The sequence below is a fragment of the Oncorhynchus masou genome, chromosome 13, assembly GCF_036934945.1.
Source record: "Oncorhynchus masou masou isolate Uvic2021 chromosome 13, UVic_Omas_1.1, whole genome shotgun sequence".
Lineage (NCBI taxonomy): Eukaryota > Metazoa > Chordata > Actinopteri > Salmoniformes > Salmonidae > Oncorhynchus > Oncorhynchus masou.
The window spans coordinates 43,627,320-43,682,740 of NC_088224.1; the positions used below are offsets into that span (position 1 = coordinate 43,627,320).

The 55,421-nt window shown below is 43.5% G+C and overlaps 3 protein-coding genes and 3 non-coding genes across 7 annotated transcripts; 1 reads left to right on the forward strand and 5 right to left on the reverse strand.

The window, feature by feature from the left end:
* Positions 1-5,290: 5,290 nt before the first annotated feature.
* On the reverse strand, positions 5,291-7,510 carry LOC135551447 (prostate stem cell antigen-like). Its single transcript, XM_064982660.1, has 3 exons — positions 7,134-7,510; positions 6,721-6,840; positions 5,291-5,870 (listed from the first exon to the last, which is right to left on the reverse strand). The coding sequence occupies exons 1-3, from the start codon at positions 7,183-7,185 to the stop codon at positions 5,659-5,661; spliced, it is 384 nt and encodes a 127-aa protein (XP_064838732.1). The 5' UTR covers positions 7,186-7,510; the 3' UTR covers positions 5,291-5,658.
* Positions 7,511-9,115: 1,605 nt separating this feature from the next.
* On the forward strand, positions 9,116-16,748 carry LOC135552387 (putative hydrolase DDAH2). 2 transcript variants are annotated; one of them, XM_064983965.1, is made up of 6 exons: positions 9,116-9,389; positions 10,682-11,331; positions 11,568-11,756; positions 12,609-12,728; positions 15,363-15,506; positions 15,837-16,748. In XM_064983965.1, exons 2-6 carry the CDS (start codon positions 11,047-11,049, stop codon positions 15,951-15,953), a joined length of 855 nt encoding a protein of 284 aa, XP_064840037.1. In that variant the 5' UTR covers positions 9,116-9,389; positions 10,682-11,046; the 3' UTR covers positions 15,954-16,748. The 2 variants fall into 2 exon arrangements, with proteins under 2 accessions (XP_064840037.1, XP_064840038.1); XM_064983966.1 differs by having other exon boundaries at positions 10,686-11,331.
* A 12,475-nt stretch (positions 16,749-29,223) lies between these two features.
* On the reverse strand, positions 29,224-32,753 carry LOC135552389 (small ribosomal subunit protein uS7). The gene is made up of 6 exons (XM_064983967.1): positions 32,664-32,753; positions 31,502-31,611; positions 31,005-31,214; positions 29,949-30,077; positions 29,500-29,598; positions 29,224-29,330 (listed from the first exon to the last, which is right to left on the reverse strand). Coding segments are annotated over exons 1-6 (618 nt in total). The 5' UTR covers positions 32,665-32,753; the 3' UTR covers positions 29,224-29,261.
* On the reverse strand, positions 29,691-29,821 carry LOC135553513 (small nucleolar RNA SNORA3/SNORA45 family). The gene has a single exon (XR_010457594.1). It is a non-coding gene; the product is annotated as a small nucleolar RNA SNORA3/SNORA45 family (small nucleolar RNA).
* On the reverse strand, positions 30,719-30,845 carry LOC135553508 (small nucleolar RNA SNORA65). Its single transcript, XR_010457589.1, has one exon. It is a non-coding gene; the product is annotated as a small nucleolar RNA SNORA65 (small nucleolar RNA).
* Positions 31,305-31,436, reverse strand: LOC135553512 (small nucleolar RNA SNORA3/SNORA45 family). Its single transcript, XR_010457593.1, has one exon. It is a non-coding gene; the product is annotated as a small nucleolar RNA SNORA3/SNORA45 family (small nucleolar RNA).
* Positions 32,754-55,421: the final 22,668 nt, after the last annotated feature.

Below are 55,421 nucleotides of genomic sequence, written 5' to 3' on the forward strand. Positions count from 1 at the left end.
ATGAGTGGTGCAGGGTTTCCTCCAGACGTGATGCTTGGCATTAAGGTCCAAGTGTTCAATCTTGGTTTTGTCAGACCAGAGAATCTTGTTTCTCATGGTCTGAGAGTCCTTTATGGGCCTTTTGGCAAACTCCAAGTGTGCTGTCGTGCCTTTTACTGAGGAGTGGCTTCCGTCTGTCCACTCTACCATAAAGGCCTGATTTGTGGAGTGCTGCAGAGATGGTTGTCCTTCTGGAAGGTTCTCCCAACTCCACAGAGGAACTCTAAAGCTCTGTCAGAGTGACCATCGGATTGTTGATCACCTCCCTGACCAAGGCCCTTCTCCCCCGATTGCTCAGTTTGGCCGAGTGGCCAGCTCTAGGAAAAGTCTTGGTGGTTCCAAACTTCTTCCATTTAAGAATGATGGAGGCCACTGTTCTTGGGATCCTTCAATACTGCAGAAATGTTTTGGTACCCTTCCCCAGATCTGTGCCTCGACACAATCATGTCTCAGAGCTTTACGGACAATTCCTTCGACCTTATAGCTTTGTTTTTGCTCTGACATGCACTGTCAAATGTGGGACCTTATAGACAGGTGTGTGCCTTTACAAATCATGTCCTATCAATTGAATTTACCACAGGTGGACTCCAATCAAGTTATAGAAATATCTCAAGGATGATCATTGGAAACAGGATGCACCTTAGCTCAATTTCGTGTCTAATAGCAAAGGGTCTGGATACTTATGTAAATAAGGAATTTCTGTTGTTTTTGAAATATATTTGCAAACACTTTTAAAAACCTGTTTTCGCTTTCTCATTATGGGGTATTGTGTGGATTGAAAAAATATGTAATCCATTTTAGAATAAGGCTGTAACGTAACAAAATGTGGAAAAAGTGAAAGGGTCTGAATACTTTCCGAAAGCAGTGTACATCATTCTTGAATAGGATTAGGCCTACACGATGAGATGATACATGTATTGTGAACTGCACTCCTAGAAACCAGATTACAGTTTAACAGTTACATTTAAGGTCATGCTGTTCATTGAAATAATTTACCAGTTTCTCTTAGTTATTTATTCCTGGAAAAGGGATTGGGGTTGGGCAGGAAATCTTGGTAAATCTTGGTAACCCGTTTCCCTCTATTCAACCCTAGCCTATATTGTCTATTTTTAGTTGAACGCTGGGTTGAATTGAAAGAATAGCTGTTAATGACTTCACAAATACTATATAGGCCTAGTATCATTGATGATATTTGACTTTGAAAAGTTAGTTACATTTAATTTGCTCTGATAAACTACCCTTTGGAATGACTTCAATTTTATGTATTTATTTATTTTACCTTTATTTAACTAGGCAAGTCAGTTAAGATCAAATTCTTATTTTCAATGACGGCCTAGGAACAATGGGTTAACCGTCTTGCAGTGAATCTATTTAGTTATGAGATCTCTCAATAATCTCTCTTAAAATAGCACATTGGTAGTAGTCAGTGACAAATATCAGATTCCAAGTCACAGTACACTGACAAATTACATTGAAACAACGTTGATTCAACCAGTGTGTGCCCAATGGGGAGTCTGTAGTTTAAAATCATTAATAAAATCCATTATTATTTTTACATGACTGAATCCTTTATGTTATTGGTGTTATTTGGTTTCCAATGGACCAACTTGTACCAGACAATTGTCTATAGTCCTGCTGTCATGGCCAATGTTCCTGAGCCCTAAGATCGCTACGCATCAGCTCCCCAGGGACTGCCGCATTTAAATATCAGCCCACAGAGAGAAGCATGAGATTGAACTTCACTCAACTTTCTAAAGCATTGGTCACCAACTGGTCGATCGCAATCGATTGGTCGACCTCCCAGGCATTTCTAGTCGATCGCCAAACATTTCTGTAAAAAAACAACAACGATAAAGCCTTGTGTTCCTATTTTATTGTATTCGTCTCGGGCTGTTGATGGTAGGTGCACCCAATTCAGCTGCTCTGCGCGCCGGAATGCGAACTGTTGCCATTTTTAAGCGTTTCATGTGTTTGAAGCTACAAACTCTGCCTTCCCGGCGGCCCCAGAGAGCAAATCAAGTGCACACTTTGTTTACCGCTCGCCAATCGGATGGCTCAGATTACAGTGTCCGCAGTTAACGGAGCAGGCATACAATAAAGATATAGCAAATTTGATACTGTGAGATTTCAAACCATTTAAAACCATGACTAGAGAGAGACAGACTGTCTTTTGGGGTATTTTTGAATATCAATTAATATTTCACGTTCTCTGTTTATAGGAGTAACAACATGAATTTGTGCGTGAGGCAGAAATAATGCGTTGCGACTCGAGTTTCGCCATCAAGTGGAGGGAGACTGTCCGTTTTTGGTCAGTGTCAGTTGAAGAAAGGGTGAGCGGCGTGATATTGAGAGGCGGACCCTGTCAGCTGCTCTCTCCCTGCGTTGAGACTGACCATCAGATGCAGGCACCGTCAGCCCAGTAAAATAAAGAGAAAAAGCGAATTATTTAAAAGTATGCTCACTCAGTTATGCCTCACAAGCAATACAGCAACGGATCTATTACTGGAGTAATCAAATAGCCTACCTCAAATTTTAAAATATAATTTTTAAAAATGGCCCGAACAACAATGGGCAAAGCCAATATGCAGTGATGATGTATTGATCCTATAGCTTACTGCACACACATCATTGCTACGGTACTGTTTTTAATTGGTTAATGTTACATAGGTTTACGTTTTTTAAGTCATACAAAAAACAAATCAGAGTGGTAGATCTCTGCTTGCATTTTGACTCAAAGTGATCTTGACTCAGAAAAAGTTGGTGACCACTGTTCGAGAGTTATTCCTGTTAACACTATCAACGTTTCCCTTTACTGTGACAATTATGATCGAATAAATACAATATTAGCCACTTTCAATGCAACATACTCAAACAAAACGAACTACAGTATCCAATAGATTTTGTTGTAGGCAGAATACATCGAAATAGGAGTATATTGCATTGACACGAACTTCTCAGCCCCTACTCTACACAGACCCGTGCGGCATAAACTATCAGAGCTGGTGTAGACCTAATATGCAAATAGACCATTGCCATTCACTTTGAACTAGAATGTGTTTACAGAATGAGCGGTCGTGAGATTTGCTTGTTTTGAGATCAAAGCGAGTGCTGCATGTAGCAACGTGTGCACATTTTGTTCATATCCTTTGCTAGTTAGTGAGACATTATTTGCCCAGTTATAGATCATCTGTAGTCAGCAAAAGGAGATTGATTACTTCCTGCAAGAGCGCAAAACGTGTACATTTCTAGAAGTCTTTGAAAAGCGAGTCATTTAGAGCTTTTTTGTCTTAAAGGGGCAGTGTTGTATTTTGAGACAGGCTTGAATAAACTACGTAGCAAATAGGCAGATGGTAGCGTAATGTGTCTGATTCTCTGTAATAATGGTATGAGAATAATAATGCATTTTATTCTGTAAAGTGGTTTCTTGCATCAAACAACACAGCAGCATTTTCAGAAGCACAAGTGGATGAACAGGTTGCATGTTTTGTTTTTTTCAAAAGTCTCATGGAATGTATACATTTGTTGCTACTGTAGGATTGATGATATAACAGCTATTTTCGTGTTAAACCTTTATGGGATACATTGTTTTTGGTGGTAGGATACTGGTAGCCCACATGACCAATATTAAAACTGGAACTTAAAGCCGGTACAGACTCGGTGTTTGCAGGAAAATATTTGAGGGAACATTGCTCATGACTATTTTTCAAAAGGGACCAAGTCTTCATTTCAATGCAGCTTGTTGGATTCTAGTATTTTCATTTACTGAAGCTTGTAACAACTATGACCTTTTATTGTAAAATTAGATTAGATTTAGATTAGATTAGTTTCAACTTTATTGTCATTGAACAAGTACAACGAATTGCAGTTGGCATCTGACCAGAAGTGCAAATAAAAGAGTGCAAAGAATGTACAAGTGAAACATTTAAGTACAACGTATGTCATTAAGTCGGATGTATAAATGTGCAACGAAGGCAAATTGAAAGTGCAAGGAGGCATGCAACTGAAATGTAGTGAGAGCAGCAATGAGGTTACAGAGGTAGACATGTTCATGTACAACTGAAATATGTCCTTAATCAGATGTCAGCAATGTCAGAGTCCAGTAGTACGGTGAAGAGTGCAAAGAGAGTAGTGCAACAAGGTCCCTGAGAGGTAGTACTAAGATGTGGACGGGTGGATATGGCTAGTGCCGTGCCACAGAGTTCATCAGGGCTACAGGAGCTGGAAAGAAACTGTTCTTGAGCCTGCTAGTGCGGTAGTGTAGAGACCTGCACCGCCTGCCTGATGGTAGGAGGGCAAACAGTTTGTGGCATGGATGTGAAGGGACCTGATGATGTCGCACACCCTACACAGACACCGCTTGTGCTGGAGGTCTACGACAGCAGGGAGCTGGGCACCAGTGATGTGCTGGGCGGTTTTCACCACCCGTTGCAGGGCCTTCCGGTCAGCCACGGAGCATCCGCCAAACCACACCGTGGCACAGTTAGTCAGAATGCTCTCAACCGTGCAGCGGTAAAAGTTCACCAGGATCTTGGGAGACAGGTGGGACTTCTTCAGCCTCCTCAAAAAGTACAGGCGCTGCTGTGCCTTTTTGACCAGGGTTGAGGTGTTGAGGGTCCAGGAGAGGTCCTCGGAGATGTAGACACCTAGGAATTTGAAGCTGGGCACACGCTCCACCTCAGTGCCATCAATGAGAACTGGGGCTTGGCTGCAGCTTTTAGACTTCCTGTAATCCACAATGAGCTCCTTGGTTTTCTTTGCATTGAGGGCCAGGTTGTTGTCAGCGCACCATGCAGCCAGGTGCTTGACCTTCCTGTAGGCTGACTCATCATTGTCACTGATCAGGCCTACCACCGTGGTGTCTTGAGGATGGTGTTGGAACCGTGTGCAGGAACGCAGTCCTATTCTTCTTTAATGTTATCTTTCCTCCTACTCAAACGCATCGTCATTTGAAAACATATTTGAAATGTTTTTTTACATTTTCTTCCTACTTTTAATGTATTCTTTCTTCAACATATTCCCTCCCTTATCTTCACCTTCCATTTCAATCAATGGCAGTTGCATTTAATCTAGATCACATTGTGGACATTGAATCAATGACATTTCATTAGATCTCTACAGAGGATGTCAATCAACTTAGTATGAGACTGACATTTCTTTTTAACTTCTTTTGTATGTTTCAATCACCCTGAAAAGACACAGTCATTTCTTAATTCACATAAAGAGATCGACATTAAAAACACAATTATTTTGTTTTGTTTGTCTGTTTATTAATTGCTGCCAGTCATTTTCCAACAAGGTAATGTTAAATATAGCACAGTTGAAAAGTCTAAACATTAGAAAGCTAACCCTTATTTAAACAAAGGTTCTTCACAAAGTACCATTTTCATCAACATTATGTTTTGTCTCTAGTTACGTTGTCATTAAAATAGTGTGATATATGTGTGTGTGTGTCTATTGTCTGTAAGCAGCTCATGTAAACGAGGCACTGTCAGTTTGTCACACTGTGTATGTCTATACTAAGATTGTTTTGGTTAGTGGGATTCACGCCATGACATATATAGGTTGTGCATGTTATTGTACGATTGTGCATTTGCATATAACATGCAATAAATCAGTATATCAGCCCGGTATGAGAGAGAGAATAGGCAGGATGCACAGTGCACCTCCCCTCCAGATGGGGGCAGCATGGGCCATAGCCCCGTTGCACAGGTCAGTGTCACAGCAGTTGTTGTGGTAGGTGAAGTTCAGGCCTGCAGTATGTTTCTCCCCAGACAGACCACATTGGGAGGGAATGGCACAGCTCTTCTCATACAGGACCAGACGCAGGGAGCCTGCAGATGGGAGAGAAGGGTAATACCAATAGTACTCAAAACACAGAATGAGTTTAGCACTACTAATAGTCAGTTAACCCAGACTTGGAGTTGGATCCATACAGTACAGTATACTTTATTTCACTTCAGTGCGTGTAGGCCTATTTGTCAGTGCACTGACTGAAATAGAGGCAAAAGGAGATGACAGTGTAAATGCTAGACTGACAGGCATTGTGACGTACTACTGTCGTTCTAAGAGGCTAAAACAATTGGCCCACCAGGAGTCAGCGGATAGGCCACACCAGCTCGGCATTTAGAAAGGTGTTAAACACAATACATTCAACCACTGCAAATTACTGACCTCCATTGAGTTATGTTACAAAAACTCTTTAACAAGAAAGACATTGTCTGTGTTTTCAGAGCATTCCCTTTCCTCTTATCCTCCTCATATCCTCAGAGGCACACAAAATCCTGTATCCCACCCACTGAGCGCACGGGCTATTTTTTTTTAGATCATTTCCTGGCATCACAGGAATTAGGGAGCTAACGAGAGATAGTGGTGACAGTTGACATTTTTAGCTAGTCTTTTGAATACCTAGTAGAAAGGCAAGTCTAGGCAGGCATAGTGGACCATAAAATATCTCCCACACTTAACTCTTCAACTTCAGTTGACACAACACAATTGCAGTGCCACTCAAGTTTGTTATTCAATCCAACGCACAATCACGGAACATAGGCTTCATTGTATTTGTCATTAACACAATATGTCATGCCACCTCCACCAGAAACCCAATACTGTCCCCAATGCCCACACACGCACATGCATGCAAGAATGTATATACACACACAAACACCCACAGTCTGCACTCACCTCGCGTCCCCACTGCAGTGCTAGCTAGGCAGCGCTGTCCAGCAGGACACTCCTGGGGGAACTTGAGGCAGTCCATGGGAGAGATGGCAGGAAACACACATGTGTAACAACACAGAGGTGCTAAGAAGGAAGGGGACCAACATACATTAAGATTATGTATCAATTATAAGATATACATCATACTAATGGGGGTATAACACTAACATTGTACTTAAGGTGGAGGGAAAAAAGACAACTCAGCACTAGAGGTATTGCTTTTCTCCTGAACTTTTTGGCTGACTGGCTAATGTGTCATTATCTCCTGCTATCGCGATATGGGTCGAATCTAAAAAGACAATTTTCCTTGTTAAACAAAAATACTTTGTCATATTGAATTGAGTATTCCTAGGCATGATCCTCCTTTTCTTACATACCTGCCAGAGGAAGACAGCACAAGAAAAGAAGAAACAGTTGTGGATGAGACATCGCAGAAGTCCTAGAAGTTGATCCTTTGGCACTTTGGAAGATATTACAAACTCTTCTGTTGTTTTGGTCAACGCCCCTGCCTAATATCTTCAGCCTCGCTCTACTCCCAAATTGAATTTCCCTTTCCTTCCTTCCAAGCCAGTATCAAATCCATCCAACTCTCAGTCTTTCTCTCCCAGTCAACTACATTTATTTTCCTACTGTGATATATCCCACTCTGATAACGTAATAAGTGACCAGATGTCAGTTGTAATTGTCCTCAAATGGTCAGTTGTAAATTCCCTCAATCTACCTCCCCATGTCTGGTCCTCTTTATTTCTGACCAACCAGACACATTGGGAGTCAATGTCTCCACCCAAAACTCTCCTAATAGAATTTGGATGGTAACCGTGTGGTGTGCTAACACACGCTCCCAGTATAATTAGTCAAAATCTGTCTAAAAGGGGGATTTACAGAGGTCCTTCCTTTAAGAAAACAACTAAATGTGGTGGTGATTTATATTGTACTGAATCAAAAATAGCAAGGGAAGTTATACATCATGTCCCTAATGAAGTCTACACCCACAGATGTGGATACAGAAGGCACAGTAAAAAGAGTGGAGGGGATGCACTGTATGTGAAACCTACAATATAACATTATGCATTTTACACAAGAGTATTTCTTGCTGAGAAGCTTTTGCATTCAATTTATGCATGAGATAATAAAGAGACAGACAGACAGACAGACAGACAGACAGACAGACAGACAGACAGACAGACAGACAGACAGACAGACAGACAGACAGGGAATGACTAAGAAAGAAAAAGAGTAACTAAGAGACAGACAGACAGACTGAGAGAGGAAGTAACTGCATTATCCATAACTCCCTAATGAGTGCCGTGAGGTGAGCAGGGAGGATAGTCAAGTGACAGGAGTCTTGTGATAGGGGCGGGCTAAGGCCGGATAAATTGTTTACCAGTCATTAAACACACCATGTACAGCCAGCCTTCCTGAAACCCACTCCACTGTGGATAAATATTAGATAGGCTAGGGTCATGTTCATTAAGCACAAAATGTGAGCAAACAGTGTGAAACAGGGAGGCACTACATGAACTTGTCCAATAAGAACTGCTTGTTTTTTAGTTTTCCTTTGGAAAATGCTTTGCTATCGGAAGGGAGGTTACAGGGTTGAACTAGTTGGCTCATGCTAGTGCTGATGCGTAGAATACTGATCCTCCTCCACTGTATTTCAACGGGACGTTTTGTGAGGCCTGGAGATGGGCTGACAGATGGTGTCCTTCCTTAATCCTGTCTATGTCCTATGTGTGTGTGTATATCTCTATTGCTCTCTGTCTTTGTGTGTGTCTCTCTCTCTCTTGTCATCAAATTATCATTTTCTTCTGACTCCCAATCAAGTCTGCAGTTGACTGTTTTGACCGTTTTGATTTCAGTAACATATGTCAGTCGCTAGCCGAACATTGCACTGTCCTGTCTGCAGGTCACAGTCCATCTGTCACTAGCGGGTCTGTTTGAGTGTTTACCATTTAACCAGAGATGATTATCTCAAATTTGAGACAGAGTCATGTTTATCAATCTGAGGCCGAACCTCGGGAAGTGTGATAAACCACTAGCATTGATAATAAATTATCTCCAAGACAAATATACATGTTGACAGACTATGTTGTGAAACTCCATCATATCTTTCTCTTGGACCCACTGCGCGGTTAAGTAAATGACCAATATTGCAGAAAAAAAACAGGATTATTTTTCGCAGACAAAGACTAGACTCCAAGAAGACACACAGGCACAAATACACAAAATTTAATAGTCAATCGTATTGCGTCTATAAAAAAGCTCCGAAAGGATGCGAAGTAATAATGTGACTATATACAATTTAACATTGCGAATTGATAGAACTGTTGACGTTCATCTGTAGAATGGGCGGATACAAAATTGGCGAGGGAGCGGGGGTGTGGCACACTTGGAAACAATGAATCAGGGAGAAAATATGAATCCGGTGCAATAATCTCTCCGAAAACCATTTAAAATCAATCTGTGTTCTGCATTGAACGAGTTTACGTTACAGCAACATTTCAACTGGTTTTGGCAACATTTTACGAGAAGATTAGCTGTCAAATTTACTTTCTTAAAGTGACAGAAGTCCGAATCAGTTGCGAGTTGAACTCTGGTTGCTGAATTCTATTCGAGCAGCACTTTCATACAAGGTAAGAAGCAAATCTATCGTGATTAATATCCTACTTTTCTCCTTGAGCGGAGGGAATTAGGACTGTTGGGGGAGGGGAAGTGGGGGATGAAGGGGTGAACAGGGCGCCGGGTAAAACGGGTAAAGGGAATATAGAAGAGAAGATAATAACGGGATAGGTTTGGAAATTGAAAGGAAACAAACCGAGAAAATAGGCATACGATTAAAAACATGGCGGAATAACTGAATTTGATTAACCTCTGTAAAAGTAATAATAAAGTAGATATAAAGTCTTAACATTGCACTGGGCGTGATGAGCTCTTGCAGCCAACAATGTTAGATGCTTTTCGAAGAACTTGTTTGGCTACTCTGCAGATGGCTGGCACGGGATGATAAAAAGGCATAACAAAATGAAATACATTTGAGAAATAATCTAGTTGTATTCATTTGATTGAGGTTTAGGTAGATCACATTCCTAAAAATCAATATTGAGACATCACTTTTAGTTTGTTATTGTCTGATAATTACTCAAATTCTGCCGTGAATGGCTATTTTCTATTAATTATCCAGAATACCATAAATGTAGGTAGCATCTGAACATATAGGCGCAATCCTGCAACACTTGTTGCGTCAAAATGTTAAGAGGGGTCAACCTGAAATTGCTCAACATTCTGGTTTAGTAAACTCGTGTGCCGAGCAGGGAGAGCGAGCAGTCGTTTAAGCAAATAAAATATTGACGCTGGGATTCACAACCGGATGAAAATAAAGCAGCGAGTGTCTCTAAACTGTAGCCAACGAGCTGATTGATTTGCCATTGCAAGACCATTGTAGAATGTTGAGCTCAAAATAATCTGCCCTTGAACAATGCAGCTCTTGTCAGCATTCTCCAGTCCACTCTGTTATCTGTATTAATTCTGGTTCAACTTGACATAAGAATAGTGTCTCTATGAAATAATAAGTTAAAGTAACATTACAAATTATTGAATAATTATTATTTAGTTGGACTAAATCAAGTATTCAATGGCAAGTGGTGGACACTGAACACTTGAGATTATGCTGTTTTTTTTCATGCCAACTGTCCAATGCCAGCAGCACCACAAAACAGACCATTGTCTTTCTGAGGAAAATATCTTACGTTCCAGACAGAATGGGTAGCCTACTATATGTCCTACAGTTGAAGAGAGTGAAATGCGTGCAGTAGAGCAGACACAAGTGATCACAGGAACTTTCATCTAATGAGTCACTGAGCATGTACTAACGTGCTTTATCCTTCTCATCAAAAGTCCGAAATAATTTCTCCCTCCTTTCTTTCAGACAGCAATCAGACTGAAACTCATATTTACCTCCCTGGAACTTCGCAGTTGGTATTGGAGTGGCTAATCACTGAAGTGGAAGAACAGGGATGAAGACATTCTCCTGTGTTTTCCTGCCTGGATGACAGACTCCCCATAGAGCTGCTGATTCGCTCTATCACATCCCTTTAGTGTCCAGCTGGTCTTGCCATCACACCTCACAGCTTCTCAAACAGTTGGGAACACACTCTGACAACAATTGTCACCCACTCATCTAGTGGCAAACACACTTCTGTTCTGCCTTGTAGTGGCAGAACACCAATACTAGCCCAAAGCCAGGGTACTCTCACGCCTTCACACACACCCTCTCTTTCTCACGCACACATCATGGCGAGCGTGTTGCCGTACGGTTGCTTCACTCACGCAGTGGTGCGGGGCATCCCAGAGACCTTTGGGAAGGTCGATAATGAGGAAACCACGACGGACTTGGCCAAGGCACAGCGTCAGTTTGGGGTTCTGACGGGGGCGCTGAGACAGAAGGTGGGGCTGCAGCTCATAGAGATCCCTGCAGACCCGGAGCTACCAGAGAGTTGGAGGATAGAGGATGTAGCTGTGATACAGGGAGACACGGCACTCATCACCAGGCCATTCAAACAGCAGAGACGCAGAGAGGTAAACACTGACCACAACAACTGAGAAAAAGACTTCTCTGCATCGCTGATTTTTTTTTAACCTAAATTAACGAGATTTGTGTGTGTTGTGAATCATTCCATTAAACGTTCTGTCTCAACTATTAATTTATATTCTTATTTATGTTTTAATGATAGATTAATGTTGCAGTAGAGTCAGTTTGACCTCTCCTCTCTTTCTTTCTCTCCCTCCCTGTCCCTTTCTCCTCTCTTCCTCAGGCTGAAGCGGTGAGGAGGGTGATGTCGGAGCTGAACCTGACAGTGGTGGAGTTGGGGGCAGAGGAGGGAGGCTCCGTAGGGGCCACGCTGGAGGGCAGCGATGTGCTCTTCACTGGCAGGGAGTTCTTTGTGGGCATCTCCTCCCACACCAACCACAGAGGAGCTGAGGTTCTGGCTGACACTTTCAGAGTGAGTATAGCTTGATTCCTTTCTCCAACCTCTTGCGAGGACAAGATCCAAAGACTCTCCAACCTTCTCCTCCAATGTGTTCTGAGGAGGCAAGCAAAGAGGACATAAAGAATCTAGGAAAGCCTAATGGGACAGAGCCCATGTGTTGCAGCAGAGATGAGCAGGTGGCCATTGTTCTATTGTATTATGAGATTCATGTCTCAAAGACAAATGATGGAAGAGCAAGCTATGTCCCATTGGTCAGGGATGGTGGTGATCATACCAGGAAGCCCCTTGTGATTTGACATGGTCCACAGTAGCGCCATTAGTATTGATGGCTTCCTCTTGCTAAGTGCATTTGTGGCAGTTATGTGCATGTATATCTGTCCACGTGTGAGTCAACTTGTGTGAGGGTAGAAAGTAATGGATGGGAAAGTATGAATGTACAAAGAAAATGCATACTTCTTCATTCTCTACCATGCTCCTGTAAACTAGACAAAATTAGATTTTCACAGTCAGGTCTGTTTATTTTAATGGACTTATAACAGTAGTCAATACCATAACCTGTTGGATTTTGATATTCAATATCACTCCGGGTGGGGCATGCAAACTACACCGTTGTGTTTGGGGCGTTGTTTGTTTGCCGTCTGTCTGCTTTCCTGGTGTTGCTTTGCATGCAATATTTACAGAGTATTATCTAATCTATCTAATGAATTACTTGATTTGATGTCCAAGTACACAATCCTGTTAAAAAGTAATTCAAAGATAAATCTTTTTCTTTGGGTCCCTGTGTGCACAATAAGAATAATATTTTAGAATCTACAACATTTTATAGGCCACTTAATGTTCTAACCATCTCTGTCCTCGTTGTAGGACTTCACTGTGTCCACGGTGCCAGTGTGTGTGGGAACTCGTCTAAAGAACATCTGCTCTATGGGAGGTCCTGATACTATCATCATCAGCAACAGTGATGGGGCCAAGAAGACCCTCCGGGTGAGTGTGACCGAGAGAAAGATGGTGAACTAATATACAGTATCTCTCTATCCATGTACTGTTGAAGTCGGGAGTTTACATACACTTAGGTCGAAGTCATTAACTCGTTTTTCAACCACTCCACACATTTCTTGTTAACAATCTATAGTTTTTGCAAGTTGGTTAGGACATCTACTTTGTGCATGATGACACAAGTAATTTTTCCAACAATTTGTTTACAGACAGATTATTTCACTTATAATTCACTGTATCACAATTCCAGTGGGTCAGAAGTTTACATACACTAACAGGCTGACTACACCGCTCACGTTGCAAAAATACATTTAGAAATCTATATTATTAAATTATTGCGCCAATGAGCGTCTGCGTTACCAAGGTTAAAATAGAAGTCAGTTCTATTTGTGACGCTGATCGCGCGCTGCAAGTCTTTCCTCTCCTCATTGGTTTATAGAAGCAGGTACCCACGTGCCATCTACTCAATGTATATACCCACGTGGGTGACTGAAAGACGAAATAGGTCAGTGGCGGTAATGCACCTAATTTAGAAAGTTGCCAATCACAATATAAAGTCAAGAGAAGAAAAGGCCAAGAAGGAGGAGAGATGACTAGAAACGATTCGGTTGACCGTTTTATGTGTGGATTAATTGGTGGAGTACAGGACCTTGTGCAATTCCGGTAAAATAACAACTCAATGTTTATGTCCCAGGACAAATTAGCTAGCAACAGCAAGCTAGCTAAATAGGACAAATTAGTTAGCAAGTGCAAGCTAGCTAGCTAAATTGCCATAAATGTTTAATGCTTTTCAACCTGTCCCCAAATTAATGTAATTGGTTCAGAGTTTGTTTTGATATTTTAACCTGCGTGTCGTGATCGTGTTTGGAGTGGGGGGACAAAATAAATGTATGAACGATGGTGCATGCGCGCAGCCAGTTTGGGTTCCATGTAAGTTGACTGTGCCTTTAAACAGCTTGAAAATGTTCAGAAAATTACATCATGGCTTTAGAAGCTTCTGATAGGCTAATTGACATCATCTGAGTCAATTGGAGGTGTACCTGTGGATGTATTTCAAGGTCTACCTTCGAACTCAGTGCCTCTTTGCTTGACATCATGGGAAAATCAAAAGAAATCAGCAAAAGACCTTAGGGAGAAAAAAAATTGTAGACCTCCAAGTCTGGTTCATTGTTGAGAGCAATTTCCAAACGCCTGAAGGTACCACGTTCGTCTGTACAAACAATAGTATGCAAATATGAAACCATGGGACCATGCAGCCGTCATACCGCTCAGGAAGGAGACTCGTTCTGTCTCCTAGAGATGAATGTACTTTGGTGCGAAAAGTGTGAATCAATCCCTGAACAACCGCAAATGACCCCGTGAAGATGCTGGAGGAAACGGGTACAAAAGTATCTATATCCACAGTAAAACGAGTCCTATATCGACACAACCTGAAAGGCCACTCCGCAAGGAAGAAGCCAGTCCTCCAAAACCGCCATAAAAAAAGCCAGACTACGGTTTGCAACTTTTTGGAGGAATGTCCTCTGGTCTGATGTTTGGCCATACTGACCATCGTTATGTTTGGAGGATAAGGGGGAGGCTTGCCAGCCAAAGAACCCCATCCCAACCATGAAGCACAGGGGTGGCAGCATCTTGTGGGGGTGCTTTGCTGCAGGAGGGACTGGTGCACTTCACAAAATAGATGGCATCATGAGAAAAGTATGTGAATATATTGAAGCAGCATCTCAAGACATCAGTCAGGAAGTTAAAGCTTGGTTGAAAAGGGGTCTTCCAAATGGATAATGACCCCAAGCATACTTGCAAAGTTGTGGCAAAATGGCTTAAGGACAACAAAGTCAAGGTATTGGAGTGGCCACCACAATGCCCTGACCTCAATCCTATAGAAAAGTTGTGGGCAGAGCTGAAAAAGCGTGTGTGAACAAGGAGGCCTTACAAACCTGACTCCGTTACACCAGCTCTGTCAGGAGGAATGGGCCAAAATTCACCCAACTTATTGTGGGAAGCTTGTGGAAGGCTACCCAAAATGTTTGACCCATGTTAAACAATTTAAAGGCAATGCTACTAAATACTAATTGAGTGTATGTAAACCTCTGGCCTACTGGGAATGTGATGAAAGAAATAAAAGCTGAAATAAATCATCCTTTACTATTATTCTGACATTTAACATTCTTAAAAGAAAGTGGTGATCTTAACTGACCTGAGACAGGCAATGTTTACTAGGATTAAATGTCATGAATTGTGAAAAACGGATTATAAATGTAGTTGGCTAAGGTGTATGTAAATTTCTAACTTCAACTGTACATTCTGCTTGCAACAAACTGCCATTCAGACATGCAAAGTGATCGACTGAAAATTCTCCAGCCCAGTATTTATGTCTCTGCTCAGATGAAAATGTAAATGATAAAGCAAGCTTTGTTGGGCTGTTTTTAAAATGTCATTGTGTTGTTTAGAGCCCTATTTGCTTACATTACCCAAGTGTATGTGATCCATTTGGTCCCCATCCAGAGATGATTGGATCTTGCCCAGTTCAGCTTCTCCCTGTGTGGGCTACTCAAATGTGAACAGACCCTGGCCGCTGCTGTTATGCTAATTCTGTTAGCACTGCCTCTGTGTTTTGTGTAGATGATGGAGCAGCTGACTGATCACCACTACGAAGTGCTCACGGTCCCGGAGGGCGCAGCAGCTAACTGTGTCTATGTCAGGGGCCCCTCCAAAATGGACTTCCTGCTTCACCCGCCCACTGAGGAGTGTCCTGACAGTGTCCCTGTGAGTGAACAGCTGTCTTTAGGTTACTTTACTAAGCTATACTTTTTTATATCCACCGTATTGGGTCTTTGGCATATAAGAGAAACAATTTTATTTTCAATACAAAATCCCTCTCGACTCAATCCCAAATGTGCCATGATATAGGCATGAATTTTCCACCCTGCTGCAATACACCATGAAATAATCTCATGAAGTGCACAGTAGAACAAGGACCGTAAGATGAACAGTAGGCTAAACACAAAAGCTTGTCAGCCAGCTGTCAAGGACATCGGCTTCTCCCCATAAACGTGGATGTAATAAAACGGTATTCTCTCCACCCCTACCCCACAGGCCTTCCAGAAGCTGACCGACTACACCCTCCTCCCTACAGCGTGCAGCGAGGCCTCCAAGCTCGGAGGCCATCTGTCTTCATTCTGCCTACTTATCAATAGGAAGCCATACTTCTGAATTCTCCCATAGTAAACACATAGACCTTCATTGGCTATAGGAAAATACAAATGTGAACATAAAGAAAATGGCCAACTGTTGGGCCAGGGGCTAAAGGGAAAAGTCTAAACTGTATCCTTGGGACATCGCAACTCTGACCACCCCATTTGAAGTTGACATTTTAAAACTGTTACGGTAAGGGTTAAGGTTAAAGGTATGGTTAAGGTTAGGTAAGTTGTATGGTTTAGGGTTACGTTTAGGGTAGGTAGGGATGTCTCAAGCATCCCGGATAGCACTAACTGGGGCTAAAGAGGGTTCCCCTTCTGTGGAAAGAGTGCAGTGTGGCTTGAGGATCTTTAATAGGCTCTAGATTTGAAATGTAGGTGTACTGTATATGGGCCCGGCTCTACAGAGATGCTCTCTGGAGACAAAAGCATAGCCAAATCAGTTTTATGTCCCTATATTATAAAACAAGACTTGCTGCCATTATCCAAAATGTCTGATCCATCCTCAGAACCACACTCTCTGCGCTCAGAGTAAGTAGGCTGTTACGTTGCGGCCATAGAAATATAATCCATAGAAGGGACTTGCCACCGCTAACCATGTCAATTTGACTGGTAAACACATGGGTACACTCACAGTGGCTGCCAGTCCTGACTTAAATGGGCACATCCGTTGTATAGATTCTATGGATTCTGTCTGGTTGTATAGGCCTTTTGCAAATTTCAGGGCAGGTGGGGCAGAGCACTTTTTTTTGTTGCCTGTTTTGCATGTTATCAAAATGTATTGAGTTAATAAAGCTGCATACAAACATGGTCTCTTTTTTGCTTTCTTGAGTAAGGCAGGCTGAAACACATACATTTTGGACCTCTCAGTACTTTCTGTGTTGTAGGGACAGCCTGTGGAAAATACAGAGTGTAGGGGTTGGTAATTTTCTAGTTGTGCTGTGATTGGTTCAGTGTTCTGTCACTCATGGGGACAGTACGGCACCACAACATCTACAGGGAGAGCTAGAAAGTTCAAGCCCTCTTGGGTGCTGCCATAGATTTACATTAGAAGTGCCCATTAGTAGGCTCAAGGTCATTGGCCACAGATAAAACGTGATTTGACAATTTTATCTACCATAGCTTTGATTGGACTGATCCTGTCAACATCATACTTTCAATCTTGGCTAGCAAGTTAGACAAGCAGTCATCAATCTACTGGCAAATCCTTTTTAATCCTTGAAAAGGATGAAGAGAAATTATAGATAAAACGTATCGGTGCTCATCGGCCATTGGACATAAACATTACACAAGTTTGAAATCGAAAATTCAACATTGAGTGGTTTGGAAGGAATCCGTAGCTAAACGCAAAGCGTTGCAAAGCAATCACTATTTTGCTTCCCCTGCCTGCTATTCGGATGAGAGGGTGTGTGGTCTGGGTTTAAGGGTCTCCTTACCAACCTTAAAAGGAGACATTCACACGCAACACCAAGGGCCAAAAAAGGTAGAATACATTGGCTATGCTGTCAATCCAGCATGACTTCTGCTGCGTTCAAGGAAACTTGGAAATCTTAGACTTTGAGTTCAAGACAACTGTGTGAAAAAAAAAATACAAGGTCGAATCATGACGCCAGTGATCTTCAGGTCAGAGCTCTAGAAAGAGGCCCGAGTTCCTGACTTGGAAGCCAGGGAGATAAGAAAGTAATTAATTCTACAATTTGGTTTATGTGTGTGTATAGATATCAAAGTAATATATTAATAATAGTGATTAGTTAGATCTAAGTATGGTGATTGTGTCTAAGGTCAGAGAACTCTCATTTGTTTCTGTAAAATAGAACATGACTGTCCTCCATTAATTGTAAGTCAACTAACTTGTTTGATTTTTTTTGTGACCAATATTACATATTGTTCACAAAAAAAGAAACTTTTACATTGCCGCGTAGTGTACCAATAACATGGTCTGACGGTGATGTGGACATACTCGGTATACATATCCCGAAATAAATAAATGATCTCAGTCCAATACATTTGAATAGAAAGTTAGCAAAAATAGATAAGATCTTACTACCATGGAAAGGAAAACTCCTGTCAATTTGTGGAAAAATCACCATGATTAACTCTTTAGTCAAATCCCAGTTTACCTATTTGCTTATGGTCTTGCCTACACAAGCCAGACAAAATTAAAAGGGCCTATTTATATAATGAATATGAATTCGGAGGGCAGAAATGATTAAATATTAAAACAGACCAAACATTTGTTGGAAAAATGACTTGTGTCATGCACAAAGTAGAAGTTCTAACCGACTTGCCAAAACTATAGTTTGTTAACAAGACATTTGTGGAGTGGTTGATAAACAAGTTTTAATAACTCCAACCTTAGTGTATGTAAACTTCCGACTTCAACTGTATATTTCCTCCTAATATTGTAGAATCAGTGTTTTCTGTCTTTTCATTGGCCTGGGCTTCTGGTTGCGTTCACGAGGCCATGTTTATCTCAGTTTGTCATTGTCAGAGTAGCCACTCAACTCAGGAAATTCTGTGGTATCAAAAAAGGATTCTACTAATGTCTCCAGTCATGTAGGTGAAATGACAGAATTGCATCAAATGAATTAATGAAAGGCACAATTTTGGGGGGGATCCTGTGTGCAAATCCTATAAATGCCTCTGCTATTATGCAAATGAAATGTTATACATGCAATGCTTTATCACAAAGGGGATTTTAAATGCATGTTTGTTTGATTAGAACACACGTGAAATCTGTTAAAATTGAGATTTAGTGGGTCTGTGTTTTGAAAGCAGACTTGAAAGCTAACGTGACCCCTGTATATCATTAAAAAATTGCCCCCTTGCCGACTTAAAATGTCCCCACTTGTCATTTTATATTCTTTGTCATACTCTCCAGGACATAAATCACCGATCTGAAGACTAAATTGTATACTTTTACCAATGTGCTGGTTGAGATCTGATGGCCAAATTAATCAGCCAGGGAGAGTATGAGTTCAAAAGTCTCTTTCAACTATTTCCATCGTTATACTTGCATTGTTTGTAATTCTTGTGGATTAACCGAGGCCCAAATTGAAAAATCCTATGGGCTGAAACACTGACAGTTGTCCATAATGGCTCAAACGCATAATTCAAAGTTGTAGACTATTGCAGAACACTTCCCGACCATGATATACACGACATGACCAAAAGAATGTGGACAGCAGCTCGTTGAACATCTCATTCCAAAATAAGGGGCATTAATATGGAGTTGGTCCCCTTTTGCTGCCCGAACAGCCTCCACTTTTCTGGGAAGTTTTTCCACTAGATGGTGGAACATTGCTTTTGGGGACTTGCTTCCATTCATCAACAAGAGCATCAGTGATGTCAGGCACTGATGTTGGGCTATTAGACCTGGCTCGCAGTCGGCGTTCCAATTCATACCAAAGGTGTTCGATGGGGTCGAGGTCAGGGCTCTGCAGGCCAGTCAAGTTTTTCCACACCGATCTCATCAAACCATTTATGTATAGACCTCGCTTTGTTCACAGGGGCATTGTCATGCTGAAACAGGAAAGGGGATTCCCCAAACTGTTGCCACAAAGATAGAAGCACAGAATCGTCTAGGATGTCATTGTATGTTGTAGCGTTATGATTTCACTGCACTGAAACGAGGGGTCAAGCCCGAACAATATAAACAGCCCCAGGCCATTATTCCTCCTCTACCAAACTTTACAGTTGGCACTATGCATTGGAGCAGGTACAGTTCTCCTGGCCAAACCCAGATTCGTCTGTCGGACTGCCTGATGGTGAAGCATGATTCATCACTCCAGAGAACGTGTTTCCACTGCTCCAGAGTCCAATGGTGGCGAGCTTTACACCACTCCAGCATATGCTTGATATTGTGCATGGTGATCTTAGGCTTGTGTGTGGCTGCTCTGCCATGGAAACCCATTTCATGAAGGTCCTGACGAGCAGTTAGTGTGCTGACCTTGCTTCCAGAGGCAGTTTGGAACTCATTAGTATTTGTATTTATTAGGGATCCCAAGGCCAAGGCAGCAGCTACTCTTCCTGGGGTGCAAACACGTCAAGGCACGTACATTACATATAAAACCAAATACACTGTTCAAAAAAATAAAGGGAACACTAAAATAACACATCCTCGATCTGAATGAATGAAATATTCTAATTAACTACTTTTTTCTTTACATAGTTGAATGTGCTGACAACAAAATCACACAAAAATTATCAATGGAAATCAAATTTATCAACCCATGGAGGTCTGGATTTGGAGTCACACTCAAAATTAAAGTGGAAAACCACACTACAGGCTGATCCAACTTTGATGTAATGTCCTTAAAACACGTCAAAATGAGGCTCAGTACTGTGTGTGGCCTCCACGTGCCTGTATGACCTCCCTACAACGCCTGGGCATGCTCCTGATGAGGTGACGGATGGTCTCCTGAAGGATCTCCTCCCAGACCTGGACTAAAGCATCCGCCAACTCCTGGGCAGTCTGTGGTGCAACGTGGCGTTGGTGGATGGAGCGAGACATGATGTCCCAGATGTGCTCAATTGGATTCAGGTCTGGGGAACGGGCGGGCCAGTCCATGGCATCAATGCCTTCCTCTTGCAGGAACTGCTGACACACTCCAGCCACATGAGGTCTAGCATTGTCTTGCATTAGGAGGAGCCCAGGGCCAACCGCACCAGCATATGGTCTCACAAGGGGTCTGAGGATCTCATCTCGGTACCTAATGGCAGTCAGGCAGCAGGAACGTTTTCCACGGCGTCTCCAGACTCTGTCACGTCTGTCACATGTGCTCAGTGTGAACCTGCTTTCATCTGTGAAGAGCACAGGGCGCCAGTGACGAATTTGCCAATCTTGGTGTTCTCTGGCAAATGCCAAACGTCCTGCACGGTGTTGGGCTGTAAGCACAACCCCCACCTGTGGACGTCGGGCCCTCATACCACCCTCATGGAGTCTGTTTCTGACCGTTTGAGCAGACACATGCACATTTGTGGCCTGCTGGAGGTCATTTTGCAGGGCTCTGGCAGTGCTCCTCCTGCTCCTCCTTGCACAAAGGCAGAGGTAGCGGTCCTGCTGCTGGGTTGTTGCCCTCCTACAGCCTCCTCCACGTCTCTTGATGTACTGGACCTGTCTCCTGGTAGCGCCTCCATGCTCTGGACACTACGCTGACAGACACAGCAAACCTTCTTGCCACAGCTCGCATTGATGTGCCATCCTGGATGAGCTGCACTACCCGAGCCACTTGTGTGGGTTGTAGACTCCATCTCATGCTACCACTGGAGTGAAAGCACCTCCAGCATTCAAAAGTGACCAAAACATCAGCCGGGAAGCATAGGAACTGAGAAGTGGTCTGTGGTCTCCACCTGCAGAACCACTCCTTTATTGGGAGTGTCTTGCAAATTGCCTATAATTTCCACCTGTTGTCTATTCCATTTGCACAACAGCATGTGAAATTTATTGTCAATCAGTGTTGCTTCCTAAGTGGACAGTTTGATTTCACAGAAGTGTGATTGACTTGGAGTTACATTGTGTTGTTTAAGTGTTCCCTTTATTTTCTTGAGCAGTGTATAAAACAGTACATCATATAACATTACACCACTACATATCAACAATACAAAATGTATAATACCACCATACAACAAAATATACAATGTATGTGTGTGTAGAGTGTGTGTGCTAGTGCTTCTTTGTGTGTGTGTCTGTACCTTTGTGTGCGTCTCTTCACAGTCCCTGATGTTCCATAAGGTGTACATTTGCCTAATTCTTTTATCTGATTCTACTGCTTGTATCAGTTACTTGATGTGGAATAGAGTTCCATGTAGTCATGGCTCAATGTAGTACTGTGCACCTCCCATAGTCTGTTCTGGACTTGGGGACTGTGAAGAGACCTCTGGTGTGTGCTAGTAGTTTAAACAGACAGCTCTGTACATTCAGCTTGTCAACACTTCTTACAAAAACAATTATTGTTGAAGTGCATCTTTCTTCTACTGTGAGCTATGAGAGATTGACATGCATATATATTATTAATGTTAGCTCTACGTGTACATTAAAGGGCCAATCGTGCTGCCCTGTTCTGGGCAAGTTGTAATTATCCCACATCACTCTTTGTGGCACCTGACCACATTACTGAACAGGTGCGACAAAACTATGGCCTGTAGGACCTGTCTTGTTGATAGTGTTGCTAAGGCAGAACAGCGCTTTACTATGGACATGACTTCTCCCAGTCTTAGCTACTGTTGTATCAATGTGTTGGCCATGACAGTTTACAATACATGGTTACTCCAAGTAGTTTAGTCATATCAACTTGCTTAATTTCCACATTATTGATTACAAGATTTAGTTGAGGTTTAGGGTTTAGTGAATGATTTGTCCCAAATACAATGCTTTTAATATTAACTTATTCCTTGCCACCCATTCTGAAACTAACTGCAGCTCTTTGTTAAGTGTAGCAGTCATTTCAGTCACTGCAGTAGCTGGCGTGTGTAGTGTTGAGTCCTCCGCATACATAGACACACTTACTCAAAGCCAGTGGCATGCTGTTTGTAAAGATTTAAAAATGTAAGGGGCCTAAACAGCTGCCCTGGGGAATTCCTGATTCTACCTGGATTATGTTGGAGAGGCTTCCATTAAAGAACACCCTCTGTTAGACAGGTAACTCTTGATCCACAATATAGCAGGGGTGTAAAAGCCATAATACATACGTTTTTTCCAGCAGTAGACTATGATTGATGATGTCAAAAGCCAAACCGAAGTCTAACAAAAAATATTTTTATCATCAATTTCTCTTAACCAATCATCAGTCATTTGTGTAAGTGCTGTGCTTGTTGAATGTCCTTCCCTATAAGCATGCTGAAAGTCCATTGTCAATTGGTTTCCTGTAAAATAGCATTGTATCTGGTCAAACAACATTTTTTGCAAAAGTTTTCTAAGGGTTGGTAACAGGCTGATTGGTCAGTTATTTGAGCCAGTAATGGGGGCTTTACTATTCTTGGGTAGCGGAATGAATTTTGCTTCCCTCCAGGCCTGAAGGCACACACTTTCTAGTATTTTTTAAATTGAAGATATGGCAAATAGGAGTGGATATATCGTCCGCTATTATCCTCAGTAATGTTCCATCCAGGTTGTCAAACCCCAGTGAATTGTCATTGTTGATAGACAACAATAATCCTTTCACTTCTTCCACACTTACTTCATGGAATTCAAAAATACTGTGCTTTTCTTTCATAATTTGGTCAGATATACTTGGATGTGCAGTGTCAGTGTTTGTTGCTGGCATGTCATGCCTAAGTTTGCTAATCTTGCCAATGAAAAATCATTCAAGTGGTTGGCAATATCAGTGGGTTTTGTGATGAATGGGCCATCTGATTTACTGAATGATGGAGCAGAGTTAGCCTTTTCTCATTTATTTTTGTTTTATATTACATTTTTATTTAGTCTAGTCACATGATCTCAATTTGCGGTACGTTTGCTAATCGGTTGTACTACCAGACTTCTTTGCCATTCCTTTTGCAGCATCCCTCTGAAACATACAATTTTTCAATTCCTCATCAATCCAAGGGTATTTAACAGTTTTTACATGAGTGCATGAAGTAACTGGAATAAGCAATTTCATGTGTCAAGTGCAGCGTTTGGTTGCTCCTCGTTACACACCACAGACCAGCAAATATTCTTTACATAAACAGAAGAATCACTACAAAACTTATTGTATGACCTCTTATACACTATATTAGGCCCAGCCTTTGGAACTGAGGTTTTCCTAGATATGGCTACTATATTGTGATCACTACATCCTATAGATTTGGCTACTGCTTTAAAGCACATTTCTGCAGCCTTAGTAAAGATCTGATCAATAGATGTTGATGATTTAATTCCTGCGCTGTTTGTAAGTACCCTCTTAGGTTGACTGATAACCTGAACCAGGTTGCAGGCACTAGGTGCAGTTTGATGTTTTTTCTTGAGTGGGCAGCTTGATGAAAGCCAGTCAATATTTAAATCACCCAGAAAGTATACCTCTCTGTTGCAAGAGAAAGTATGTGAACCCTTCGGAATTACCTGGATTTCACAACTCTAAAAGCCTTGATGTTCATCAGTCCACAGTAAGACAGATTGTCTATAAATGGAGAAGGTTCAGCACTGTTGCTACACTCCCTAGGAGTGGCCGTCCTGCAAAGATGACTGCAAGAGCACAGGGCAGAATGCTGAATGCGGTTAAGACGAATCCTAGTGTCAGCTAAAGACTTACAGAAATCTCTTGAACATGCTAACATATCTGTTGGCGAGTCTACAATACGTATAACACTAAACAAGAATGGTGTTCATGGGAGGACACCACGGAAGAAGCCACTGCTGTCCAAAAAAAACATTGCTGCACGCTTGAAGTTTGCAAAAATGCACCTGGATGTTCCACAGCTCTACTGGCAAAATATTCTGTGGACAGATGAAACTACAGTTGAGTTGTTTGGAAGGAACACAACACTATGTGTGGAGAACAAAAGGCACAGCACACCAACATCAAAACCTCATCCCAACTATAAACTATGGTGGAGGGAGCATCATGGTTTGGGGCTGCTTTGCTGCCTCAGGGCCCAGGCCCTGATTTCCCAAGTTTATCAAGACATTTTGCAGGAGAATGTTAGTCGGTCTGTCCGCCAATTGAAGCTCAACAGAATTTGGGTGATGCAACAGGACAACACCCAAAACACAGAAGTAAATCAACAATAGAATGGCTTCAACAGAAGAAAATAAGCCTTCTGGGGTGGCCCAGTCATTTCACATTCTGAAAAGTGGTGATCCTAACTGACCTAAGACAGGGATTCCTGACCTCAACCCGATTGAGATGCTGTGGCATGACCTCAAGACAGCAGTTTGCACCAGACGTCCCAAGAATATTGCTGAACTGAAACAGTTTTGTAAAGAGGAATGGTAAAAGAAAATCCTCCTGACCGTTGTACAGGTCTGATCCGCAACTACAGAAAACCTTTGGTTGAGGTTATTGCTGCCAAAGGAGGGTCAACCAGTTATTCAATCCAAGGGTTCACATACTTTTCCACCCTGCACTGTGAATGTTTACAAGGTGTGTTCAATAATGACATGAAAACGTATAATTGTGTGTTATTAGTTTAAGCAGACTGCGTTTGTCGATTGTTGTGACCTAGATGATCAGATCAAATTTTATGACCAATATATGCAGAAATCCAGGTATTTCCAAAGGGTTCACATACCTTTTCTTGCCACTTTACCTCTGTTGATATCACAGACATTATCAAGCATTTCACACATTTTATCCAGATACTGACTGTTAGCACTTGGTCTATAGCAGCTTCCCATAAGAATAGGCTTGAGATGAGGCAGATGCCATATTATTTCAACAGTATTTAATATGAGATCCTCTCTAAGCTTTACAGGAATGTGGTTCTGAATATAAACCGCAACACCGCCCCCATTGGCATGTCTTTTCGGTAGATGTTATAACCATGTATTGCTACCACTATCAAAGGTATTATCTAAGTGAGTTATTTAAAAAGAGATCGTCAGAATGAGTGTCATCTGTTACAGGTTAATAACTGTATGAACCTTGTTTCATAGTATGTTACTCTGGGCTATTTTTTAAACACTTTTCTGGGTTGGTTGATTGTTTATGCTTTACTGGGAAGCTTATCAGAAGTAGACTTGTTCACGTTATTTATATTTGAGCTGATAGTGCACGGTGTGCTGCTCACAGTGGACTTCCTACTAGGGAAAAGGAAAACAGGCACCGCCTCAGTGCTAGCCGTGACTCTGGTTCATAGGCACATGTTTACTGCATACAATAGCTGTAGGATCAGAGGTATTCAGGGCAGTTCGGGAGACATAAATTAAGTTACTTACATTGTGTCTGCCAACACCCCTGGGACAATGTAAATTTGATGCAGCATTATGACAACTGCAGCACAACGGTAGGGATTAACTGAGCCTTGAAATTCATGGACAGTGTAGGAGCCAAGATGATTTGGATGGATTCCGTCATTCCTATAGAGTATCGTCTGTTTCCAGAAGGTGTCAAAGTTATCTATAAAAGTATTTTTGCCACGCGTGTAATGCCAGTAGCCTGCTGAATCTTTCACACCCGCAGCCCAAAGATGGTACCGGATCTGAAATTGGCCATTTATTTTAAAAATCTTTCAGTGCTAGAATTAGTTCTTTAAATCTATTTTATTAAGTTCAGAGCTAGCCCTTCTGTCATTTGACCCCACATGTACTATGACAGCGTCAGCTACCAGCGTGTCGCAGAACAGTCAGAAGCAGCCTTGTTTTGTCCTGTTCTCGTGCTCCAGTGTAGAACAGTCTGAATCAGCCTTATGTCCGGTACTCGTGCTCCTGTGGTAGAACAGTAATAAGCAGCCTTGTTTTGTCCTGTTCTTGTGCTCCTGTGGAAAAACTGTCAGAAGCAGCCTTGTTTTGTCCTGTTCTCATGCTCCAGTGTAGAACAGTCAGAAGCAGCCTTGTTATGTCTTGTACTCGTGCTCATGTGGTAGAACAGTCAGAAGCAGCCTTGTTTTGTCCTGTTCTCGTGCTCCAGTGTAGAACAGTCTGAAGCAGCCTTGTTATGTCCTGTTCTCGTTCTCCTGGGTCAGAAGCAGCCTTGTTATGTCCTGTTCTCGTGCTCCTGTGGTCGAACAGTCAGAAGCAGCCTTGTTATGTCTTGTACTCGTGCTCATGTGGTAGAACAGTCAGAAGCAGCCTTGTTTTGTCCTGTTCTCGTGCTCCAGTGTAGAACAGTCTGAAGCAGCCTTATGTCCGGTACTCGTGCTCCTGTGGTAGAACAGTCATAAGCAGCCTTATGTCCTGTACTCGTGCTCCTGTGGTAGAACAGTAATAAGCAGCCTTGTTTTGTCCTGTTCTCATGCTCCAGTGTAGAACAGTCAGAAGCAGCCTTGTTTTGTCCTATACTCGTGCTCCTGTGGTAGAACAGTCAGAAGCAGCCTTGTTATGTCCTGTTCTCGTGCTCCTGTGGTCGAACAGTCAGAAGCAGCCTTTTGTCCTGTTCTCGTGCTCCAGTGTAGAACAGTCTGAAGCAGCCTTATTATGTCCTGTACTCGTGCTCCTGTGGTGGAACCAAGATGTTTCTTACAATAGAGCTGCCGATGACAACAGCTGAGGTCCAGACGGTCTTTCGCTTCGAGGGGTTTTGCAAACCCTGAGGACCGAAGGGCTCCGAGCCAGTTGTAATATCCATCGCAGATGACGAATGGGCAGATCTAAGGCTCTCGAGTGTTGCAAAAGAGGACATTTTTTTTTTAACACTGCAGTCCCGTTCTATGAGCTTGTGTGTCCGACCACTTCACGATTGAGCCATTGTTGCTCCCAGATATTTCTACTTCACAGTAACCACACCAGTTGACCAGGGAAGCTCTAGCAAGGCAGAAACATGGACTTGTTGGAAAGGTTGCATCTCATGACAGCGCCACATAAGCCACTGAGCGCTTCAGTAAGGCCATTCTACTGCCAATGTTTGTCTATGGAGATTGCGTGGCCATGTGCACGATTTTATACACCGCCAGCTACCGGTATGGCTGAACTAGCTGAATCCACTAATTTGAAGGGGTGTCCACATACTTTTGTACTGTGGGGCAAGAAAGTATTTAGTCAGCCACCAATTGTGCAAGTTCTCCCACTTAAAAAAGATGAGGCCTTTAATTGATCATAGGTACACTTCAACTATGACAGACAAAATGAGAAAAAAATCCAGAATATCACACTGTAGGATTTAATGAATTCATTTGCAAATTATGGTGATAAGTATTTGGTCACCTACAAACAAGCAAGATTTCTGGCTCTCACAGACCTTAACTTCTTTAGGAGGCTCCTCTGTCCTCCACTAGTTACCTGTATTAATGGCACCCGTTTGAAATTGTTATCAGTATAAAAGACACCTGTCCACAACCTATCACTCTCCAAACTCCACTATGGCCAAGACCAAAGAGCTGTCAAAGGACACCAGAAACAAAATTGTAGACCTGCACCAGGCTGGGAAGACAATCTGCAATAGGTAAGCAGCCTGGTTTGAAGAAAGCAACTGTGGGAGCAATTATTAGGAAATGGAAGACATACAAGACCACTGATAATCTCCCTCGATCTGGGGCTCCACGCAAGATCTCACCCCGTGGGGTCAAAGTGATCACAAGAACGGTGAGCAAAAATCCCAGAACCACACGGGGGGACCTAGTCAATGACCTGCAGAGCTGGGACCAAGGTAACAAAGCCTACAATCAGTAACACTATGCCGCCAGGGACTCAAATCCTGCAGTGCCAGACGTATCCCCCCTGCTTAAGCCAGTACATGTCCAGGCCCGTCTAAAGTTTGCTCGAGAGCATTTGGATGCTGGGCTGCATCCAAAGAACACCATACCTACTGTGAAGCATGGGGGTGGAAAGATGCTTTGGGGATGTTTTTCTGCAAAGGGACCAGGACGACCGATCCGTGTAAAGGAAAGAATGAATGGGGCCATGTATCATGAGATTGAGTGAAAACCTCCATCAGCAAGGGCATTGAAGATGAAACGTGGCATGACAATGATTCCAAACATACTGCCCGGCAACGAAGGAGTGGCTTAGTAAGAAGCATTTCAAGGTCCTGGAGTGGCCTAGCCAGTCTCCAGATCTCAACTCCATAGAGAATCTTTGGAGGGATTTGAATGTCTGTGTTGCCCAGCAACAGCTCCAAAACATCACTGCTCTAGGGGAGATCTGCATGGAGGAATGGGCCAAAATACCAGCAAGTGTGTGAAAACCACGTGAAGACTTACAGAAAACGTTTGACCTCTGCTATATACCCTTTGTTGGCAATGACAGACTATTGAGATAAACTTTTGTTAGACCAAATACTTATTTTCCACCATTATTTTCAAATAAATTCATTAAAAATCCTGTGATTTTCTGGATTTCTCATTTTGTCTGTCATAGTCCAAGTGTACCTATGATGAGAATTACAGGCCTCATCTTTTTAAGTGGGAGAACTTGCAATTGGTGGCTGACTAAATACTTTTTTGCCCCACTGTATATTTAGTGCAGTAAACTCAAAATAAACTGGCATTGTTTGTCACAGTACTTAGGTGTTGTTGTGAAGTCCTCATTAGCGATAACGCAGACATTTACCTTTTACTTCAGTAGTCCAATCAATAGTATGCACTTAAGCTGCTGCATTAATTTATACTCAAGTAATTTAGTAGATTATCAAATTAATTAATTAAAAACCTTTGACTCATTCCTCAAACACCATACCACATTCAACTTTTAAAAAAGAATGGCAGTCCTCGAATGTATTTCCTCATTTTATTTTTTTAGAAAGGAACAATTTTAACGGTTGGACTTGGCGACCCTCTCCAACTCGTCCTTCTTCTTGATGGCGTAGGAATTAGAAGAACCCTGACAAAACAAACATACTGGTCAACCACGAAGAAATTTACATGAACACTGGTGAACAAACCCTCCCAACATAACAGCAGTCGTGAAAAATCTGATTAACTTGTTCAAAACTCAATCTGTATGATACCGAAATCACAATTGAGACTACACCTTCAACAAAAAGTCTCACCTTAGCTGCATTGATCAGCTCATCGGCAAGGCACTCTGCGATAGTCTTGATGTTCCTGAAAGCAGCTTCTCTTGCTCCAGTGCAAAGTAGCCAGATCGCCTGAGACAGGAGACAAGACAGTGAGCAGCCATAAACAGAATATAAATAAACTATGTTGTGATTCTTTACAACAAAACAAGTCAAAATGTAGGTTCTGTATCTGAGCTGGTGATTGACTGGGCCACAAGAGACTACAGCCAATGAATAGGCAAAGATGTTTACTCTACGAGCACTCTAGCACACCAGGACAATGAGTTTGTAATGGCGTGACTCTAGCCTCATGTGCACAAAAGAGAAATGTACAAACAAGTTTTATATTCCTGTAACTTCACTTATGTAGCCTAAATTTGGCAATGAACCAAGTGGCAACAGGCAGAGTTGAAGGAGAATGTGGCAGCAGTCTCTTTTACCTGGTTGACTCTACGCAGAGGGGACACGTCCACAGCTTGCCTCCTAACGGTACCAGCACGACCAATACGGGTGGAGTCCTCACGAGGTCCGCTGTTTATGATGGCATTGACCAGCACCTGCAGGGGGTTCTGAGAGGACAAGGCAGAGGAGAGACAAAGTCAACCACCACAACCGTACTGGAATCCATATTGGAATCCAGGGGTACAAATCTCACAGGCAAAGACACTCCGAGCGTACTGTTGGATTCAACATTTTGAACATTGAGATATTAAAGACATGATAGATCAGGCGCATAGTACATTAAGGAGTGAAAGAGACTGGTTCTCTGTAGAAAGACAAAGCTGTGGAATGTGTTGTGACAAGAGGAGAGCAACGTATTGATAGAGGGGAGACAGATGGACATCTGGATTAGATGGAGGGGTTGAGGTCAAGTGGCGAGGACAGATTCTCTTGAGTAATAAACATTTGGTATCCAGTTACCCTCTATTATCTTGCTGTAGAGCCTGGAATATGTAAGGATTGGAGAGAAGGAGTCTTAAGTGAGATGTAAATATCTGGATGGGACAAATGTTGGGTTGTCTGATTACAGCTGTACAGGACCTTTGGGCAGAATTAAACTTGGTTAAAGCTTCACTAGAGTCCGTGGGTTATTTACCCTGAAAAATAAGAACCTAACAGGACATATGGGACATAGAGGTGACCAGTAAAATTGGGGTGATAACAGTAACGTAGGCATGGACGTAAGAAAGCAGAACAATTTTCACGTGGCGTTTGTTCCAGGCCTTTCGGCACAGAGTTGCCCATTTGTTTAGGCAGCCCTGCTTCCTAGAGCTGGGTCTATCTGAGCCTCCACTGGATTATACTCAGTCACTGAAACAGACCAGCATAGTGGCGGGAGGCTGACAGGCATGGAGTTCAAGGCTAAGTCCGCATTTCAAATGGGACCCTATTCCCCATTTAGTGCACTACTTTTGACCAAGGACCATAGCAGTGCACTATGAAAGGGGATGGGGTGACATTTGTGACAAAAAAAAAATGTTAAATAAGGTACGTACCTCCCCGGTCAGCAAGTGGATGATCTCGAAGGCGTGCTTCACAATGCGACAGGTCATCAGCTTCTTGCCGTTGTTGCGGCCATGCATCATCATAGAGTTGGTGAGACGTTCCACAATGGGGCACTGGGCCTTGCGGAAACGCTTGGCAGCATAACGGCCTCCAGAGTGTGGCAGGTATTTAGCATACTTCTCCTTCACAGCAATGTAATCCTGAGTTGAAGGAAAAAGCATCATCAATACTAGTTCCCTTCCCAATAACTTACATTTCAATGTCCAGGTTAACAGAGAATACATCGATGTTCATGTTTCTGAGCTGGTGATTGACTGGGCCACATGAGACTACAGCCAATGAATATGCAAAGAAGTTTACTCTGCGAGCACTCTAGCACACCAGAACAATGAGGGTCGTAAAGGCGTGACTCTAGCCTCGATTACACACACAAAAAAATGATTTTTTTATAGTGCTTAGTCACAAATCAAACGTTGAAATGCCCTACCTGCAGGGAGATGTCATTGATCTGAACATCGTCTGTGCTCCATTTCCCAAAGAGCTTGATTTCTGGCGTTTCAGCCACTGCAGGGGCAGTCTCCCACGACTCTGAAGTCACTGATGAAAAACAGAAGATTTAGTCATGTAATATGGATGGATTTAATTATGAGAGTCAAGGTACCACAATGTGTGACCCCAGTTCCATGGCAAAGGCCTTGTAATAATGGTATCCCACACTAATCAATGATATTACAAAATTGTAATTACTTCTTGACACTATGCCCCATTTATTGCCTCCCCCCTTATCCTACCGTATTTGTACACACTGTATAGACTTTGTATTATTCACTGTATGTTTGTTAATTCCATGTGTAACTGTGTCGAACTGCTTTGCTTTATCTTGACCAGGTCGCAGTTGTAAATGAGAACTTGTTCTCAACTAGTCTACCTGGTTAAATAAAGGTGAAATCAAAAACAGTAAAAATTACCATATCACGAAATTGATACTACCACATTACGGCTCAACTAATTAACATAATGCTAGGTGACATGAGAAAATGATTAATGATAAAGCCATCAACATCAGGAAGGAATGGCTACCACTGTTAGAAACACACGAAGAGCTGGCTAACCTGCTAGCCAACGTTATCCATTATACAGTCAACGTTAGTGATAGCAACGTGGGCTGGGCTACACACGGACAGCACAAATATATTGGTGTAAGTAGTTAAATTATATTAAATAGTCGGGATAAAAACTTAAAGGCAATGTGAATGAGAGCAGACACACGACAGTAGGCCCAAAAGGCTAAAGTCAGCCCGAGTCTACTACCGAACGAGTTATATGGCTAATGTCATTAAGAGCTAAACATGAGCTAAACATGCGTTTAACACCAAACTGAACATCTTGCATAGCAACAATGTTCCGAGTGGTCCCGGGAAGACGCTAAATAGGAAGCTAACTAGCAGTGTCGCACGTGTAAGCATGAAGTTCATCTGCCCCGGCTGAAGGCCGGTAAAAACACTCGGGTGATTTAAAAACGACTTCGGACTATAAACTGATTTACTTCCGACTCAAAGTCAAACAAGCAATGTTACACGTACGATAGTTGGACATGGTGCGTTTTCATGCAATTTTGGCCTTGAAAATTGTAACATTTTTCCACTCACTTGTGTCTGCCGTTCTGCACCACACTTCTCAAAGCCGGAAAAGGGCCCGTTCATGGCGCGTCAAACAGATATACCGGGAGGCGGAAATGAGGTCTCTGGATTGCACTGCTTTTATGGAGTTGTAGTTGAACGGCAGAAATCCCATCTCCGATATGTACAGTGCATTCGGAAAGCATTCTGACCCATTTTATTTTTCCATATTTTGTTACGTTACACCATATTAAAACATTTATTAAATGACCTTTTTTCCCTCATCAATCTACACACAATAACACATAATGACTAATCGAAAACAGGCTTTAATACATTTCTGCTAATTTATTAAAAATAAAGAAACCGAAATAGCTTATTTGCATAAGTATTCAGACCCTTTGCTATGAGACTCGAAATGTAGCTCAGGTGCGTCCTGTTTCCATTGATCATCCTTGAGATGTTTCTTCAACTTGATTGGAGTCCACCTGTGGTAAATTCAATTGATTGGACATGATTTGGAAAGGCACACATCGGTCTATATAAAGTCCCACAGTTGATAGTGCACGTCAAAGCAAAAACCAAGCCATAAAGTTGAAGGAATTGTCCGTAGAGCTCAGCGACAGGATTGTGTCAAGACACAGATCTGGGGAAGGTTATCAAAAAAAAAATTCTGCAGCATCGACGGTCCCCAAGAACACAGTGGTCTCCATCATTCTTAAAAGAAGAAGTTTGGAACAACCAAGACTCTTCCTTGAGCTGGCCACCTGGCCAAACTGAGCAATCGGGGCAGAAGGACCTTGATCAGGGAGGTGACCAGGAACCAGATGGTCACTCTGAAAGAACTCCAGAGTTCCTCTGTGGAGATGGGAGAACCATCCAGAAGGACAACCATCTCTGCAGCACTCCACCAATCAGGCCTTTATGGTAGAGTGGCCAGACGGAAGCTCCTCCTCAGTAAAAGGCACATGACAGCCCGCTTGGAGTTTTACAAAAGGCACCTAAAGTTCCTTCAGACCATGAGAAACAAGATCCTCTGGTCTGATGAAACCAAGATTGAACTTGTTGGCCTGAATACCAAGTGTAACGTCTGCAGAAAACCTGGCACCATCCCTACAGGGAAGCATAGTGGTGGAAGCGTCATGGTGTGGGGATGTTTTTCAGCGGCAGGGACTGGGAGACTAGTCAGGATTGAGGGAAAGCTGAACGGATCAAAGTACAGAGAGATCCTTGGTGAAAACCTGCTCCAGAGCGATCTTGACCTCAGACTGGGGTGAAGGTTCACCTTCCAGCAGAACAACAACCCTAAGCACACAGCCAAGACAATGCAGGGGTGGCTTCGGGACAAGTCTGAATGTTCTTGAGTGGTCCAGCCAGAGCCCGGACCTGAAAATAGCTGTGCAGCAACGGTCACCATCCAACCTGACAGAGCTTGAAAGGATCTGAAGATAAGAATGGGAGAAACTCCCCAAATACTGGTGTGCCAAGCTTGTAGTTTCATAACCAATTAGACTCGAGGCTATAATTGTTGCTAAAGGTGTTTCAACAAATTACTAAGTAAAGGGTCTGAATACTTATGTAAATGTCATATTTCAGTTTTTGTGTTTTACACCTTTACAAAAAATTTACTTAAACCTGTTTTTGCTAGATCATTATGGGGTATTATGTCAAGATTGATGTGGGGAAAAAGGTTTTAAAAACAATTTAATCTATTTTTGAGTAAGGCTGCAATGTAACAAAATGTGGAAAAAGTCAAGGGGTCTGACAACTTTCTAAATGCACTGTATGTCCATTGATGATATAAAATGTAGAGGGGGTATATTGGTTGAAGCCAAAAGGCTGTTCAGTAAGAAAGAGGGACAGAGAAGTGAAAGCCTGTCACTATTAATGTTTGAGGAGGTTTTACTTAAGAAAGTACAAATGGGCTTCCTGGCTTTCACTGTTAGAGTTTGTTCCACCTCCATTAAGGAGTTTTAAATACCAAAGAATAGGACATGTGGTTCTGTGCAAAGTAAAGAAAGATGTGCCAAGTGTGGTGGGGAACATGTTTACGGTGACTGTTGGAATAATTTCAAGGTTAAATGTTGTAATTGTGGGGGGGAACACAGTGCAGCATTTGGTGGATGCCAGGTTCAGAAAGAGGCTTAGAGAGGCCCAAAGATATAAAAATCACTCATAATGTCTCTTATGCAGAGGCTGCAAGGCAGATGGGTGGAATTATTAAGCAGATGGGTGAAACTATTAAGCAGATTGGTGGAACTATTAAGCAGATGGGTGGAACTATTAAGCAGATGGGTGGAACTATTAAGCAGATAAGTGCAACTATTAAGCAGATGGCTGGAACTATTAAGCAGGTGGGTGGAACTATTAAGCAGATGGGTGGAACTATTAAGCAGATGGGTGGAACTATTAAGCAGATAAGTGCAACTATTAAGCAGATGGCTGGAACTATTAAGCAGGTGGGTGGAACTATTAAGCAGATGGGTGGAACTATTAAGCAGATGGGTGGAACTATTAAGCAGATGGGTGGAACTATTAAGCAGATGGGTGGAACTATTAAGCAGGTGGGTGGAACTATTAAGCAGATTGGTGGAACTATTAAGTAGATGGGTGGAACTATTAAGCAGATGGGTGGAACTATTAAGCAGATAGGTGGAACTATTAAGCAGATGGGTGTAACTATTAGGCAGATGGGTGTAACTATTAAGCAGATTGGTGGAACTATTAGGCAGAATGATGGAGATAATAGGGTCAGTCCTGGAATAAGGGGACCTACTGTAGGAAATGTTGCTTAAGTTAGTCCAGATACGGATACGAGACCTGTTCAGAAATCTTGCTCTCACAAATGATTCAAAGGACACCTTAATAGTTCATCAGATTGACTTTATACCCTTAATTGGAAAGGTTATCAACATGACTGCGTTTGTAGAAAGAACTGCCAAGTTAATTGTTAATTAAAGATAATTGTGGAAGCAGCAACAGAGTTTTTAGGAGTGAAAGATGTTACTGTCTTCATGATTGTTGATATGTTGGGAACGGTGGGTTAACTGCCTCGTTCAGGGGCAGAAAGACAGATTTTCACCTTGTCAGCTCGGGGGCTCCAATCTTGAACTTTACAGTTAACTAGTCCAACGCAATAACAACCTGCCTCTCTCTCGTTGCACTCCACAAGGAGACTGCCTGTTACGCGAATGCAGTAAGCCAAGGTAAGTCGTAAGCTAGCATTAAACTTATCTTATAAAAAAAAATCAATCATAATCACTAGTTAACTACACATGGTTGATGATATTACTGAGTGGTGGTAGGCAGAAGCAGGCATGTAAAAGGCACATAAACATTCATTCAAACAGCACTTTCCTGCGTTTTGCCAGCAGCTCTTCGTTGTGCGTCAAGCATTGGGCTGTTTATGAATTCAAACCCATCAACTCCTGCGATGAGGCTGGTGTGACCGAAGTGAAATGGCTGGCTAGTTAGCGCGAGCTAATAGCGTTTCAAACTTCACTCGCTCTGAGCCTTGGGGTGGTTGCTTCCCTTGCTTTGCATGGGTAATGCTGCTTCGATGTGGTGGCTGTTGTCTTTGTGTTGCTGGTTCGAGCCCAGGGAGGAGCGAGGAGAGGGACGGAAGCTATACTGTGACACTGACAATACTAAAGTGCCTATGTCACAGTATAACTTTGGACTGTCCCCTCACCCATACCCGGGCGTGAACCAGGGACCCTCTGCACACATCAACAACAGTCACCCACGAAGCATCGTTACCCATCGCTCCACAAAAGCCGCGGCTTTTGCAGAGCAAGGGGAACCACTACTTCAAGGTCTCAGAGCAAGTGACGTCACCGGTTGAAACGCTATTTAGCGAGCACCACCGCTAACTAGCTAGCTATTTCACATCCGTTACACTCACCCCCCTTTTGACCTCCTCCTTTTCCGCAGCAACCAGCGATCCGGGTCACGGCACCAATGTCACAGTATAACTTTAGACCGTCCCCTCGCCCATACCCGGGCGCGAACCAGGGACACTCTGCACACATCAACAACAGTCACCCACGAAGCATCGTTACCCATCGCTCCACAAAAGCCGCGGCTCTTGCAGAGCAAGGGGAACCACTACTTCAAGGTCTCAGAGCAAGTGACGTCACCGATTGAAACACTATTTAGCGCGCACCACCGCTAACTAGCTAGCTATTTCACATCCGTTACACCTATAAGAACATCCAATAGTCAAAGGTTAATGAAATACAAATGGTATAGAGGGTAATAGTCCTATAATAACTACAACCTAAAACGTCTTACCTGGGAATATTGAAGACTCATGTTAAAAGGAACCACCAGCTTTCATATGTTCTCATGTTCTGAGCAAGGAACTGAAACATTAGCTTTCTCACATAGCACATATTGCACTTTTACATTCTTCTCCAACACTTTGTTTTTGCATTATTTAAACCAAATTGAACATGTTTCATTATCTACTTGAGGCTAAATTGATTTAATTGATGTATTATATTAAGTTAAAATAAGTGTTAATTCAGTATTGTTGTAATTGTCATTATTACAAATATATATTTTATTTAATCGGCCGATTAATCGGTATCAGCTTTTTTTGGTCCTCCAATAATCGGTATCGGCGTTGAAAAATCATAATCGGCCGACCTCTAGTTGAAAGCCTGTGAGGTTGAGCATCCCACTGCTACTGTTCTAGATTACTATTGGGAATATACTAGTAGACAAGGCAGTGGTTTTGGTTGGACAGTTGGGAAGCTTGCTGATGAGAATGGTTTTAGGGAGTTGGAGGTTGGCCATTCTGTGGTGATAGGGGATGTTCCTCCATGGTTACTCCCAGATCCTGTTGTTGATGTCAGTGATATAGAGAAACTGGTTGACAATTACGTTGGTAGAAATATTTATGCTTTTATACTGCTTTTCACAGATGGATCCAAGGACCCGTATAGTGGGCGCACAGGAGCAGGTGTTTACATTCCCGAATCTGATGTGCAGACATGTAGAAGACTAACAGATGAACTGTCAGTATACTCAGTTGAAATGTTGGCGATAATAGTTGTCCTCCAGTGGGTGGAGGATGTACAACCTGTTAGAATTATAGTATGCTCAGATTCTCTGTGTCACTCCTTGGTCTTAGTATTTTGTGTTTTAGTTAATTAGTTGGTCAAGCCAGGGTGTGACATGGGTTTATGTTATTGTGTTGTCGTATTGTTTTTTTTGTAGGCATTGGGATTGTGGTTGATTAGGGGTGTGTTTAGTTTAGGTTTGGCTGCCTGAGGCGGTTCTCAATCAGAGTCAGGTGATTCTTGTTGTCTCTGATGGGGAACCGTATTTAGGTAGCCTGGGTTTCACTGTGTATTTTGTGGGTGATTGTTCCTGTCTCTGTGTAGTTTCACCAGATAGGCTGTAATTAGGTTTCACGTTCCGTTTTGTTGTTTTGTATTTTGTATCAGTTATTTCATGTACCGCGATTCATTCATTAAAAACATGAGTAACCACCATGCTGCATTTCAGTCCGACTTTCTTGCGACAAACGAAGAACGCCGTTACAGAATCACCCACCACACACGGACCGAGCGGCGTGGTAACAGGCAGCGACAGCAGGAGCAGCGAAGGGAGGACGTTATGGACAGTAGAAGTATAGAGTATACGACGTGGGAGGAAATAGACAGGTGGGCGGTCGACCCAGAGAGATTGCTGGAGCCCGCCTGGGATTCGCTGGAGCAGTGCGAAGAGGGCTATAGGAGAATGGAGTTGGAGGCAATCACGACGGCGCAGAGGAAAGCCCGGGAATCAGCCCCAAAAATTTATTGGGGGGTGGCTTACAGGGAGTATGGCTACACCAGGTAGGAGACCTGCGCAAACTCCCTGTGCTTACTGGGGGGCTAGAGAGACTGGGCAGGCACCGTGTTATGCAGTGGTGCGCACGGTGTCCCCAGTGCGGGTGCATAGCCCGGTGCGGTATATTTCAGCTCCGCGTATCGGCCGGACGTCGAGCCAAATGCCATGAAGCCGGCTCTACGCACCTGGTCCCCAGTCTCCTTGGGCCGGCTTACATGGCACCAGCCTTGCGCTCGGTGTCTCCGGTTCGCCTACATAGCCCAGTGCGGGCTATTCCACCTCGCCGCACTGGCAGGGCGACCGAGAGTATTCAACCGGGTAAGGTTGGGCAGGCTCGGTGCTCAAGAGCTCCAGTGCGCCTGCACGGTCCGGTCTATCCAGTACCACCTCCACACCCCAGCCCTCCGGTAGCAGCTCCCCGCACCAGGCTTCCTGTGCGTGTCCTCGGCCCAATACCACCAGTGCCAGCACCACGCATCAGGCCTACAGTGCGCTTCTCCTCTCCTGCGCTGTCGGAGCCTTTCTCCTCTCCTGCGCTGCCGGAGCCTCCCGCCTGTTCAGCGCTTCTAGAGCCTTCCTCCTCTACAGCGCCGCTGGAGTCTCCTGTCTGTTCAGCGCTATCAGAGCCTTTCTCCTCTCCTGTGCTACTGGTGTCTCCCGCCTGTTCAGCGCTTATAGAGCCTTCCTCCTCTACAGCGCTGCCGGAGCCTCCTGCCTGCATGGAGCAGCTAGAGCTGCCAGTCTGCATGGAGCAGCCAGAGCTGCATGTCTGCATGGAGCTGCCAGTCTGCATGGAGCTGCCAGTCTGCAAGGAGCTGCCAGTCTGCATGGAGCAGCTAGAGCTGCCAGTCTGCATGGAGCAGCTAGAGCTGCCAGTCTGCATGGAGCAGCTAGAGCTGCCAGTCTGCATGGAGCAGCTAGAGCTGTCAGTCTGCATGGAGCAGCCAGAGCTGCCAGTCTGCATGGAGTTGCCAGTCTGCAAGGAGCTGCCAGTCTGCAAGGTACTGCCAGTCGGCAAGGAGCTGCCAAAGCTGTTAGTCTGCATGGAACAGTCAGAGCTGTCAGTCTGCAAGAAGCCGCCAGAGCTGTCAATCTGCATGGAGCAGCCAGAGCCGCCAGTCAGCATGGAGCAGCCAGAGCCGTCAGTCAGCATGAAGCTGCCAGAGCCGTCAGTCTGCTAGGATCCGTCAGTCAGCCAGACTCTTCCAGATCTGCCAGTCAGCCAGACTCTTCCAGATCTGCCAGTCAGCCAGACTTTTCCAGATCTGCCAGTCAGCCAGACTCTTCCAGATCTGCCACTCAGCCAGACTCTTCCAGATCTGCCAGTCAGCCAGACTCTTCCAGATCTGCCAGTCAGCCAGACTCTTCCAGATCTGCCAGTCAGCCAGACTCTTCCCGATCCGCCAGTCAGCCAGACTCTTCCAGATCCGCCAGTCAGCCAGACTCTTCCAGATCCGCCAGTCAGCCAGACTCTTCCAGATCCGCCAGTCAACCAGACTCTTCCAGATCTGCTAGTCAACCAGACTCTTCCAGATCCGCCAGTCAGCCAGGATCTGAGAGAACTGCCAGCCAGCCAGGATCTGCCGGATTCAACTGCCTGGCTGGGCTTCCTCTCAGTGCTGGGCTGCCCCTCAGTCCCGAGCTGCCCCTCAGTCCCGAGCTTCCCCTCAGTCCCGAGCTTCCCCTCAGTCCCGAGCTGCTTCAGTCCCGAGCTGCCCCTCAGTCCCAAGCTGCCCCTCAGTCACGAGCTACTCCTCAGTTCAGTGGGGTTCTGGGTGAGGACTATTAGGCCATGGTCGGCGGCGAGGGTGGATTATCCCAGGACGCGAATGGGAGGAACTATGACATTTATGGAGTGGGGTCCACGTCCCGAGCCGGAACCATGGACAGATGCCCACCCGGACCCTCCCTATGGTTTTGAGGTGCGTCCAGGAGTCCGCACCTTAGGGGGGGGGGGGCTTCTGTCACGCCTTGGTCTTAGTATTTTGTTGTCAGGATTTGGCCAGGGTTGTTCCGGGTTTTGGTCAGTAGATGCCCCCATTGTGTTTTTTGTCCTTATGTTTTTCCCTTGATCCCCATTAATTATTTGCACCTGTGCCTCGTTTCCTCTAATTGTATTTAAACCCTTAGTTTCCCTCAGTTCTGTGCTCTGTGTTTGTATGTTAGCACCCTGCCCTAGTGTTCTGTGTACTCTTGTCGATTCCGGGTGACGCTCTTGTGGTATTCTGTTTTTTGTTTTTGTTTATTTTTTGTGAGTTTCTTTTGAGGCCTTTTTGTGCTTTTCCTACCACCTTTTGGATTTGCCATTTTTTGTATTTAAGGATTTTTTCTTTATTAAATACACCGTCTTAAGTACTGCTGTGTCTGCCTCATCTTCTGGGTTCTGCTGACTATTCGTGGCTCAGTTGGTTAAGTGACTGTTTCTCACTCCGGAGACCCAGGTTCGTAACCGGGTCCTGACAGAAACACAGAGCCAAAAATGAACCCAGAGGCAGCCAGTTCCCAGGACCTTTTTGCCACGCTGTCCCACCACCAGGAGACTGTCCAACGCCACGAAGCCGCCCTGGTTCAGCAAGAGGCCTTAATGGCTAGACATTCTCATCTTCTGTCGGAGATGCTGACTTCCATTAAGCAAATATCTGATCGACTTACCCCGGCAACAGTTCCCGTCCCAGTACCTCAGGTTCACGTACCCATGGCAGTTAACCCCCTGGCTGAACCTCGTCTTCCACCTCCCCAACGGTTCTCAGGTGATCCAAGTGCTTGTAAAGGGTTTCTCACTCAATGTTCTCTCTCCTTTGAGCTGCAACCCTCGTCGTTTCCCACCGACCGGTCTAAGATCGCATATATCATCACCCTGCTGTCGGAAAAAGCCCTGGCCTGGGCTACTGCTGTGTGGGATGCCCATAGTTCCTGCTGTGCCAGCTACTCTGCCTTTGCTGAGGAATTCAAACGAGTGTTTCAAGGCCCAAGCAGTGGTTCTGACTCAGCCAAACAGCTCCTGACTCTCCATCAAGGTTGGCGCAGCGTGACGGACTATGCCATCCAGTTCCGCACGGTGGCAGCAGCGAGTGGCTGGAACAACGAGGCGCTCACGGTGTGCTTTCTGAAAGGCCTTTCCGACACTATCCAAGATGAACTGGCCACTCGGGAACCACCGGACAATCTCGAGTCCCTGATCAAGTTGGCCTCACGCATTGACCAGCGTCTGACAGAGAGAGAACTCAACCGTAGACCTCTAGCCCCTATCAGTCCCAGCTCCGAGTCCCCACCTTTATCATCGCTGGCTCCACCGGAACCCATGCAGATTGGACGCATCTCCCAGGCTGAGAGAGACCACCGGATGAGGAGCGACGCTGTCTATATTGCGGCAAACCGGGCCATTTCCGTTCCACGTGTCCCGGGCTCCAGGGAAACGCTCTGTCCCGTACAGACCGGGGGAACTGTAACGGGAAACATAACCTCCTCCCATCCATCCAACTCCCGTCTGCTCATTCCAGTCACCCTCTCCTGGGACAACCACAAGCTTCACCTTCAAGCCTTGGTAGACTCTGGAGCCGCAGGTAACTTCATGGATGGTGTCTGGGCGAAGGAGAATGGCGTTCCCTCTGAACCTCTAAGTGACCCCATGAGGGTTACTACATTGGATGGAAGCCCTTTGGGATCTGGACTTGTCACTCATGTCACTACCTCCTTGCGACTTTCAGTTTCACAACACCAGGAATTGATGAACTTTCATTTCATCTCCTGTTCCGAGTTCCCTCTCGTCCTTGGATACCCCTGGCTTCACAGCCATAACCCTCACATCGACTGGTCTGTGGGCACTATCAAGCAGTGGGGTCCTACGTGCCAAGCTACTTGTATTTTCCAGAATTCCCGAGTTCTACTCCCGAGTCTTTAGAATCCATCGACCTGACCCGAGTTCCCGAGTGTTACCATGACCTCAAACTGGTGTTTAGCAAACAGAGGGCCACCATGCTACCACCCCATAGACCTTACGATTGCCCCATCGACCTGTTTCCGGGCACTTGCCCCCCAGGGGTCGGATCTTTTCCCTATCTCCACCCGAACGAGCTGCTATGGATACCTACATCAAGGACGCTCTGGAAGCAGGCCTCATGCGTCCATCCACCTCCCCGGCGGGAGCAGGGTTTTTCTTTGTGGCCAAGAAAGACGGTGGATTACGTCCTTGCATCGACTACCGGGGACTCAATGCCATAACCGTCCGTAACCGTTACCCGCTACCCCTTATGGCCACAGCCTTCGAGCTGCTCCAGGAAGCAGTTGTTTTCACTAAGCTTGACCTGCGGAACGCATACCATCTTGTGCGGATCAGACCTGGTGACGAGTGGAAGACCGCTTTCAACACGCCTACTGGTCACTATGAATACTTGGTGATGCCCTTCGGCCTGACCAACGCCCCAGCGGTGTTCCAAGCGCTCATTAACGATGTGCTTAGGGATATGCTTAACATATTTGTGTTCGTTTACTTGGATGACATCCTCATCTTTTCGAGCTCCCTTCAAGAACACACTAAGCATGTCAGACAAGTACTCAAACGCCTCCTAGACAGCCATCTGTACGTTAAGCCGGAAAAATGTGAATTCCATTCATCCCGAGTACAATTCCTGGGATTTGTAGTGGAACCCGGTCGAGTCCAAATGGACCCTAGGAAGGTAGGGGCGGTAGCGGATTGGCCCACCCCCAAATCCGTTAAGGATGTTCAGCGTTTCCTGGGCTTCACAAACTTTTACCGCAAGTTCATCAAGAACTTCAGTTTGGTGGCAGCTCCTCTCTCAGCTTTAACCAAAGGTGGCAATGCAAGGTTTTTGTGGGGAAGAGAAGCTGAGACGGCCTTCCAAGGACTCAAGCAGCGCGTCCTCTCTGCTCCCATCCTGATACTACCGACTACGGATGAACCATTTGTGGTGGAGGTAGACGCATCAGAGGTTGGTGTTGGAGCTGTCCTGTCTCAGAGGGGTGAAGACAAGAAGCTTCATCCGTGCGCTTTCTTCTCACACCGGCTTACCCCGACTGAGAGGAACTACGATGTGGGGGATCGTGAACTCCTAGCGGTTAAGATGGCATTGAAGGAATGGAGACACTGGCTCGGGGGCTTCTCACCCGTTTCAAGTGCTTACGGACCACAAAAATCTGGAGTATATCCAGCAGGCGAAGCGATTGAACTCTAGACAAGCTAGATGGTCTCTTTTCTTCAATCGATTCCAGTTTATCCTCACCTATCGGCCCGGGTCGAAGAATCTCAAACCGGATGCCCTGTCCCGAGTCTACGCTCCTGCCATTCGAGATGACACGGACATGCCTGTCCTTCCTGCTGCTAAGATTGTGGCTCCGATCTCGTGGCAAGTTGAGGATACCGTGAGACGTGCTCAAGCTAGCGAACCGGACCCGAAAGGAGGCCCTGCCAATCGGTTGTTTGTCCCCAAGGCAGTGAGGACTCAGGTCCTTCTGTGGGGGCACTCCTCTCGCCTCACCTGTCATCCGGGCGTAGGTCGCACCTTGGAGTTCATCCAGCGTAAGTTCTGGTGGCCTACCATAAGAGAAGACGTTGCCACTTTCGTCAATGCCTGCCCCGTGTGCTGCCAGGGCAAATCTTCTCACCTCCGCCCTCAAGGACTCCTTCACCCTTTACCTGTTCCCCACAGACCCTGGTCCCATATCTCATTGGACTTTATTACTGGACTTCCTCCATCCCATGGCAATACTACTATCCTAGTCATAATCGACAGGTTTTCAAAGGCGGCCAGGTTCGTCCCTCTGACTAAGTTACCTTCTGCCAAGGAAACGGCTGAGTTGGTAATTAATCATGTGTTCCGAGTCTTCGGCATTCCTCAAGATGTGGTTTCTGACAGAGGTCCCCAGTTCGCCTCAAGATTTTGGAAGGCCTTCTGCCAACTCATGGGGGCTTCTGCCAGTCTATCTTCAGGGTACCATCCGGAGTCCAACGGCCAAACAGAGAGGATGAATCAAGAGCTGGAAACCACCCTCCGATGTATGACTCGTGACAACCCGTCCACATGGTCATCCTTTATTGTTTGGGCCGAATACGCGCACAACACCTTGCGCTCCTCCTCCACTGGTATGTCCCCGCACGAGTGTCAGTTTGGCTATGCTCCTCCATTGTTCCCGGACCAGGAGGCAGAAGTCAGAGTGCCTTCAGCCTTGAAGTTCGTCAGACGCTGTCGGCTTATGTGGAGGAAGACCCGTCTTAATCTTATGCGTTCCTCACAGAGGTATCAACAACAAGCCAACAAACGTCGCCGTCCCGGGCCTACCCTGCGCCCCAGCCAGAGAGTCTGGCTCTCCACAAGAGACTTACCTCTACGGGTGGAGTCTCGCAAGCTGTCCCAAAAATACATCGGTCCCTTCAAGGTTGCCAGGAGAGTTAACCCAGTTTCTTATCGCCTACACTTACCCAGATCCCTTAAGATTAATCCCACATTTCATGTTTCATTGTTAAAACCTGTTGTTTTTTCTCCCCTTGTCCAGGCAGACAGACCTCCCCCTCCGCCTCGTGTCATTGGAGGCCAGCCGGCTTATACCGTCCACCGGATACTGGATTCCCGCCGGGTGCAGCGGTCCTGGCAGTATCTGGTGGACTGGGAAGGCTACGGTCCTGAGGAGCGCTCCTGGGTTCCTGCCAAAGACATCCTGGACCCTGACCTTATTCGTCAGTTCAGGGTCCTCCACCCTGAGAGAGCTGGTAGGAACGTCAGGAGCCGTTCCTAGGGGGGGGGGGATTCTGTCAGGATTTGGCCAGGGTTGTTCCGGGTTTTGGTCAGTAGATGCCCCCATTGTGTTTTTTGTCCTTATGTTTTTCCCTTGATCCCCATTAATTATTTGCACCTGTGCCTCGTTTCCTCTAATTGTATTTAAACCCTTAGTTTCCCTCAGTTCTGTGCTCTGTGTTTGTATGTTAGCACCCTGCCCTAGTGTTCTGTGTACTCTTGTCGATTCCGGGTGACGCTCTTGTGGTATTCTGTTTTTTGTTTTTGTTTATTTTTTGTGAGTTTCTTTTGAGGCCTTTTTGTGCTTTTCCTACCACCTTTTGGATTTGCCATTTTTTGTATTTAAGGATTTTTTCTTTATTAAATACACCGTCTTAAGTACTGCTGTGTCTGCCTCATCTTCTGGGTTCTGCTGACTATTTGTGGCTCAGTTGGTTAAGTGACTGTTTCTCACTCCGGAGACCCAGGTTCGTAACCGGGTCCTGACATTTGTGTTTTAGTTAATTAGTTGGTCAAGCCAGGGTGTGACATGGGTTTATGTTATTGTGTTGTCGTATTGTTTTTTTTGTAGGCATTGGGATTGTGGTTGATTAGGGGTGTGTTTAGTTTAGGTTTGGCTGCCTGAGGCAGTTCTCAATCAGAGTCAGGTGATTTTTGTTGTCTCTGATGGGGAACCGTATTTAGGTAGCCTGGGTTTCACTGTGTATTTCGTGGGTGATTGTTCCTGTTTCTGTGTAGTTTCACCAGATAGGCTGTAATTAGGTTTCACGTTCCGTTTTGTTGTTTTGTATTTTGTATCAGTTATTTCATGTACCGCGATTCATTCATTAAAAACATGAGTAACCACCACGCTGCATTTCGGTCTTACTTTCTTGCGACAAACGAAGAACGCCGTTACACTCTGTCTGTATTGAATAGTTTTTCAACTGGTAAATCTAATAGGAGTGACCTACTATTGGAGGTATTCATGTTATTATGGAGAATTCAGAGAATGGGCGTAGTAGTGAGATTCTGCTGGGTCCCAGCACATTCGGGCTTTGGAAGGGAATTAAATTGTAGACCAGTTATCTAAAAGAGCTTTGAAACAAGATATAATTGATATTAAAGTTCCACTGGGTAGAGGTGAGGCTAAATGTAAGATCAGAGACATTTGGATAGATGTGTGGCATAAGATATGGGACTCTGAGCCCAAGTGCCGGCATTTATATGCCCTCCAAAGAAAGGTCGGTGGACCAAGATTCAAAGGACAGATTAGTGAGGTGGTGTTTTCTCGATTGCGCTTAGGACATTGTACATTGAACTCGTCATTATATCTAGTTGGCAAGCATGTGAATGGTTTGTGTCTGGTCAATGAAACGGTGGAGCATGTGTTGTTATATTGTTGTAAGTATGTTGGCGAGGGAAAGAGTGTAGGGTCATTGAGGTTGGACGGGGTTAGAGGGGTTTGGAAGGGATTTTGGGGATGAGGGAGTGTCTATTAGAAGTTAGTAGGGCTCTTTTTTATTTTCTCAGAAGTACTGAGTTAGGTAATATGATTTAGAAATGTTGTAAACTGTGATTGACCACACACTCCAGCACAGTAAGTGGCGGTATGCACCTTTAGCGTTGGTTTGCGGACTGCCATTATATCATAGACGAAGAAGACACTTGACTGGAAGCCTGGTAAAGAGCCATCCAGTCCTGCTAATTATAGACCTTTTGCACTTACATCAAATCTCTGTACATCAATGTAAAAGTTGATTGTAGGAAGATGGATTTATTATCTGGAACATAGGAGTCTATTAAGTCCATACCAGAGTGGATTCAGAAAAGGAAGGACTACCCTTGATGAATTAGTTACAGTTAGTACTGAGGTGACCAAAGATTTGTCAATGAAGGAATTGATGTCAATAGTACATTTTGACATTGAAAAGTAAATGATACAATGTGGAGGGAGGGAAGGTCTACAGATTAAATGGAATGGGTATTAGTGGGAGAATGTACAACTGGATTATGGATTTCTTGTTTGACTGAACCTTCCAGGTAAGGGTGGGATTGGAGTTATCAAGAGAATACGAGGTGGAAAATGGAACTCCACAGGGTACTGATATTAGTCCTATCTTATTCACGATGATGAGTGATGATATCTTTGGGGATATTGGACAGGATATAGGGGAGGCCTTATATGCAGATGATGGTGCCATTTGGAAAGGAATATTTCTTATGCAATAGAGAAAATGCAAGGTGCTGTTGTAGCAGAGGAGGAATGGTCCTTTTCATGGGGTTTCAAGTTATCTTTATCTAAATCTTGCCATACATGTATGTTGTTCGCTAACAAAAAGATTATGGAAGATGTCAATGTTCAATTATATTGAGAACGAATGGAAAGAGTAACAGAACTTAAGTATTTGGGGCTATGGTTTGATGAAGCTTACACGAGACATCATATTACATCTATTGAGACATGTATTAAATGTAAGAAAGTATTAAAACTTATGAGGACAATAGTTGGTATGATTGGGGGGCAGATAGGCAATCTTTACTGAATATTTATTGTACTTTGATGAGATCGTCCGTAGATTACAGGTGCTTTGTATGTGGTTCTGCAGCTTTTACATCGCTGTTGCACCTTGATATGATGCAAGTGAGGGCACTCAGGATGTGCAATGGTGCATTTTAAAACTACACTGGTTGAGGCTTTACAATGAGATACTGAGGAGACTTTCCCTTGGAGTTAAGCTAGTCCTGGCATACTGGGCAAGACTGAAAGCTAGTACGGTAGATCATCCTACACGGACAGTATTGGAAGACTGTTGGGATTATGAACGATATCAAAAGAAGGGTTTTGGCCCAGAGATTGGAAAAAGGGTTGATGAATATGGACTCAGAGATGTTGTTATAGGGCCATCTGTGGCAATAGGAAATGTGCCACTGTGGTTCTATACAACACAACATGTTGATCTTAGCCTGATAGAAGAAAAGAAACAGTGGTGTGAAGATAATGTAGGAACAATAGTGGATCAATATGTTCAAGTGTTTTATTCTTGTCTTGCAGTGTATACAGATGGTTCAAAGGATTCCATGAATGGGAAGACAGGAGGAGGTGTATTTATTCCTAAATTGGATGTGGATCTATGCAAAAGACTAACTAGTGATTATCTGTATATTCAACAGAAATGGTTTGATTAATTGTTGGATTGCAATGGATAGAGGAGGAGCAACCTGTAATATGTAGTAATATGTTCGGCTGGAAATAATGGGGTTACAAAGAAATTGTATTGAAATTCAGTTCTTTTGGATTCCGGCTCATAAAGGTGTTTATGTAAATTATATAGTAGATATAATAGCAAAAAGAGCAGTGGAAATAATATTGTGGATATACAGGTACAGATTCAGGAAAAATGGGTTAGACAATGGGATGAAAGTAGTAAGGGTAGACATTTTTATAATACAAGGAAATGTGTACAGGAGATGGTTTCATGTAATGGGAACAGAAGGGAGGTTATATCGTGTAGGATGAGATTAGGGCATACGGGATTGAATCCATCCTTAAGATTGATAGGGAAACATTGGTACTGGAATGTGTAATGGATGTATGGTAGAGGAAACGGTTCAACATATTATTTTGTGAACTCTATGATGTATAAAGGGAGAGGTAGTTTGATAGGGTCAGCGAGGTTGGACGGGAATGGGGAGTGGGTTGTCTTTTGGGTGGGGGGGGTGGGAGTAGTGAGGTTTGTAGGGAATTATTTTATTAGAAATTCAGGGTTAGGGGGCCTCACGAGTGACACAGAAGTCTAAGGCACTGCATCGCAGTGCTAGAGGCGTCTTTACAGATCCGGGTTCGCAGCCATTCCCGTTACCTCTCATTTTTGTATTTTATTTTTATTGAAACTTTATTTAACTAGGCAAGTCAGTTAAGAACTAATTCTTATTTACAAGTTTTGGTGAGAGTTCATCCATGAAACCAGCTATAGGTGCCAGGACCCTGTGGAGAGGATGATAAGAGGGGGAAATTAGGAGTGTCTGGGGAGCAGTTGGCATGATGAGGAGAGGAAGAAAAAGGACAACAGAAGAGGGGAATGGGGATCAGAGTAAAGTCTGAAATTATTTTGATTTACAGTGCCTTGCGAAAGTATTCGCCCCCCTTGAACTTTGCGACCTTTTGCGACCTTTTGCCACATTTGAGGCTTCAAACATAAAGATATAAAACTGTATTTTTTTGTGAAGAATCAACAACAAGTGGGACACAATCATGAAGTGGAACGACATTTATTGGATATTTCTAACTTTTTTAACAAATCAAAAACTGAAAAATTGGGCGTGCAAAATTATGCAGCCCCTTTACTTTCAGTGCAGCAAACTCTCTCCAGAAGTTCAGTGAGGATCCCTGAATGATCCAATGTTGACCTAAATGACTAATGATGATAAATACAATCCACCTGTGTGCAATCAAGTCTCTGTATAAATGCACCTGCACTGTGATAGTCTCAGAGGTCCGTTAAAAGCGCAGAGAGCATCATGAAGAACAAGGAACACACCAGGCAGGTCTGAGATACTGTGGTGAAGAAGTTTAAAGCTCATACAAGGAGAAGACTGATCAGAGATGCAGCCAAGAGGCCCATGATCACTCTGGATGAACTGCAGAGATCTACAGCTGAGGTGGGAGACTCTGTCCATAGGACAACAATCAGTCGTATATTGCACAAATCTGGCCTTTATGGAAGAGTGGCAAGAAGAAAGCCTTTTCTTAAAGATATCCATAAAAAGTGTTGTTTAAAGTTTGCCACAAGCCACCTGGGAGACACACCAAACATGTGGAAGAAGGTGCTCTGGTCAGATGAAACCAAAATTGAACTTTTTGGCAACAATGCAAAACGTTATGTTTGGCGTAAAAGCAACACAGCTCATCACTCTGAACACACCATCCCCACTGTCAAACATGGTGGTGGCAGCATCCTGGTTTGGGCCTGCTTTTCTTCAGCAGGGACAGGGTGGTGGCAGCATCATGGTTTGGGCCTGCTTTTCTTCAGCAGGGACAGGGAAGATGGTTAAAATTGATGGGAAAATGGATGGAGCCAAATACAGGACCATTCTGGAAGAAAACCTGATGAAGTCTGCAAAAGACCTGAGACTGGGACGGAGATTTGTCTTCCAACAAGACAATGATCCAAAACATAAAGCAAAATCTACAATGGAATGGTTCAAAAATAAACATATCCAGGTGTTAGAATGGCCAAGTCAAAGTCCAGACCTGAATCCAATCGAGAATCTGTGGAAAGAACTGAAAACTGCTGTTCACAAATGCTCTCCATCCAACCTCACTGAGCTCGAGCTGTTTTGCAAGGAGGAATGGGAAAAAATTTCAGTCTCTCGATGTGCAAAACTGATAGAGACATACCCCAAGCGACTTACAGCTGTAATCGCAGCAAAAGGTGGCGCTACAAAGTATTAACTTAAGGGGGCTGAATAATTTTGCACGCCCAATTTTTCAGTTTTTGATTTGTTAAAAAAGTTTGAAATATCCAATAAATGTCGTTCCACTTCATGATTGTGTCCCACTTGTTGTTGATTCTTCACAAAAAAATACAGTTTTATATCTTTATGTTTGAAGCCTGAAATGTGGCAAAAGGTCGCAAAGTTCAAGGGGGCCGAATACTTTCGCAAGGCACTGTATTTACCTCTGGTACAAGCTGGTGGCTCGGTGCTGGGTACTGGTGTCTTATGGAATAATTTTAGAAAATAACGTTTTTTTTTTAATTATAGGGCTCACAGTGCCTAGCTCACAGGCCTCTAAATATACCCTCTAAATAATGTTTTCACTAAATAGTTGAAGGATGTACAGTGGCTGTTAGTAAAAACAGATCTGGCAATAATAATAGGTTATAGATAGTCTTGACCATTTGGGACCCCTTGGCTATTTCCCTCAGGACAGGTTATAGCCAACACTTAATCAATATTTTGTTTTGTCTCATTTATTGATATGGATATATCCTCTGCGTGACGGGGTTGTGCAACGCAAATAGCTATAACAAGCCTACATATACAGTAGAGTGGAATTCACGAATACAACAGTCAAAATTCCCAACATAAGGCCTACAGTCCGTGCTCCCAAATACTGTAAAAAGTGTGATTCATTAGGTTGCATGATCAACACAGTAGCCCCACACAGCTATACAAATAAATTATGCAATTATATGGCAAGTAAATAACACACAACAACATGGCATATTTAGGTAGCTGAATAGGCCTAAATCATGTTTACTTTCTATTTTGCAGCTCAGGAGGTAATTCTAGACAAGGCTCTTCTGTGTCTATCATTCTCACCAAATTCATTTGCTGAAGGCCCAAGCCTATACTACGTCATCTACCGGTATACTGTCGGTATTGAATGCACTTTTATTTTGGAATTAAAACCGGAAGCTGCAAAGGAACTCTAATGTCTGGGCTGGAGTTGGTTGATTGACTAACTAACTTCAACTAGCTACGTTCTGTTCATGTCCTTTGCAGATGCCACATTACTGACAAATGTTTGTACAACATAAAAAAGATATGTAACAGAATAAAGGGAGAATTGATCGTGTAAATGTCCATTCATAGTTGTAACATAGGGTTTAGGGTACGTTTACAGATCTAATTTAATGTTAACGTTTAATGCAGAGCTTTTCTTACGATCCTAACATTCAACCTTTTGGCAGCTATCTCGTTCCATTGTGCCTGTGCTGTCAAAAGCCCTAACGTCACCAAATATTGTCATAATATATGCAGGAACTGTACCGGACCGCCTTTAACACGTTATACATAATATCAGAGCTCCGGCTCTGCGCTTCACAGCCCTGGGTTTTGACCAGGCAGTGATGTGTATCAAACCTGGATGACTGACAGGCAATGAAGTAATCGGGCATCAATCTTGGTACTCCTCCACTGTAAAAAAATATTTTTAAAGCTATATAAATGTTTTTATAAATGTCTACTTTCGTTTTTGATACGTTTATTATGTTACAGACAACCTGCATGCATTATTTTCAATTATATTATGTGCGCTAATAAAAATAGAAGATAAAGTCATGATTTTTTTTTTCTCCTTAGCATATTTTTGTTGTTGTTGATACTACTGTTACTGTCCCCATTAAAAACAATACTTAAATGCATGTTATTTTGGCCTTGAAACGTTTAATTGAAATACTGTAGAATTCCATACATTCCTACTGGGGACGGCCAATATGGCCGCCCAGCAATGGTGGGGAAAGAACCCAATTGTCATACCTGAGTAAAAGTAAAAAGATACCTTAACAGAAAATGACTCAAGTGAAAGTCACCCAGTAATATATTACTTGAGTAAAAGTCTAAAAGTATTTGATTTTAAATATTTAAGTATCAAAAGTTAATTGAATTACTAAAATATTAATAAGTAGAAGTAAAAATATAAATTTGAACTTCCTTATATTAGGCAAACCAGATGGCACAATTTTCTTCTTTTTAGATTTTACGGATAGCCAGGGGCACGCTCCAACACTCAGTCATAATTTACAAATGAAGCATTTAGTGAGTCCACCAAATCAGAGGCAGTAAGGATGACCAGGGATGTTCTCTTGATAAGTGTGTGAATTGGACCATTTTCCTGGCCTGTTAAGCATTCAAAATGTAACGAGTACTTTTGGGTGTTTGGGAAACTGTATGGAGTAAAAAGTACATTATTTTCTTTAGGAATGTAGTGGAGTAAAAGTAAAAGTTGTCAACAATATAAATAGTAAAGTACAGATACCACATATAAAGGCACAAGGCAAGACCCATATGCAGACACAGGAGGCAGATGGTTGAGCTACAATATGTATTATAACACAAGGGGTAGGCAAAAGGCAGGTCGGGTACAGGCGAGAGTTCAGTAACCAGTCCAAACAGTACAGGGCGTTAGAGAGTCTCGAGGTCAGGACAGGCAGGGGTTCAGTAACCAGGTGCGAGTCCAAACAGTACAGGGCGTTAGACAGTCTCGAGGTCAGGACAGGCAGGGGTTCAGTAACCAGGTCCGAATCCAAACAGTACAGGGCGTTAGACAGTCCCGAGGTCAGGACAGGCAGGGGTTCAGTAACCAGGTCCCAGTCCAAACAGTACAGGGCGTTAGACAGTCTCGAGGTCAGGGCAGGCAGGGGTTTAGTAACCAGGTCCGAGTCCAAACAGTACAAGGCGATAGGCAGGCTTGAGTTCAGGGCAGTTAGAGTGGACAGGCAGGTGGGTTCGTAGTCAGGACATGGGGACTAGGAAAAACAGAGACTGGGAAAATAGGAGCTAGGCGATGACTGCTGGTTGACTTGGAAAACAAGACAAACTGGCACAGAGAGACAGAAAACACAGGTATAAATACACTGGGGATGATGAGCAACACCTGGAGGGGGTGGAGACAGGCACAATATTTGGGTGTGTGGGTTGATGATAAGCTGAGCTTCACTGTGCATGTAGAGAACTTGATAAGGAAGCTCAAGCTGAAAATAGGATTTTATTACCGGCATAAGGCTTGTTTTTCTTTTGAGGCCAGGAAGGAGCTGGTACGATGTACATTACTGTCGGTTTAGATTTTAGTGATGTTATATATATGCAGGCCTTAACCACTACCCTGAGAGCACTTGATTCAGTGTATCATGCAGCCCTCAGGGTCATTACAAATCAGAAACGTCTAACACATCATTGTAATCTCTACAGCGCTTTCGGCTGGTCGTCATTGACCTTGCGTAGAGTTAAACACTGGTATACACTGATTTATAAGGCCATACTGGGTAAAATGCCATTTTATCTCTGTTCTTTTTTAGTCAGGTCAGTAAATAAATATTAATTACGGTCTCATTCTGATTTGCTTCTAATAGTACCAAAAACTAGAACAGGTCATGGTAGAAACTCCGTGGTCCTCTCCTGAACATTTTCAAATGTGATGATCTAGTTTAGTTGGTGGAGTTTAAACACTTGATCGATGTATACATCATAGAAGAGTGTAATTGTTTTTAGGCCAGCTGTTTTTAGTCAAGATGTTTGTATTTTTAATGTAATATGTAATTGTTGTACTGTATGTGTGTTTATAGTTTTGTTTAATGTTGTGTTAGTGTATGTATGTTGTTTTGTCTGAAATGTTGTTCACCCTGCTGCTGGGACCAGGCCTCTCTTGGAAAAGAGACATTGTCTCAATCAGAAAAAAACTGTATAAATAAAGGTAAAATAAATAAAAACAAGGACATTTGAAACAGATTAGTGCGTGACAACAAAAAACAACTTAAGTATTACTTTAAAGTATTTTTACTTAAGTACTTTACACCACTGCCAACCGGTAGTTTTAAAGCCTCTCAATTGCCAATATATAGCATTAGCAATCCAGGGTTTGTATACGTCATTGGTTTTGACTGACAGCCGATCTTGAGTACCTTGCACAACAAGAAGTTGCCCCATCCCTGTGGATTGGGCAACATTTGGAAATGTTTTGTTGTCTGAGTGAGGAGAATGCTGTAAATTAAAGTGGAACTGACACTGTTTAAGCAACATGAAATGTTATTAAAATCTGTTCATATACACCCCCAGGAAGAATAAAATACATTGTTGTTTAAGTTTTTTGACTTGGTAATTTTATGTTTTCATAAATTCATAGAATGCTTGGGAATAACATATACAGTACTAAGGCATTTGTGAAAATTCTATAGCAATATAGAGTGGGAAAACGGCTGTGCATTTAGACAATTAATAGACACTGCAGTAAATAAAACCCAATAAAACATCTGTCTTGTCCAGGACCAGTGCGCCAGAGCCAATCAGAGCTACTGTAGGCATCTGTACAAATAAGCCATTTGCCACACGGGCAGAGTCATGGGTAACTCCTTGTGTGGAGTGTCGCATTTCAAGGGAATAAGCTAATTGGGCAGATTAGCTGTCACTCAAGACCGTTTTGCGTAGCTGCTTGGTATGCTGTTTCAAACTTTCCGTGTCTTCGTCATGGTCTTGTTTAGCAGAGATGACGGTAAGGAGGAATTTCAGTTAGGCAAAACATTTTTCCATTCACTTTAAGCTGTGTCTTTGGTGTATGTATACTAGCTTTTTACACCTGTGTAATAATAATATTCATGATTTATATAAAGGCTTATACATAGTATTGTGTAACAATAATATATATGATTTATATAAAGGTTTAGTCATAAACATTAGTGTCATAGTTGAATGATTAATATTGCATAGTCAACTTTAA

What these genes read in the sequence shown, in the direction of transcription:
- LOC135551447 (XM_064982660.1), bottom strand. Translation starts at nt 7,185, where the DNA reads ATGTCTCATCCACAACTGTTTCTTCTTTTCTTGTGCTGTCTTCCTCTG. An exon ending in GTGCTGTCTTCCTCTGGCAG is followed by an intron (nt 6,841 to 7,133) that starts GTATGTAAGAAA and finishes CTTCCTTCTTAG; the next exon opens with CACCTCTGTGTTGTTACACA. An exon ending in CACTGCAGTGGGGACGCGAG is followed by an intron (nt 5,871 to 6,720) that starts GTGAGTGCAGAC and finishes TCCCATCTGCAG; the next exon opens with GCTCCCTGCGTCTGGTCCTG.
- LOC135552387 (XM_064983965.1), top strand. Translation starts at nt 11,047, where the DNA reads ATGGCGAGCGTGTTGCCGTACGGTTGCTTCACTCACGCAGTGGTGCGG. An exon ending in GGGCCAAGAAGACCCTCCGG is followed by an intron (nt 12,729 to 15,362) that starts GTGAGTGTGACC and finishes TGTTTTGTGTAG; the next exon opens with ATGATGGAGCAGCTGACTGA. An exon ending in AGTGTCCTGACAGTGTCCCT is followed by an intron (nt 15,507 to 15,836) that starts GTGAGTGAACAG and finishes CCTACCCCACAG; the next exon opens with GCCTTCCAGAAGCTGACCGA.
- LOC135552389 (XM_064983967.1), bottom strand. An exon ending in CTCTGCGTAGAGTCAACCAG is followed by an intron (nt 29,599 to 29,948) that starts GTAAAAGAGACT and finishes CTCCTGTCTCAG; the next exon opens with GCGATCTGGCTACTTTGCAC. An exon ending in AGCTGATCAATGCAGCTAAG is followed by an intron (nt 29,331 to 29,499) that starts GTGAGACTTTTT and finishes TTGTTTTGTCAG; the next exon opens with GGTTCTTCTAATTCCTACGC.